Source organism: Fundulus heteroclitus, chromosome 7, assembly GCF_011125445.2.
Source record: "Fundulus heteroclitus isolate FHET01 chromosome 7, MU-UCD_Fhet_4.1, whole genome shotgun sequence".
Taxonomy (NCBI): domain Eukaryota; kingdom Metazoa; phylum Chordata; class Actinopteri; order Cyprinodontiformes; family Fundulidae; genus Fundulus; species Fundulus heteroclitus.
In genome coordinates this window covers 9,351,809-9,423,897 of record NC_046367.1, presented here as the reverse complement: position 1 = coordinate 9,423,897, position 72,089 = coordinate 9,351,809, and the positions used below count along the sequence as shown (strand labels likewise).

The 72,089-nt window shown below is 41.2% G+C and overlaps 1 protein-coding gene and 2 long non-coding RNA genes across 4 annotated transcripts; 2 read left to right on the top strand and 1 right to left on the bottom strand.

The window, feature by feature from the left end:
• Nucleotides 1–7,270: 7,270 nt before the first annotated feature.
• LOC118556440 (interferon-induced protein 44-like) lies at nucleotides 7,271–13,684 on the bottom strand. The gene is made up of 9 exons (XM_036138889.1): nucleotides 13,480–13,684; nucleotides 13,159–13,176; nucleotides 12,932–12,949; nucleotides 12,699–12,732; nucleotides 10,614–10,815; nucleotides 9,750–9,902; nucleotides 9,434–9,602; nucleotides 7,552–7,652; nucleotides 7,271–7,453 (listed from the first exon to the last, which is right to left on the bottom strand). Exons 1-9 carry the CDS (start codon nucleotides 13,505–13,507, stop codon nucleotides 7,292–7,294), a joined length of 885 nt encoding a protein of 294 aa, XP_035994782.1. The 5' UTR covers nucleotides 13,508–13,684; the 3' UTR covers nucleotides 7,271–7,291.
• Nucleotides 13,685–22,170: 8,486 nt separating this feature from the next.
• LOC105924403 lies at nucleotides 22,171–30,266 on the top strand. Its single transcript, XR_001166016.3, has 3 exons — nucleotides 22,171–22,268; nucleotides 22,354–22,539; nucleotides 26,807–30,266. It is a non-coding gene; the product is annotated as an uncharacterized LOC105924403 (long non-coding RNA).
• Nucleotides 30,267–68,018: 37,752 nt separating this feature from the next.
• On the top strand, nucleotides 68,019–70,228 carry LOC110367545. 2 transcript variants are annotated; one of them, XR_002427543.2, is made up of 4 exons: nucleotides 68,019–68,197; nucleotides 68,696–68,722; nucleotides 68,814–68,993; nucleotides 69,166–70,228. It is a non-coding gene; the product is annotated as an uncharacterized LOC110367545 (long non-coding RNA). The 2 variants fall into 2 exon arrangements; XR_002427542.2 differs by having other exon boundaries at nucleotides 68,021–68,197; nucleotides 69,169–70,228.
• Nucleotides 70,229–72,089: the final 1,861 nt, after the last annotated feature.

The window sequence follows — 72,089 nt, the reverse complement described above, 5'->3', positions numbered from 1 at the left end:
ATTACCCCGTATGTTCCTAACAGAGCACTTCACTCTCAGACTGCAGGTCTGCTGGTGGTTCCTAGAGTCTTCAAAAGTAGAATGGGAGGCAGATCCTTTAGCTATCAGGCTCCTCTCCTGTGGAACCAACTCCCAGTTTTGGTCCGTGAGGCAGACACACTGTCTACTTTTAAGACTAATCTTAAAACTTTCCTTTTTGACAAAGCTTATAGTTAGAGTGGCTCATGTTACCCTGAGCTACCTCTATAGTTACGTTGCTATACGCTTAGGCTACTGGAGGACATCGGGGCCTTTTTTTCTCACTTTTCTACTGATCTCCAGTTTTGCATTGCATTGCATTGAAATAACTGTCGTCATTTCAGCTTTTAACTTTTTGCTCTCTCTCTTTTTTCTTCATACAAGGTACACCTGGTCTGGCGTTCTGTTAACTGTGACATCATCCAGGGAAGACAGATCACCCGCTATTACCATCTAATGTAGAACAGATTACTGGATCAATGTGTGCTTCTGTGCTTGTTTGTCTCTCTTGTTGTGTCTCGGCTCTGTCTTCTGTAACCCCCAGTCGGTCCAGGCAGATGACCGTTCATACTGAGCCCAGTTCTGCTGGAGGTTTTTCCTTCCCATTAATGGGGAGTTTTTCTTTCCGCTGCCGCTTCATGCTTGCTCAGTATGAGGGATTGCTGCAAAGCCATGTACAATGCAGACGACTCTCCCTGTAGCTCTACGCTTCTCCAGAAGTGAATGCTGCTTGTCGGGACTTTGAAGCAATCAACTGGTTGCTTTATATAGGACATTTTTGACCAATCTGTATAATATGATTGAATTTGACTTTGTAAAGTGCCTCGAGATGACATGTTTCATGAATTGGCGCTATATAAATAAAATTTAATTGAATTGAATTGAATAAAAAAATTGGCAAAACCAAATTTATGTAGAGTAGCGAATAAAAACTCCAATGTACTCTATCAAATGCTTTTTCTGCATCTGAAGACATTATATTAGTTTTAAGATTTTTACTGTAGGAATAATCTATTAAATTAAGTAATCGGCATGTGTTTGTGGACGATTATGGGACGATAGCTGGTGGGAAACATAGGATCTTTGCCTGGCTTAAGCAGAAGACTGATGGTGGCAGAGTTCATATTAGCTGGAAATCTGCCATTTTCCTGAATTTCGTTCAACATTCTGTGGAACGTTGGTGCCAGAATATTCCAGAACTCTTTATAAAACTTAGTAGGGAATCCATCTGGACCTGGAGCCTTTTTATTGGGCATGCTTTTTAGAGCTTCCTGAACTTCAACTGTTGTCAGCGGTGAGTCCAGTGTCGTTCTTTGGCTATGTGATAATTTAGGAAGTGTGATTTTATCCAGAAATTGCTTGATATCATAATCTGATGGATTTATCTGTGATGTGTATAAAGATTTATAGAAATCTCTGAAGGTGTTGTTTATACATTCTGGATCATGTAATGTATTACCAGTTGAGTCTGTAACTGCAAATATACTCATTTTCTCTTTATTTATTTTTAGCTGATTAGCTAGGAAGCTTCCTGACTTATTGCCATGTTCAAAATTTTCTATTCGAAGTCTTTGTATTAGAAATTTATTTTGCTTTTCAATGTAATGGTTTAATTCTAATTTTACTTTAAGGATTTTACTCAACTTTTCCTCTTCTAGAAGTTTCTAGTAACTTAAGTTTTTCTTCTTAATCCTGAATCTTTTTGTTTTCTATCTTCTTTTTATGAGATGAGAATGACATTATTTAACCTCTCATCACTGCTTTCCCTGCTTCCCATAGTATAGATGCTGATGTGCCTCCAGCTCTTGTTTTGTGGGGTTATTTTTATTTTTATTTGTTAGGGTTAAAGTAACAGGAGCATGATCACTAACAGCAATAGGATGAATTACAGCCTCTGAAATATCCAACAGCAGCGAGCTGCTGATTAAGAAGTAGTCCAAACAAGAATAACAGCGGTGGTTTTGAAAAAAAGTATATTCCTTACTATCAATCAATCAATCAATCAATCAATCAATCAATCAATCAGTTTTATTTGTCAACTGCAATTTGCATTGCAATCGAAAATTCAGTTTCAGTACAACCGTCCGTTACATACAGTTAAAGGCATACTATGCAACATTTTTCAGTTAATTAATGTGTTCCATACCGTTTTGGATGATTAAATGAGTCATTTCAGGTCGAACAAAGGTTTTCTCGGCCGCCCTGGTGGTCTGTAGGGGAAATACCGTACTTGCAATTGCAGGAGCCCTCGGCCCGCACCCACAGGCTCAGAAGTCTGTGCATTGCGAGAGTCGGTCTTGCTTTACAGCGAGAACTGCTACACGCCCCCAGTAAAAGGCATGCTAGTTGCTAGCGCAGTGCCGATATTTGTGCAGTTATCATGGCGGAACCAGCGAGAAAACAGCGAAAGCCCATGTCGGAGCAGGCAAGAAAGAGGAAAAGGGCTCTGGACAGAGAGAGGAGTCGTCAACAGGTGAACATCGGGCAAGCTTTTTCCGAATGGTGAGAGCTAAAAGAAAAAGAAGGCTGCAAGGCTGACGCGGACCTCGCGTTTCTGCTGATGCGCTTGTAAGTAACATTGGAATGATTTCTCTCGCTCTGTGTGCATGTTCATACTTTCACTGTGTTAGTCATTGTTTGTACTGCTGTTTTTTGGACTTTTTGTTGCGTTCATCCGTGTCTGCTAAGCTCATAACAACCGCGCCTGCCTTTACGGAGAAACCAGGAGAACAGCTGAGCATCTTTATGACAGTGCACTTTTACTTTCGCCCTCTGGGGGGAGCCTCGCTGGAAAATCAACCTCGGTTGCATAGTATACCTTTAAACATTTTGGAGGGGACGATTGACTGAGGCCTTGCGTTGCCAAGGAACGCAGCCAGTCGGCCGCTGCTATCAGCACAGCCGTTAGGTGCGTTCCTCCAGACTGCCTTAGACCCCGCTTTACAAGGAGTCCACAGGCGCTGCCCTTGAGAATCTGTTGAAGAAAGATTTACATTGGGTGAGTGGAGGGAGATAAAAAAGACAGGTGCTTCACAATTTATGTTCCCATATATAATGTGAAGCATCCGACAAAAAACCTCATTTGCACAAGACGCACAAATAATTACGAGACACATATATGCAGAAAGGTAAACATTTGAATGCTGGTCAGGTGCAGTTCGTCTGTATTTGTGAGCATCAGTATGTGTGTCTGAGTGAAAATTTGTATTTCCGTGGGGCTCTCCAAGGGCCATTTGTCCTTGGTCTTATCCTGCAGCCAACACTTCAGAGAAACCTCCACAGATGGTAGCGGGGAAGGTGAGGGGGGGAGCAGGGGATTCGTGCGATGTTGCCATAACAACTCAGGGCGAATTTGATAGTGGAAAGTCTGGTTTGAAAAACAACATTTGTATGAGAACAAGCTGAAACCAAATTTTCCTTTAGCTTTAGAGTCTTTTCGTCGCTGTCTCCTGGAACCAATTCCAATATTCCAATCGATGGGCTAGTTAACGTTCACACTTTCAGGTTTTATCCAATCTCACCTCTGTGAACCACAACCGCAGTCAGCTTATCAAGCCGTCCGTTTTGTTCGTTTAACGCCTTAATGATCACGTCGACTGCCGCCGGCAGTCTCATCAAGGCCTTGTTGACCGCCAGCAGCTTCTGAAGGTGTTGATACATTTAATATCCTCCGAGACCAAAAAAGAGGAATCCAAGTATCGTAAATCCGAATAAGTAGACATTTTCTACGTCCTCAACAGAAAGAATTAAGAGGCACACCGTGGACCATTTCTCCCACGGGTCCAAGATGTATCACGCAAAAAAGTTCCGTTTCCAGTTGAAAAAATTTAACCAATAGTGTTAAGAGACCAGCTGACGAGATCCATAATTTCCTTAGAGCTTTCGGTTGGTATGAAGAAATGGCACAAAAGACACAAAACGAAGCAAATAGCAGGAGAGAAGGGGAAGGTTAATAGCAGATAAGGAGCTCTGGAGAGCTGAAGAAAAACCGACCGACCTCGAGGAGAGATAGAACAGAAGGATGAAGATATCGCCATGCATCGCAATGACCAAAATCACTCATGTATTGTTTGACTACATTTAATGACTGTCAACTGCGCTGAGCCCCTGTTGTATTCAACCTGTCTATTTCCTCATTTAGACCAAAGTTGAAGTCACCCCCAATAATTAGAGAACAATCCCCGTGTTTTGAAAGTGCGTGGAAAAGTTTTTGGAAGAATGAGGGTTCATCAACATTTGGACCATATATACTGACAATACATAACTTCTGGTTATGAATAGATATTTTAATAATTATGAATCTACCTTCAGGATCTATAATTTTGTCTAATATTGTAACACTAACGTTTTTGTGGATTTAAATTGCTACTCCATCTGTATAGAGTTATAGCAGGCAGCAAACACATTAAGGAACTCAGGTGACTTAAAATCACTTACAGTCATAGCTGATTTATGGGTTTCTTGCAATAAGACAACATCTGCCTTTAATCTTGTAAGCTGGTTAAAGATCTTTAACTTTTTCTCTCTGGTGCCAGCTCCATGCAGATTCCATGTCACAAACTTTACATTCATCATAGGTGAAAGTGAGAAGTTGAAAAGTGCATGTCCTCGGAAAAATAGTTATACATAGACCCAGGTAGCATCATATAACATGCTTGTGATTGTCTGGTCAACAAGAAAGAAGCAGAAGAATAATATAAAGAAAGACAGAGAATTAAGAGAGTGCAACGAGTGAGAAAAGGTGAAAGAGGAAGAACCATCAGCCCATGCCTCGTGTACCCAACCGTGACTAACAACCATACCGTGCCAACCTGCTCTTGAGTGGTGCATTTATTTCAATTATCACCATGTTCACCGCTTGTTATAAGTTCATAACAGTTTGAATACCACAGCAACTTGTCCTGGATGTCTCCACACCCTGTATGAAATGTCTCTTCACATCATCCTCTTGGAGCAGCCACGTCCGCGTCTTCTCACCAGGCTGAATTATGAAGCAGAGTTGTGAGCACTGGACATCACCTCAGATCCTGTTAAGTGTCCTGCCTTTGATCCCATTTACTCCAAGTTGCATGATGCTGAATCACCACATTTAAATGTTCTTCCCTCTAGGGTCTAAGAGTGTGTTCTTGCCCATCCAGGTCATGTTTGTGAATCTGTGCAGTTCAAGTCCAACATCTGTAAAGCAAAACACCCATGCATAGTCCTGTTTTAAACTATTCTCGTCAAAGAAAGAGTTCCAATGTTGGGTGCCATTGCAGTTTTAATGTTCCACAGTCAACCGTCACACATTGATTTCTTCTTCTTTTATTATCACTGTCAGGGGCAGTCCTGATTAGATGTGTTTCTTGTATTACTTGTTTTACCTATTCTTTTCACTTCCTGTTTTATTTTGTACTCATTTCCTAAACTTGTTTTAGGCAGCTTCACTTCCTCCCTGCAATCAGGATCTGCCACAGCCTAATGTCAATCACCTGGGGTTTGTGCTCCTCTTTTGTTTGTTAGACTATTTAATACTCACTGATGCAGCTTCCCTTTGCCAGTCCGTCTTTGTTCTTTGAGCCTAGCGTTCCAGCCTTTTGTCTACTTAGCTTTCTAGTGTTTTTTGACCTCAGCCTGAATTCGGACCTGTCTTTGCCTCTGTTTTGGATACCTTTGCTTCTGCTGGATTTTTTGGTGTTTGACCCTGGACTGTATTAAAGGAACTTTGAGTTTAAACCCACTGTGTTAGGTCTTGCATTTGAGTCCTCTATTCCTGAGCCTTACGACAATCACCTTGCGCCCAGGAGTCACTCTGCTATCCTGACCAGATCCAAAAATGTCCAACGAATCTAAATGGCCTTATATCTTTTTATTAGTGTGGGTAAGAGGACAATCTTTGAATAATCCTGCCTTAAAAGACCACTAGGCAAAGAGTTGATTAAAGTCAATAATATGTTTATTCTTTCATAAGGATGTGTTAACATCTGGTTAAAAGGAGAACTATTTGGTTATTCGTGTCTGAGCAGAGGGATATTAAATCCCATGAAACCTTGCATGTGACTGCGTGTAATTCAACCTCTTCCTGTATTTCTATTATAATTTTTTGCTGTCATTTTAACTCTTAAGTTACCGTTGTAAGTTAACATCATGAGTCATTATGCTAACTTTGCAGTTTTATCCATTCAAGCCTGTAACCTTTGTGGCGCTTCATTGACACTTGCCGGTGTGGCAGATTTAAGCAACATCTTAATTACTTGCATTTTTATTTATGCCTCTACTTACTAAAAGATTTATAGTAAATCCAATTTCTGCAATGTCTTCTTTGCAGCTAGTGTAGAGTTGGTGCTTACACTGTAACATTAACTTCAACTTCTTCACCCACAAATGTGTTGTCTTATTTGTTGTTTATTTATTGATATTTATATTTTTTCTTACACACTTTTTAAAGTGTAGACGGCTTTGCCATATTTTGTTCCATCTACTGGTAGTTGAAATTATACGGGTGCCTATTGAAACAAACATTTTTTCATTTGTTTTTACTTTTCAACCCCCTCCTCAAAGGACTTCCTAACTTAGTAGTGGTGTAATGATAAAACAGAATTTAAAAATGTGTCCTTGGGCAAAACATTTCGCTTGCCTTCTGCCAGTTCTCAGAGTGCCCCGTGGTGCCAATTGTACAATAGTATCAGTCTGCCCAGGTCAGCTGAGGCCACAGTGTACTTCACCACCATGAGGATGTGAATTTGTAAGTGAATGGGTGAATAACTGAATGTAATGTAATGATCTTTTGGCCTCAGGACTTAATAAAGTGCTTTTAAAGTACAGGCCATTTACCGTAAGTATGACTAGTTTGGAAAAAGCAGTGTGTTGAGTTATTTTTCAGTTTCCTTTCGCAAATTTAGAATGAAATTTCAAGTTTTTTTTTGTTTAAACTAAACTATTTGGGGAGGTAAACTTGAGTGCAAGCTCTCCTATTTCTCATATGTTTCCACCCTTAATACCAATCAGACTGTAGACATAGCTGAAAACTGTTTCAATATTTTTACTTGTGACCACTTTAAATTAGTATTTTTGAAATGGTGGTCTAACTTTGCTTTTTTTATTAACTTTTGTGTGAATTAACATATAACCACAGGTGCAAGATTTTCTGTTTCTTTTATTCAACATAAACAGATAGGCAACAGGCAGAGAGAGATTCATGGATGACATGCTGCAAATGTTGGGAATCAAATCCGACATTCCAAATCAAATGCAGATGATTTCTATGTATATCTAAACACACTGTTCTATGGCTTTACAGTTTTGCAGCGTAGTCGTCTCCGAAGTCAATCATTGGTGTCAGTGCACTCAGGATTAGAGTGTCAACATCCTGATTGAGCTGAATCTCTTTACTGTAGTTCTTCACAGGGAGAATGCAGTTCATTGGAATCCCCAGGCTGGAGCTGAAGTCACCCATCTATATTTTAGAAAAAGCATTTGATTTTGAATCAGATGTTATGTTTTTGTTTTGTTTGTATTTTTCTCTTGTCTGGAATTAACCTTTCTACAACTCACCTTCTTCTTTAAATGTTTGCTCTTGTAGACGTTTCTCAGGTTTTTTTCCGTTTCACCACAGGCTTCATCAATGTGGGTGAGAATCGCCAACTGAGGAATACCTGTGGAAGCAGAGGTTTGCTTTGAGTGTGTCATTTATTATTGCCAATACATGTGTTTTAACCTCTTAAGCCCAGAGGGGTTTATTTCCTCATGAAATTACATACCTGATATGTATAAAGTACAGTTACACTGCTATAAAGGGTAAATACAAACTTTTGGTATCTGTGTAAAGCCAAGGCATTAAAGAATACTTTTCAAGTGGAATCACTAATGCATATGTCACTGTCTGATTTGTAGGTGATCAAAAAACAAAAAAATCCAATTTGTTAAGCCTCGCCTAAATACAGTAAACACTCCAAAACACCATGATAGCACAGTTGACAGTATAGGAGAAACCTCGGCCATTCTGTATCCACATATTGACAATAACTGCAGCGACTATGGACTGAATCAGCTGAAACATATATTTTAGTGAGCATTTTTCCTAGTTGGACCCGCAATTTTGGCAAAATTTAACAAAGGGTGCCATAACTGCGCCAGATGTATTTTTTAACTCATGAAAAGAAATCCGGTCAAATAAAACTGAACCTCTCCTTAGTGGTTAAAGAACCATATAAACATCAAGAGCCACAGTACAGCACCAGGAAACAAGTTCTTTAGTTTTAGCTGCCAAACTCTGGTTGAGTTGATACAATTACCCTATGACATCTAGAGGGCAAGTAGCCAGATCATTAGGTGCCATATGAAAATACTGAACATGAGATGTTTGGTAAAAAAATTAAAATAAAAAATAAGCGACTTACAGATTTTGGATTGTGCAGTACATTGTGGGTAATTTCCTTTTTTGACCGACCAAACAAGATTCAAAGATGGTGGAGAGCAACAAAGAAAACTATTATTCTCTTCGAGACACCAACTGTCAAATGACACCATCCCTCCTCTGCAGAGACACTGTCTCAGTCTGAATCTGGGACACTAAAGTCAAGCTTAGCTTAGCTTAAATATGTGGAAAGTCCCATCTGTCATCCACGGTGTCAGCAGTGTTGAGAGTTTGCTTAAGGTGCGCTTTTTAGAGACGGCTCAGAAAAACACGTTACCCCATGTAAAAAATGAATTAAACATTTGTAGTGGCTGAAATAAATAGTGGGGAGGGGGGCAAATAGCACAGAATCGAAATGTGTGTGTCTGTGTGTGTGGTGGGATGGGGGGGTTGGCGAGAGGGGCATGTTCCATCCATACCCCTATCCGTTAAGCCCATGCTGGGCTGTAGTGTGCAAAGCAGCAGTGACTGACAGTTCTGTAAGCTCCATTATGCACAGACATTACTTCACCATGACACTTTGAACAAAGACATGCCATAGCTTGTTGGAAAGGTAAATCTCCAGTTTCCACCAATACCAGCCACGGTAGGGTGGGTTTTAGCATTTCTGTGCAGCAAAGCATTTTTCTGGGAGCGTCAGCCATGTTTAATGGACAGTTAAATGGCATCTTGTGTTTTAAAGTTCCGAAAAACCAAAAGTATTTGTTAAAACAATTAGGGGCTTGTTCAGCTTTTTCCCCATAAATAATTCCAAGGAGGAGGCTTTCATGTTTTTAAAACATTTCTGACCTAATTTTATAGCATGATAAAATGGAAGTGGCTCTGTTCGTACCGGTACCAGTATGGGTGGGCTTAAGGGATTTTCACAAGTATCAAATTAATACTTCTCAAATAAGCTATAAAGGAACACATTTAAGAAGTAGAAACATTTATGAAATAAAAATAAAACATGTAGAAGACTTTTACTTTACAGTTACACTACTTTTCAGAACATCGGTTTTGTTTATTTTTGTTTCTTACCCAGATCACTGGCTGCTTCTCTGATTTCCTTCATTTTCTGTAGAACAGAGGACTTCATCTCTGGTGCATTAGCATCATGAATGCAAACCAGAACATGGACCCTGTCACTGATGGATGGGGAGGAGTTGTAGCAAGGATCACCAGCAGAAAGGGAAGATGAAGGATTGAACTGCAGGAAAAATCGTATATTACGTAAAATTAGTATGAACATATACTAGGCAAGGTTATTACAACTTTAATATCCAAGCCAATACGAACATACATTTTCGGTGGCGGTTAAAGATAATTTAAAATGTAAAAATGATACTACTTGTACCCTATAACCCTCCTTCACATGTCCCTTTAAGGCCAGTTTGAGGTCATCTGCTCTGACTCCTCTTCCATCTCCATCCTCCAGACCCATGATATCGTTGAACACAAAGGGATAAAAGTTTCCTCTTCCTTCTTTCTGGATTTTATAGGCTACATACTAAGAGAAACATAAGGTCAGAAAAAAGATATTTATATTAACAGCGGACATATAGCAGCTAAAATATATTTTAAACAGCTGGAATTGTTGCAAACTTGCTTGAAAATACATGATTTTCTAAATTTTAAACATAATTGTTTTATCAAAATAAAATTCTGAACAACGTGCTACTTTAATATTGGTGAATTAGTTCATAACAAATATGTAACCACTAAAGGTGGTCGTGTATTTCCCTCCGTGTTACTATGGGGAGTTTTTATGAGATTGGAAAAGATCAATTATGAAAGAAGAAAAATAATTCAAGTCCAAATCGTTGACGACAAATGTAAGTTGAAAAATCTTTTAACTTCTTTTTAAAGCCTGTCCTCCACTTCCTGGGTAAATCCCTGTAGCCCCTAACTGACCCAACTAAATGGTCGAATAAGAGGCTTCTGCAGCACTTCAAGTCATGCTGGGGAGGTACCAAAATTATTTCAACAAGGAGTATTGCAGCAGAGAACCATCCAAAACATGAATGAATGGGGACTAGAGCAGGTAATCTCTGCTCTAAACACCCACATACATACAGTGGATAGTAGGTGAATGTGTTATTACATTTATTTATTATTATAACACAAAATTTTGGCTAACAATCCACCCAACCACGTGGAGATTGAGTAAAAAGTAAGGAACTCTGAAAATAAGCTTTTAAAACAAAAAAGTTATATTGACCTTCTTGGTGAAACTTTGATCAGCAGTTCTGGCACTGGCCAAAGCTTGATTGGTCATTCTCTCTTGGAAAACATTGTTGACAGAGTTGATGAAGCTGGACTTTCCCGCACCGACTGGTCCGTAGAGCAAAACTCTGATATGTTCTACCTCGTCATTTTGAGGCTGAAACCTCTTTAAGTAATGAAGAGCTTGCTTATTGCCTCTGTTAAAAAGGGAAAAATAAGTTAGTAAATTCAGATCATTGCGTTTTCCATAATAAATAGAGGTGACAGTACTTCAGTGGCCATCTGGCAAGTGTCCTTGGCAAGACCCTGAATTCCAACTTTTCTGAATTGCGCTAACATGTATGGTTAAAAGTTTTTCAATTATTAAAATTAAATGGTAAATGTATTTATTAAAGTGTGTGTTATTTATGGAACTAAACCCAACTGTGAGTAAATAATGGTTTAGTTAATATTGAGAAAAAATATATAAGGAACCGTTTTCATTAGAGAAATTACATTTTTTTCACTGGGTGAAGGCTTGCCTTGCCATTAATTGTCAACCAAGTTGCGCCAAATGTGGAAAAATAAAGACTTGCGTCCAGGATAGTATACTTCAGCCTTCAATTCCACATTAAAGATAGCTGCAATAGGCTGCCTTGTTACAACTCTCCACACCACAACAATGATGGACATATAAAGCTATAAAAGCAGGACCACGGTATCATTTTGCTAACTTTTTATTCTTTGCCTGGTCTTTGGCAAGTAAAGGCAAACCTGGGCTGTGTTTCACAATGTGTCATTTAGTGATATTTGAGAGCTTTCAGGCTAACCTGATGACAATCGCTTACAAAGATTGTGGAAAGCAACAAAGACAACTATGATCCTTTTCAAGACACCGACAGTCAAATGACACTGTCTCTCTTCTGCAGGGACACTCTCTCTGTCTTAAGCTGGGACACTAAAGTCAAGCCTAATTAAGTTCTTAAAGCACTGATCTGGCTGAAAGTGTGGAAAAGTGTGAGTTGAGTGATGGAAGGGGCAAAAAACAGAGAGATACTATCAGGTGGGGAGAGACACAGGTATTTTCTTCAGTAAGGAGTGAAGGGGCTGGAAGCAGGTTCTAGGTTCGTGAACCAAAGCACCTCTGAAGCTCTGTACGGGTTGACATTCTCAAGATGCCCCAGGGCACGGGGATATGAGCTGACAGAACATCCCATTGTACCATGATAAAGTGCTGTTGCACACATTACTGCGATGATAAAGAACAATATATTGTCATAGTTTTTAAAGCAATGTGATGTATTACTGTAACACTTATTATATTTATGTAATCTGCTACCTTTGTAATTTGCTACTCCCAACACTGCCAACAAGACCCTGAGGGCCCCACAAACTGTGTAGGTGTTCAAAAAGCACCTAAAGACATTCCTATTTGAAATGTAAATTGCATTATAAATAAAATTTATTATTATTATTATTATTATTATAAACAAAATCATATTCCTGGACACAGCTGAACTATTTAAAAAGTCATGCTGATTCCATGTTCTGTCTCTCTACTCTCTTCTTCTGTCCACTATGGCCTACAGGGCAGCTGCCCTGAGCCTGACAGCTTCCTCCGTTTCAAGACTAGATAGCGCACATAAAGATGAAGATTAGTCACAATAAATGTGTGCAAAAAACTTTCAGTTTTAGTCCATCTTTATCTGGATCACTCTTTTCTGTCGGGGATTTGTGAAGAGTCAAAGGAGGTTTACAACAGCATTTCTTCTCTCCATCTTTGGGTTAACTCGGTGGAGCCTTGCAGTCGTGTTTTTTCGGCCATCGCTAAAGCATTTAAACTCCATATTAGAGCAATTGAACATGGCACAAAGTGCACCTGTTATTGTATATTAAGGCCTTTAAAGCTTTAAAACCAACACCTGCGAGCGTTATGTTCACGTCTGCTACCTGAACTCCATCCAAATTACAGTGACAGTGGGGTTTGCTTGGTAGCCAAAAGTTTTGAATGCATATGATTTGCGCATGCACAAATACTCAAAATAGTTTTTAAAACATTCACGGTAATCATTTGAATGTTAATGATGCACTTTTTACTCACCCCCAAGATATGTCTCTCCATGGAGTTTCTAAAACTATAAAGGAGAATTTATTGCAAAGTCTTTAAAAAAAACATGCCTGTGTATTGCAACAGCAAAAATAATTAGCTTTTTAAAATGTTGGTAAATACATGAGCAACAAGAACGAATGAATCAGTAGTTAAAACAATTCAACCTTTATTAAGTCAAGAAAACCACTTTTTGGTGTGAAAGCATGAAATTACGTTGTACTTACGCGGAGAGGGTGGTGGAGCTAAACACAAGCAAAGATACATTACTTAGGTCAACAGAATAATAAAATGTTGTACATTTTACATACTATATTAAAGTTAGAGAATTGTAAACACAAATGTTCCAAAATATATAGTACATTGTGACAGTTGTGGTACATAAATCATGTTTAATTGTAAATTGGGGAGACAAAAACATTACAATTAATAATATGGAAGAATTATTACTTACGTGGGTCGGGCTGAGGAGCTGTACACAGTAAGACAGAAGGAATAGTTTGAGTAAAAATTTGAATAATTGGAAATCAAATCTAATTTTCATTATTGTACTTTTCAGACATAAACTAACAGTTAGACTCTAGTGTTCATTCATTATGATAATCATGAAACCTGATTTCACTTTGTAGTTTTAAAAATATATTCAAAATAAGTTTAATCATTGGGGAAAGTAAACTTCTTGAAAATCTGCACTAGTATGTACAAATATTGAAATGTTGCAGTTAACAAATCTATGCATCTATGTCAGTGAAAACAACAAAGTATTTTTACTTACATGGTTTTGAAGACCCGCTCCCTCCCATGACTGTTTAAACAGAGCAAAATTCCTTTTTTACCTCTTTAAATTGTTTTCACTTTGAACAACCAAACAGTTATGACTTAATGAAATGAAATAAAGCAGAGAAATTTAAATTGTCCAAAATAATTTTTCAGTGCTCATTAAGTGCCTATACTTATTCTTCAACCATGTACTGCAGCTCTTTCTCTTTTACTGATTATAACGAAGGAAAATAAGAAAAGAGAAGATGTGCTGCAGCAGGGAGGATGCTGATACTGCTGAGTAACGAGGAGTGAAAGGCTTTTTATACCTTGGGGTGTTTGACTTTGACTTTCACTTTCTTTGACCATGTGACTTACAAGAAGAGCACTCATTCACAGAAAGTAGTTTGACTCAAAAAAGTGAGTCAGGACAATAGTCCACTTTATGTTAACATTTAATTTCCAAGTAGCATAAAAAAGGAGCCTGTCGGGTTAAACAGAATTTTTTTTATTTAACTCGGCAAACACTTTTTGTCCTCAAATTTCCTCTACTTGAAATCTAAGCTTGTAAAATGTTGGAGACACATATAAAATTTATGTATACATTTGTTTGAGAAAAACTATTTTGCACAGATCATAAATTTTCTCAGATTGAAGGGGTAGTTTAGGGGGCATTTCTTGGCTGTGTATCTGTCTCGACCTGAGAGATGTTGTTCTGATACAGAAGGAGAGCTTGCATGCATTTTATTTATTTAAAAGGGACAATGTATTTATATAGTATACATACAAGTCTGAAGAAATACCAAAACATAAATAAATAAATACAGGCTTATAACCAGGGCTAATTTCCATCCTCTGTTCCCTGACGGGGCCAGGCCAGCTACACTTACACCTTCTATCTTTCCTGACTGATATCACAAGAATGTGGCACCTGAGTTTATAGCGATGCCATCTGCCGGCCCACTGACAGCTGTTTCATGTGATGATTTTGCTGCAGCTTCTATTTCCTGCCCTGAGCTCTGAACTGCACACAGAGATTCCTTAAGGTAGGCTACCATCTTCTGCTTCCCTGGGTCTAATTTGTTTTTGCCCATATCACAAAGTTTGAACTGGAGTGATTGTTTTTCAAGGCATTATACTCATTCTTCCAGCCTCACACTATCGTTCCCTGTTTTTTCTCGCTCATGAAGGATGCACTAGTTTATTTGATGGTTTTATTTTTTTGTGCAATTCCATGTTCACTTATCCTTGATTGTTTATATTATGATAGTTTCCCCACTTTTGATTATTGTGTTGTTGTTGTTGTTTGTTTGTTTTTTTACTTTTTTACCTTTTTTAATTCATATTCTTTGTAGATCACATAAGAAACAAGTTTCATTTATGATCTAAAGGGTTGGATTGGTGAAGAAGAAAGGTACTCACTTCCCTGTTACAACTGCACAGTTTAATTTAAGTGCAAGCTCTTTGTATTTTATTTTGCTGGGTAATGTTTTGAGAAGATACTAGGATGGAACTCCTCCCAAAATTGAAGGAATAGTTTGGTTTCCAAGGACAAAACCAGATGTCTCACCAGAGTTTATAAAAAGGGGCTCTCTGATCAGGCATCCTCACTGGCCAGGAAATCTTTGATCCCTGAAGCCATGTTTCCTCCTAACTCTCTGCAACATTTTCCAGAAGTGCCAATCCATCCACTGTGCAGCAGTACGCACAAATGTATTTGACTGTTTACAGCAATTAAAGATCTGTCAATCTGTGGTATACGTCACCCTTGTGATCATCGGGAAGATGAATGTGATAGTAGAAAATCTAGATGAAATGTTGTGCTGACTTTTAGGATTTAAGATGGCTTATTTACATTTGTTATTTATTTGAAAGATTCTTATGTATAGTTACGTTTTACCTGCGCAAGCATGAATATCACTGCTGTTTTGAACACCACAAAAAGGGAACAAAAAGTAAGTCAAATCTTTTTGAAATTAGTGTATTTGTCCTTGATATGACTAGGTAAATAAGATTATCTGCCAATGGAATAAGATTTGTTGACTTAAAAAAGGGAACAATTCATCTACATCATCTTATTTTAAGTGCAGTAAATCTAATTATCTTATTTTAGGGGTCAAATCCTCATTACCTGCTCAAACCAAGGACAAATAGACTAATTTCAAGAAGATTTTGCTCATCTATCATTCCCTTTTTGCAGTAAATGCTTATGATGAAGCCGATCTATGATTAAAGTCTGTTATGGAGTGAAATTGAATGCTTGAGAGGAATCATTACACCGTTTGGCTGCAATTCACCACTTTACCATCTGTGTCGCCAGTGTACTCTTCCTCCAAAATGAGTGTATGCATGGACAGAGTTGACAAGTTGTTTTATTTTATTTTATTTTTTATTAAACTTTTTGCATGGAAAGTGATGCACACAAGTTTCAGGCCCCATTTTGTGCATACGCAAGCTTTATTAATGAGGCCCCAGATTCCTGCCTCAGGCAATTCAGCCTGTCATCTCTAGCTGTGAGCAGTCTTCTGATAGCATTCCTACTGTTTTCTGAACATTTGCCTGTCTGAAGAGGTTTTGTGTGTTTTATCTTTAATAAACCCTTTAAGCGCAACTTGTATTCCGGGCTTTCTGCCCATCAGGGCATTACAACAAATGCATATGTGTAATAAGAAAATGTATGCAAGCGAATGTTATGTGCTTATGTAGCTTTGTAAATATATTCACACCCTTTGTGCAAGTTGGTAATGTCCCTATTTGTAATTTGCCTGATTGGTTTGATGTGCTCTTTTGGACTCTGTTTATGAGTAAGATTCATTGCAGCGAACATGAAATGGGGTTCGTGGTTGTGCAAAGACCCAGCGCTCAAGTAAACAGAATGTAACTTCATCAAGTCTTGCAACTACAACTGCTGAAGTTCAGAGGGTTAGAATCTTCTCCTGCTCTGGAGAGGGAAGTTTTATGAGAAGAGTTAAATATTTTGTGATATGACCTGTTTTGCTCTGTGAAAACCTAGAACACACTGGTAACTCAGCATGCTTTCATTCTTGCAAGAATTAAGATGATAAAGCTGAGTGAATTCTCACTGATCTCAGCTTTTTTTATGCAGATTTTTCACAGCTCTAGTGGCTTGCTTTTCAACACAGTAGGCTGACAGGAAGGGGGGTGAGAGACATGCAAAGGACCGCTGGTTGGAGTCAAACTCGGGTCAATCGCGTCGAACAGCGAGCATTTCAGCTTTATTAATAAAACTTATATAACATCACTTCCTCTCCTTTTTTATGCTATGATAAGTTATGGTTATCCATTTCTTGATGTTATTGCTTATAAGCCAGATGATTTATAAGGCTGTGTTGTTTAACCCTAGGCCATGTCCTCTGTAAGGTAGTGATGCACCAAACGACCAAAGCAAGTTCCCACAAGATATGTGTAGAGGTCTATATAAAGTGGATAAAGTGGAGCTGCAAAGATGTGGTCTGAATTTCTCGTTACGGTTGCCACAGCCACTCTTTTATCCCTGTTCTGAGTTGCACCTGAGAGCAACTACTTTGGTACCGTCTCTTTAAATGCCAACAAGGCACTTTACACCCTACCTGCCTCGGAGGTCACAGTGTGTTCCCCCCTACCCACTTTGGCCATTTTTGTGGTATACTGGTGGACAGAGTAATGAATTGTTTGGGTTAACACCAGTGTTTCCTCTAAGCTGCGCGCGTGCGCCATCGTGCATGGCATCTGGGTTCAGCGCGCACAGCAAATCTATGCTGCGCAGAAAATAAAATCCAAGCTGAACTGTAAACAAAATAATAATAGACCAAGTTTGTTTTATACTGTTTTGCAACTCTGGTGTGATGGTGTACCACGCAGGTGCTGATCGAAGCGCACCGCTGATTGATGGGTGGGGCAGACGCCTTTATAGTTGGGCAGGTTGCGGTGTGCGTCTTTGTTCGGGACTCTTAAAGAAAAAAATACCAAGCTACGCTGATTAGAAAGCTGCTGCTCTGAGTAGTTCTTCCTCCCTCTGTCATACTCAGGTTTTCGGTTTCAGAACAGGGGATATCAGCCAGGTAACTAAACTCAGTGTCCAACCAACTATGATATCGACGCGAGCACGAGCATGAAAGAAGCCCTGATCAATGGAATGCAGAAAACGTGCTTCACCATGGGAAGGACAGGAAATAAGCCTATATTATAATAATATTTAACCACAAGAAATAATGCTGTTGCTGCTGAAAAAGCGGAGTTGGCTTGATATGAGAGTTATTTGATGGAGAATTAAAGCCGTTTTATCACACTTCACTAATTCAACACAAAAGGGGGAGGTGGTGGGGGGTGGGGGGGGCGCATTGATTACAAAAAAATTGAAAGGACATTGCAGCCAATCTTGATGAAGTTTAATCAGGTATGGTTAAGTCTTAAGTTTTGTTATGTTTACACATACTCAACTAAATCATCAATTGCCTATATTCAACATATGCAATTAATATTGGGATGGTGTAAATAATTGAATAACTGATATGTTCATCTTTTTGGAAGCATTGGTCACCCATCCTTCTAAAAATGAGTTGACATTAATTGTCTTGTAAGTGTTTAATTTGTGCTAACCTCACTTTATATTGTTTATATAGGCTATATGTATATTTCCAGCTGAAGTAAAGGTAATGTTATTTAAGTGAAGAAATGTGCAGTAGCCCTAACAGTGTTGGGGGAAAAATAAGTGAATGGAAACTAAAATATATGAATAGAAAAGTAGAAATGGAAGTGCCAAAATTTGACACAGAATAAATAATTGCTTTGATTCTGTAAAGTTCTGTTATTAATCTTGTGGGTCTCTGACTATGGAACACCTTTAAACTATAACTGAGTGCAACAGTAACATTCCTGACAGCGCGACATACAGCTGCCTCTGAAAGATTTTCTGTGTCTCCTATGTTATTAAAAAGCTGTCGTTGGTATATAAAAAAAGGAGCAGCACAAATAAATTGTTCAGAACTGAGAGCGTTCCCTCTATGTGTTAGAAAAGCGATGTGCAACTGAGAACATTGAAATAAATCATCTGATGACCCCAAAGTGCTTTACATTGGTCAATCATTCACCCATTCACACCATGGCGGCGGTGAGCTATATTAATAGCCACAGCTGCCCTGGAGCAGACTGATAGAAGAGAGGCCTCACAACACAACATGCTTGAGCTAAATCTCACTCCAGAAAATGTAAATAATTTAATGGAAATAAGAGTGGAACTCTGAAATATGTGCACATCTCTCAGTTCTTCCTTAGTAGGACCCCTACTCTGAAATTAAAATAAGCTATACAGCTCTTTAAAAAAATCCAAGAATTTTGTCTTTTTCATGTAATCGGGCTAAATCAGTTTTATCTAAACTAAATAACCTAAACGAAATTATTGCTGTAACCTGATTCTTTTATTAAATCATGTAGCTTGATGTAACCTCAGGTTTTGGACAGGCGTAATGTAGCCTCAGTGTGCTTGTAGCAAGGAATCATGCTGACTGACTGCTTGGATTTGAACCAACCAGGGGCCCGTTCTTCGTACGTTGCTTAAAACATCTGAGATCAAATGACACATCCAAAATGATTTCATCCGGCTAATCATGATCCGGCTAACTGGGTTCTTCGAACACACCTGTTGTTTATGATTAGTATGGCTGGATTGAGTTATCTGAGATAACTGCGCATTCATACGTTTGTTTAAAAGGGGAAATGTATCGATAGTAGAAACAATGATCAGCAACGCTGCTATTGGCTGTTCAGTTTTTCTCCCAAGCAGAACAAGAGCTTTTAATGGAAGGTTATACCAAATTTGAGTCATTAATTAAAATGACAGATAACACCTCAAAGTCTGCTAAAGCCAGGAGAGAGGGCTGGCAAAAAGTAGCAGACAAATGAATGCGTAAATACTGTCCATGGTAGATGTTCCTATCACTTTCTACAGTATGAATTTTTGCATTTTAATAATTTCATATTTACTTTGTTCTCTTATATCAGAGCATCCACGGGACACATTAGAATATGGGGACAAGTAAAAGTGAAATACAAGAATATTCTATAAAAGGGTAGCCTTTAATTATTATAATTTATTTTAAAAAGCCATTTTTTATGTCAGAGGTCCAAATTTCAGTGTCATTCCTTAGACATTGAAAGTAAAGGACAAGTGCAAACTGGGAATTTTAACAAAAAAATTCTTTATCCATAAAAAATTAAGTTCTTTCTTTTCCAAGTCATACACAGTTTACACGGTAAAACTGTATTGCTCCATGTCTAGATAATCCATCCGTAGTTTTTTCTAATATATGGCTCGACAGGAAGCAATCCTTTCAAAGTAAAACTAAACTTCACAATAAAATGGCCTGAACAAATCTTCTTACTGAATATGATAAAAATAAAAAGCAAACGATCATACAAATAACTCAAATATTTTCTATTTATGGCTCTAACACCACTTTTTCCTCTTTAAAAGCCACTGTTAAATGATGTGTTTGTCTGTTTATACCAGCCACCAAGAAAAATCTTTCTACAATTAAACTGTCGCGCTGCACTAAAGGATCCTGTCTATTGCGCAATACGCGATTAATTCGAAAAGCTCTGAAATTATTCTTGCACCTTCCGCAACAGGTTGCTGTCGTAAAAATGGACATGGCTACGGCAGACTTCCCCATCTCCTCCGCTTATACAGCCGTGATCTAATCTTGTTTACATGAAATCTCATGAAAGCTCTCAAGCAGGCTTAAGCTGGCGCACATGTTGCTATGACAAGTCCAGGATGACTTTCGAAAAAACCAAACGATCCAAGATCATGCCAAATCGTCAACAATCAAATCCAGCTAACTGAGTTAGCGACGTACGAAGAACGGGCACCTGAACCGGAGCACGGCCCCACCCTTCTCTGGCCCTTCTAACCTGCCTGTCTATGTCGATTCTGCCCAGACAGCTGCTGATGATTGCAATAGGTCAAACAAAAAACACAACAAAAAAAACTGCTGGGCAGAACCAAACCTAAGATAAAAAATAAAGCTGAAACTAACAAAGCACATGATGAAAACCACAACTAATACAGAGACAGGATGACTAAAACAGTACACAAGCTAAACAAGAATCCAGACAAAACACAACCCAAAACAGAACCTGAGGCAGAAGAAAGGACTAATTGATCAAATAATAAACATAAATCAAGACAGAACGCAGAATGTAACATTATGCCCATGTCCTGTTCGTCAAAAAAGTAGAATCCAGAAAGGTTTGTAGTGACCATATAATGGCTTTCATGGTGATAGGGAAGCTTGGTCACTGTGCAGCCTTTCAGAACAGAGGAGCCCCCCCCCCCCCCCCCCTCCAACAACAAGGAGGGTTAAACCATGAGATGTCATTGTTAATTCAACTGAATGTTGTATCTAAGTAAAGTAATGGAAAGTTATGTTCAGGAAAAAAATATAGTTTAATGAAAAGCCCAAGCCTTAGAGGTCTCATGAAATCACTGTATAAACCATTTAATGTAGTCGATATTGGTGCATGTAAATTCTTCAAAGAATTTTGTAAAAAAAAGAACACCAGCTGGTCGTTTTGTCAGGCCAAAGGTCCCTACGCAGTATAAAGAATGGTTGTGATAATGATATGAAGCTCTACTAAGTTCACAAACCTTTTTTACATTTGACAAGTGACTTCAATCGGAGGCGGTCAAATCTTAACGCACAATGTTTTATAATCACATTCTAGCTGCACCACAGTAATAATTGAGCTAGTTTGTTAAATGAAGTCATTTTTGTTTTAATTTATTTGGTTCTCTGGTTTAGTTGTTCCTGGGTTTATAAAAATGTCCAGATGAAGCAAAATAAACCAGCCAATGTGAAAGGTAACTGAAACCTGGCAAACTGGAACACCATCACAGCTTAGAAAATGCCCTCTATGGCTTTACATATCGGCAAAACCATGCATACATCAAAATACTTTTCAGTATTTCTGTCTTACAATTACTTTTTAAAATTTGTTATGTAACAACAACTTTTAGGAAACCAAACTCTGGGTGTTCATTAGATGTAAGCCATAGTCATCAGTAAATAAAAACACTCCTCCAATTTGTAATTTACTCGTTTTTACATAAAGTACACCTGAGAAAAACATCAGGAAATATATTGTAACTCCACATAAGTGAAAGTAAATACCTTTGTTCCAGAATAAAAAAATGACTGTATTAATCAAAGAAGACTAGTTGAAGTTGAAATTGTCATATAAACTGTCAGGATTTTCTGATGTTTGTATTTTTGTGCTTGTTCAGATTTTGGTTCTTGCCTTCCTCACTTCTTTGAGTTTGGGTTTCCCCTCAGCTGTTTTCTTTTGATTATAACTTACCTGATTTTCATCTGGTTGATTATTTCTTAATTGCATTTATGTTCCTGGTTTGTGTTTGTTTCTCTTTGGGTTCTTCCATTCTCACTGTTTTCTACACTATTTACTTGCTTCCTTCCCGATTCCGACATCTAAGTGTTCTTTGTAAGTCTCTCTGTTTTCATTATTTAATAATCATTTCACCATGGCTGTGCATCATCCCTGCAGCACTTTGGGTCCTCATCAATGGCAGCTTATGACATAAACCTTTTAGAATCTGTATAAAATCTTTTTAATATTGATTTGTCTTATACAGTACACTATATAAAATTACACCAAGCAAGTTAGCAGTAGTACACATATAGTATTGGACAGTATATTTTTTTAAAGGCCTTGCATAATCACAGAGGGACGTTATCATGTTCTTTGTGTTTGTTTCTAAAAGAAGCTACAAGATGCCCTGTCTTTCAAGTGAGTGATCATCTCACTTGTAAATACGGATTGCTCTGTTTTGTTCTGTGCTCATGCCTTTTCTGCTCTATGTTTTGTTAAATAGAACCAGTTAAAGTTGAAACAATCACTACAGGGGAAACCCTCGGTGCTGATATAGCTCTGATGAACCAAGTGAAATGGAAAGTTAGGCTGGAGGGAACAAACCAGGGTGGACAATGCACCATCGTTTTCTGCCCAATCACCTCCCGTGTTGGCTCAGATGTGGAGGCAGCCATGCAAAACGTGCCATGTAAGTGATCAACTTTTTCAAGTAATTTTTCTCTTTTTGCTGTGTAGAGTATATACACCGGCACAGTGCAGTGAAAAAGTATGTGTTCTGTTTTTTGTCAAATATTTCAGATCTTCATACAATTAAAAAGATCAGACAAAATAAGTCAAAAGGCCAGTTGTCAAATGATTTAATTAATTATGTTGGGGGGGGGGGGGGCTTTCCTAAATTAACTGATCTGATTTAAAAACAAACCCCACCTCAACCCTCTGTTAATTAACTGATATCATGAATAGATTGAGATTGGTATATTTCTGTTTGGAAAGTTACAAAGGTATTTGCAACACTTTAAGGCTCCCAATGTAATACAGTGAGAGCCATCATCCACAAAGCAAGGAATCAGGGAAAAGCACAATTATTACATTGCTGCAGATAAAATACCAATTACTCACTTTTTATATAGAGCTGGGGGACCCAAAACTCGCTGGGGGGATGGTACTATGTATTCCATCTGGCCTGGGAACCCCCTTGGCTCCCCCAGCATGAGCTGGAGGATGTAGCTGGGGACAGAGATGTCTGGCTTTCCTCACCCGACCTTTATACCTACAACTTTTGTTACATGGAACAGAATACATGGATAGATGGATGGAATAATGGGGGATCTTTCTTGGAGTGGATGGAAAGTAAGTGGCCTACTAAAAGTTTTCAAAGCACACATCAATGATTAAACTAAGAGGTCATAATAGAGCACAGAGAAACATATAAAGCAAAACAGACCCTTCTCTCTAGTTATGGTCAGTGTGCATAAATCACTAATAAGAAAGAGAACTTTTCATGGAATATTCTATGGACTGGCACAACAGAACTGTAACTTTTTTAGGATATGCATTCTGAATGAACTGACAGTATTTCAGCAAAAAATACAATAAATAAAACATTACTAACCACAGTCAAACATGCTGGTGGGCTGGTTGTAGTATGAGTATCTGAAGCTGCATTGCTGCTTCAGGACCTAGGTAACTTGCTGTGATGGATGGAACCCTGAATTATGCTCTCTACCAGAAAAGCCTGAAGAAGAATTTGTGGACATCAGTCCATATATCCCACATACATTACAGACCAAAAGTTTGGACACACCTTCTCATTCAAAGCATTTTCTTTATTTGCATGACTATGAAAATTGTAGATTCACACTGAAGGCATCAAAACTATGAATTAACACATGTGGAATTATATACTTTACATAAAAGTGTGAAACAACTGAAAATATGCCTTATATTGTATTTCTTCAAAGTAGCCCCTTTTGCTCTGATTACTGCTTTACACGCTCTTGGCATTCTCTTGATGAACTTCAATAGGTAGTCACCAGAAATGGTTTTCACTTCACAGGTGTCCCCTGTCAGGTTTAATAAGTGGGATTTCTTGCCTTATAAAGACCATCATTGGGACCATCAGTTCTGATGTGCAGAAGTCAGGATACACAGCTGATAGTCCTATTGAATAGACTGTTGCAGTTTGTATTATGGCAAAAAAAGCAGCTAAGTAAAGAAAAACGAGTGGCTATAATTTCTTTAAGAAATGTCAGTCCGAAAAATTGGCAAAACTTTGAAAGTGTCCCCAAGTGCAGTCGCAAAAACCATCAAGCGCTACAAAGAAACTGGCTCACATGAGGAGCGCCCCAGGAAAGGAAGACCAAGACTCACCTCTGCTGCGGATTATAAATTAATCCAAGTCACCAGCCTCAAAAATGGCAGGTTCATAGTCATGAAAATAAAGCAAACTCTTTTAATGAGAGTTATTATAAAGGTTCAGCAACATTGGTAGCGCAACATGATGATGCGGAATGGCCATGAAGTTCAGTTCTGTGCGTGTGTGATGCAGAGTCCAGTTTAGAGTTCAACATTCCGATAGCAACAGGGGAAAAGCTGTTGCAGAACCTGGTGGACCTGCAGCGGATGCTGCGAAGCCTTATCCCAGAGGGCAGCAGGGAGAACAGTCCATGGTGGGAGTGTGAGGGGTCACTGATGATGTTTTGGGCTCAGGACACGCTCTGCTGAGATCAAATGTCCTTAATGGAGGGAAGAGGAGCCCCGAAGATCCTTTCTGCTGTCCTCACCACTCTTCTCCCGTTCTTCCAGTCGGAGGCGCTGCAGCCTCCACACCACACAGAGAGACAGCTGGTCAGAATACTCTCTATGGTGCTTCTGTAGAAGGTCGTGAGGATGGGCGGGGGCAGGTGGGCTCTCCTCATCCTCCGCAGGAAGTACAAGCTCTTCTGTGCCCTCTTCTCCAGTGATGTGGTGTTCACAGTCCAGGTGAGGTTGTCTGTGATGTGCACCCCGAGGAATTTGGTGCTGCTGACCACCTCCACAGCTGAGCTGTTGATATGCAGTGGAGCGTGACGAGGCCAGTTCTTCCTGAAGTCGACGATGATCTTCTCTCTTCCTGCTCTTCTCTCAGCATTGTCTACTAGTAAAATTGAGTAGATGTCTATAGAGACTCATCAGCAAATCGAATTTACACAGTGGACAGCATGCATTTAATATGCCATTATAGATGTGCTTGTATGCACTATGCTGTAATGATTTGACAACTCGGTGATAGAGAATGGATGCAAAGAAAAGGCAAAAGCCTTAGTCAAAATGTTTCGCTTTTCAGCCTTTTCATGAATGGAAACAGGTACTTTATTAAAAGAGAAGTTCCATTAAAAGAGTCGCCATGATGGACTTAGTTCTCTCAGAGCACAGGATAATTTACTAAGTTTAAATAACCCAGAATAATTTCATGTTTTGATCAAATATTATAAATTTTAGATTATGGTTTATGGAGAACCTTTATTTTAGGTTACAAATGTGTCATGACTTACTCTTGTCTCTTAGAGTTTTACACCTTATGTTTTTAGGGAGACAAACTGGTACTATCCAGTAAAATTACTCATAGCAGGGGTTGTGTTACAGTATATGTGGAGCTGAGGTCTTGGGTCAAATTTTGTTTGACAACAATGGCCTGATTTACAAGAATTTTGAACTGATTTATAGATGACAGGTCTACTGCTGACAAAGATGGAGTGTTGTCTGGGGGAGGGGGGGGGGGGGGGGGGGGGGGGGGGGATGACGATGACATGACAGATCCTAGATACACCCATGGAGCCCCCTCGGTTTCACAGTATGTGCAACAACTTTTTTTAAACCAGTTTTGATATACTGTACTTCTGTACAGTATATCAAAAGATATAAGAACAAATACTTAAATTCTCAATTTATGGCCTAATGACAAAGATTTAAGCTTATAGGGTAGTTTTTTAACATGACTCAAGCCAGACGCATGTCGCTCCGCCTAGCTCCACTCACATACATCTGGGACATCGCCCATAGAAAGTGATTTCTCCAACCAATTTTATGGTCTGGCCAATCAGGACGCAGGGCTGGAGTTTCATAGATGTGACGTAGTGGAGACGCGACCATCACGTGAGACTGTTTTGATAGCAATGGCGGCTCGTCGAGGAAGCAAGCGTTAACATTGATGCTGCTATTTCTTCCGTGTTGTCCAATCTACCTAATATTGTTCCATTAAAAGAACATCAGAGAACGCCTCTGAAGGCTTTTGTTGGAGGAAGCGATGTTTTCGCCCTTCTCCCGACCGCATTTGCCAAGTTTTGTTTTGTTTTCCTCCGACACGGACGCGCCCCAGAGCGGTTAGCGATTAGGGATTAGCGCAAACCATATTAGGAGGCCTTTAGTCCTCAACGCGGTCGGCCCGGGATCGACTCCGACCCGCAGCGCTTTGCCGCCTGTCTTCCCTCCTCTTCCTGTCAGCTCACTGTCAATAAAACGCGTGCCACTAGAGCCGCAAACACAAAAAAAAAGTTGGTTTTTTTTCCTGCGTCGCTCTCATCAGCGTCACGGGTTAGCTTCGGTGTGTGAGTGGTTGAAATAGCATGTTGATAAAGATGACAGACAAGTGGCTTATCCAATCAAATGCAAGGATTTTTGATAAGGCCCAGCCTTCAATAAAGGCAATTCCTATGGCGGTGTCCCAGATGTATGTGAGTGGAGCTAGGCGGAGCGACATGCGTCTGGCTTGAGTCAGGTTAGTAGTTTTTAGCTTTTCTTGGAAACATGAATTTAGACACTTTTTATTTCCGAAGTTACACTCAAAATATTCAATTTAGATTGATTTAATAGTTAATAGGAGTCCAACGAGGATTCCTTCTGTGAAAAGATATTTGGGGTGTAAAGCTTATTTCGTTTTAAGTGGTCATCTGATAATACTCTTCTTTTTTCTACAGTGGTTGAAAGGATCATCCTAGTTTTGATGCACCACACCAGAGACGTTGACTACTCAACTGCTGGGACGAAGTGGTCAGATATATATACAAATATCGACCTGGAAGTTCATGTTCTCTTCCATGAAAGTATCCCAGGGTTACTCACCTGTTTTAAGAACACGGAGGCGGTCTACCAAATCCAAAAATATTTGGAACCACATGTCAAAATGGGTTGGCTTTGGAGATCATTACCTATTTTGTTATTATGTGTTATTGTAATTCTGTTTGTGGTCCTGCTTCATGTTTTACTGAGGTAAAGCACAGATAAACAAACAAAACACAGTGCGAAACGCAATGGTTCTAGGTTATTCTGCAACAAATGTCATCTAAACAATCTATATTATATAAAAAAAATATTTTTTCACAATATACTGTAACATACATGACATAGGACAAAGTAAAATGAAGTATGTAGAAAGAGGCATTTTCACCATGACAAAATACATAAAATAAAATAATTCTGTGCATTTACGAGTTTAAAAAAAGATTTTGTTAACAGATATCAATTGTAAATAGTTTAAACTGCAATTAAAAACTGAACCTCAATAAGTATAACTTAAAGGAAAAATAACTTACTTCTAATTAAATATTTCTATGTGAACTATAAATAATTTCCAGTTGTTTATAGTTGGTATTATTATTATTGTTTGTCTGCTTTAAACATGAAACCAAAGCTCTATTGAAGTCTCCCAACCATACAAAAAATAATCTGGAGAATCATAGTCTGCATGAGTGCAGCTCACCCAGTCAATTTACAACAAATTGTATTAGGAATCTAACCGGAAGCCAGTGGAGCTGCTGTAAGACTGCAGTGATGTGATGAAAACAGGGTTTTTTGTTAATAATGCAAGCAGCTGCATTCTGAACCAGTTAAAGCTTACAGTAGGATTTTTGAGGAAGACCAACAAAGTAATAGATTGACGTAATCGATGTGAGAAGTCACAATAGTATGGGTAGGAGTAAATATGGATTGAGGGAAAATAAAGGGACAAAGACGGTTTATATTGTGTAGATGAATATGAGCACAATGGGAAATGTTATTGATTTTAGGGGTGAAGGCTTTAGTGCTATTGAGGACGACACCCACACTCTTAACCTGAGGTGAGGGGGAGACTGTAGAACTATCAAGTGAAAGGAAGGAACTGTCAGCTTTGGATAACACAGATCTGGTTCCTACAGGGAGGAGCTCAGTTTTTTCACTTTTTAATTTAAGTAAGTTGAAAGGGAAGATTTTATTTCAGAGAAGTGGGGGTCTGGGCAAGAGGGCAGGTGGGTTGTAGTTGGCTTACAGAGCTGTGTGTCATCTGCATAATAGTGAAAATGGATGTTCTAGAAGATAGTATGGAGGGGAAGAAGGTAGATTATAAAAAGATGAGGAAAAAGTTGGGGTCCAAGGATAGAGCCCTGGGGCACACCAGTTGTAACAAAAGACATTAATGGGAACTAAAGGATTTAAGTTCTACGAGCTGAGTGTGGCCAGCAAAGTAAGAATCAAACATGTCAAGGGGGTGTATGTGATTCCAGTTGAAGATAATCTGTGGAGAAGGATGGAGTTAGAAATTGTATTGAAGTCTACACTCAGATCCAGAGGAATGAAAATGGAAAGTAATCCAATATCAGCTGCCATTAGAAGCTGGTTGGTGATTTTTATGAGGGTGGTTTAACTACTGTAGTGCGTACGAAGAACAGACTGGAATTCTTTATGAAGGTGATTATACGTAAAATAGGAGTGAACCTGGAAGGCAACTGTTTTTTCTCAGTTTTGTTTTAGTACTTTGGAGATAAAAGCTAATTTTGACACGGGGGGAGAGTATTTTAGTTGTTGGGATCTGAGCCATATATCTTCCGTATTTGAGTGATAATGTTGATTTTGAAGAATGCATCTGATGGCTGGACAATAATACTGAACTGTGAAAACAAAGTCCTGATGTTACCTTCATGGAACAGATAAAATCACAACAGCAACTCTATTTAATTTGAGCAGTTAATTCATTTTACTGTACTGTGTGGTACATGTAAGATAAGATAAGATAAGATATGATAGGGTTTTATTGATCTCACAGTGAAAAAATGTACTTGTCACACTTCGGCTAATAAACAAAAAGAAAGGCTCCAAAGGAGGAAATGTGCATAAGGTATAAGGTATATACAGTGTGTCCACATATGTACAGTGTATCAAAAATAAAAAAAAGTAAAATAAAAGCACAGTGGAAATAAGCAGATATTTAGGGTGACTTATGTACGCTCAGGTGACTTATATACAAATGGAATGACGTTTTACATTAAGTGGTACCAGGTAAGAGCAACAGTGAGCTAGTGAGATGTCTATGCAGCTAATCTAAACAGGATAATTTAAAATTATTCTTGTACAGGTTATTGCATAGTGTCTTAAATAGAATTGCACAGTAGTTATTGTAAGGTAAATGTTGTCAACTTGAACCTCTTCAAAAGAAAACAGGATTAACAATTCACATAGAAATGGACAGAACTCAGAGTGCAGCGGTAAAACAGGGGGCAGACAGTTTAGAATGTTACTCAAACAGTCATAAAGAGGTGCAAGCTTATCTGGGGTGGTAGAAGGATCTGGAATCAGAGTTCTGAGGATATCAGAGGAAAGGATATCCACTTTAATGCCCCTGTTTTTAATGAGCTAACTTGCAGAGTCTTAGTTATGGAGAAACAGAGACAAATGTTCAATGAATGGAGGAAAGAATTGGCGATTTAAAAATCATTTGCTGAAAACTTGTAGAGGGTGAGGCCAGAGCCAGAGGTCCTGGGGAAGAAGTCCAGGGTATGGCCTTTGATGTGTGCGTTTCCAGACATCGTAGGAAGTTCCTGGTGATGTAAAGGTTATTTTTACCTTGGCTAAATTAAGTCTTAAATTCAATTAAACACCTTTTGAGTTTTAATACCTTTATTTTGTTTGTTAAAATCAAAAACACAATTTTACGTATTTTTTTAATTATCATTTTAGACCCAGTTTTAAAAAAAGACAGGTCAAATCCAATTTTACTTTCAGGTTGTTTGACTATTTTTATTAAAGGAGATCTGGCAATAACTATCAAAAGTAATGTTTTTACATTGGTTCACGTTAACGTGCTTTATCTTTGATCTGCTACATGTTGATTTAGATGTTTAGGCATCAGTGTTTTGTTTTTTCACTTACCAACAGAATACACACTCATTGGAAAATCTGTAAAGATCTTTTTATGGCCTTTTAGTTTTATGAATGTGAAAAGAAAATTGGAAAATGAACCTGTCACCTTACTCACTTATCTTTTTCCATATGTCCACAAAAAAATCTAACTATATACTGTTCCAGATTACTTAAGAAAACTATTTGGGAGTTTCAACATCTTAGTGCCTCTGTATTATTATTCTCTGTATTATTATCTTTTTTTTGTTTGTTTTATTTGCTGTCATGTTTCGTTTTGCCTTTTTCATGACAAAATTAGATATAAAAACTTAGAAAATTGTACTACTCTTAGAAAACTCAGTAATCTTAAATTTTTGGAATATGTATGGTGACAATAAGTGACTCTTGTGTTAACATATATATTGCAGGTATTGAAAAGGTTCTTACATGTGTAGGTTTACTATGTAAGGCAGCTGCAACTAGAATATTTTGTTGGATCTTTCCTTTTGTTTAACCTGATCTTCATTAAACAGTTCTTCAATAAAGTAGTGTCTCTTTGTCTTTCTGAGATTTCTCTAAGAATCACTGGTTGTGCACCAGTAGGTTTGGTTTTACTATGAATAGCTATTAATAAATATCAAAGGATGTTATCCAGAAAAATACTAATTATATTAAAAATTGCCAAATCAATATCTGATTAGTCTGAAATACTGGTCAAAGGCTATCATACTCAGTCAGCTATTGTTTTATGAATACCTGCTTGCAGATGTGTGGTATTATAGAAAAATGGATGTAGTGAAGTAGCAGACCTGCACAAATATACAGAACAAACACAAACAGTTTATCTCCAAATAGAAGAATTTACTGACAAAATAATTTAACATCCGGTTAAATTTCTTTAGTCAACAAAACTGTCAACTAAGCTGGTAACATTCAACTAAACTACTATGTATAAGTTAAAATAATGAGCAAAAGGAATGAACTCCAGGAAATAGGAACAGATATTAAAATTGAAACGAATAAAATGACGCAGTGATATCCCCACTCTGTGTGATTATGTATATTTTGTAATGATTTACTGATGAGATGAACCCGGTATTCAGCCAAACACAAAAATATGATGATCAGGATTTATTGAAGGAGATGATGATGAGTGGCAGACAGGCAGGTAAACAGAACAAAAATCCAATGACGGGAAAGGCAGACATCCAGGCAACACTTAAACAGGGAAACGGGCAGAACAGACAGAACAGATTACTAAAAACGGAATCAAGGTGCTGGGAGCTCTTACCACACTGACGGGACCAAAAACAGGGGATGCATTCAGGGATACAGAGAGATGGGAATCGTAAGTAAGTAGACGGACCGACAACTAGTAGAGAAAGGAGTGATGCTTAAATAAACGGACAAACAGGTGAGTGGAATGAAAACTAATTACCCAGAGACAAGTGGAAGCAATTGCGGAGAATGACAGGAGCTGGGGAATAAACCAAAAACCGAGGATAATAATGAAAACAAGGCGCAGGCTAAAATCAGAACTAATACAGAAAACAGACAACAAGCAATGAACTGGCTAAACAGGCATCCAAAACCATAAAGCAGAAAAAAGGCAACAAAACCAAATCATAAAGATGAACCAGAACAGAATATTACATATTTAGGAACCAAGGTTTAAGGAATTTAAACTAGTTTTAAATTCATTAAAAACAAATCTGGTTTGTGTTCAAACAAACAGTTCCCAATGCACAACAGAAGGGAAAGTAAAATATTTTCTTTTGAAATTATTTTTATTAGAAAATTTGCTGAATATGAGATGCTGAAGTTGCGATGGTGGAGTCTTCTAAGTTCATCGGTGTTCACCTGAACAATAAATTGGACTGGAGCCATAATACTGATGGTCTTTACAGGAAAGGTCAGAGCAGACTTTATCTGATTAGAAAGCTGAGGTCTTTTGGAGTGCAGGGTACACTCCTGAATACCTTCTGTAACTCTGTTGAAGCATCAACCTTCTTCTATGGTGTGGTCTGTTGGAGCAGACAGCTTATCTGTAGCTGAGAGGAAGCAGCTGTGTTACAAAGAACATAAGATAGTTGTTGTTGTTGTTGTTTTTGTTGATTTTTATTGCCGAGTGCTTTTACACGGACATGTTAAACTGTAAGTAAAGTAAAAAACACAAAACAAAACCTCAATACTTAGTTTTGCAATATTCAATAAACACAAACTTAAACATAGATTTAGGAGCTAGGCTTGACCTAACTGACCAGTTATGAGGCAGAGTTCACACTTAGAAAACTTCGTGACATAATAAACAGCAGCATTCATACATCACTGTGCAGCAAAATACAGTTAGCATTTGGCTAACTAGCTCTAGCAAATTCAACAGTCACACGCTTAGAACAGATGACAAAACTCATCACGTCACAGCTTACAGCATTAATATAACTCACCACATTGGGCAACACTCATGAACTCCAGTAGGATATTATCCTATGGCCGATTTTGTTTTTTAGTTTCAGCTAACTGCAACCTAAATGCACTACTGGTCCACCGTTTTTTTCTTTTTCTTCCCCTCCATTCGCTTACTAGTGCAAATCAACTACAGCGCCCCCTAGAGGAATGGGAGGAGTGAATCCAACATCCCGGCCCCGATGAACTCTTCAGACGTTCATCCCAGGAAAATTGGTGAACGACAAGCTAGACTTAAGTAACAACTTCAGATAACCATCTAATTCTAACTTTGTCACAATAACCCTTTCCAAAAAAATATCTGTTACCATTTTTTTTTTTTTGTTACAATAGAACATAAAATAGTGACTACCAGTCTACAGTAATCGTGAACATAGGATTGTGAGAAAGTCAACATTAACATATAGAAAACCACACAAGCTGAAGGTGAGTAAATCTACTCATCCATATTTCCTTATAGCAAACACAGCTTGTGTATTGGACGGGTGTAAATGCCTCTGAGTCTTTACTTGCACTGATCGCACCAGACCATCAGCTCCGGTGTTGACATCAGTGACTAAACCAAGAGGCCACTGACTGCGAGGTATGCATTCATGCAGGATCAGCACAAGATCTCCAACCTGATAGTTTCTGGAACGGTGGTTCCACTTCTGCCTTTGCTGCAGGCTGGGTAGGTACTCCTTCATCCAACGAACCGAGAAAATGTCTGCTAAATACTGAACTTGGTGCCAACGTCGACGATACAGATCTTGTTTCACAAAGTGACCAGGAGGCAAAGCACACTCTGATTTTAGCAGAAGCAAGTCATTGGGAGTCAAAGGTTGACCATCCCTTGGGTCATCTGACAACTTTGTTAGTGGTCTCCCGTTGATAATGTTTTCAATGATACAGAAAAGTGTCATTAATCCTTCATCATCCAAAGTCTGTTGTCCTGCAACGCTCATGAGAATTGAGCGCACAGAACGAATCTGTCTCTCCCATACGCCCCCCATATGTGAGGCGGCAGGAGGATTAAACTTCCATTGCGTTTCTCGCTGGAGCAAGTGATCCTCGATCCTTTGCTGGTTCCATCCATCCAGAGCCTTCCGCAGTTCGTAATGGGCACCAACAAAGTTCGTCCCATTGTCCGAGCGTATCAGTTGAGGCGTCCCACGACGAGCCATGAATCGTTGAACAGCATTTATGAATGATTCTGTGTCCAAGCTGTGCGCCACCTCCAAGTGGATGGTCCTGGTGGTTAGGCAAGTGAATAGACAGCCATATCTCTTCACCTCACTCCGTCCTCTTTTAATAGTAATGGGCCCAAAGTAATCAACTCCGACGTGAGTGAAAGGCGGCTTACATGGAGTCACACGATCAGTGGGCAAATAGGCCATGTACTGAGTACTGATTGGAGCCTTTCGTCTTTTGCAAAGTACACACTGTGCTAGGACTTGCTTCACAGCCATGCGGCCTCTGACAATCCAAAAGAATTGTCTAATCTCAGCAAGTACTCTTTCAACTCCAGAATGACCTGTGAGTTTGTGAAAGTGCCATATGATAATTTTGCTAATATGGTGATTTCTAGGCAAAATTGCAGGGTGTTTCGCCGCTTCGGCTATTGGAGCATTGCTGAGCCTTCCCCCAACGTGGAGTAATCCATCACTGAGTCGTAGTGGAGTTAACTTCTTGATGCTTTCTTCTTTCATTGGACAGGTAGACTGGCTGCATTGAACGTAGTCAATGATGGCAATCTCTGCCAGTTTCATTTTGTTTGGTGTTATTGGATCACATAGTCTGGGTTCAGACTTCTTCAGAAGGATGTTGTTAGCTCGTAAGATCAATACGATAGCTCGTTTGAGTTTGTACCAAGAGGAATACTTCAGAATGAAACAGTCAATCGGTGACTGAATGGTAAGCTTAGAAGACATTGCATATGTCTGACTTGACTTCTTTACTTCTGCTTCTCGAGGTAAGCTTCCTAGTTCAGGCTGGCAAGGCCATAACTCTTCTTTCTGCCACAGGAAGGCAGGGCCTTTGAGCCAGCGCTCACTGCTTGTGAGTTCTTTGGCAGACAGTCCCCTGGAAACATCATCTGCAGGGTTTAGTTCTGAGGAAACATGTTTCCATTGTGAGGCTTGTGAGACTTCATGGATCTGTGAAACTCTATTTGCAACAAAAGTTTGGAACCGTTTCTCTTCGTTTCTGATGTAATGCAAGACAATAGTGCTGTCTGTCCAAAAGACAGAATCCAGGAGGGGTAGCTCGAAGCTTTGACGGATCTTCTGATCAAGATGTACTGCTACTACAGCGGCTGCCAGTTCTAGTCTTGGAATAGTGCTTGGTTTGACAGGAGCCAGCCTATTCCTAGAGAGAACAATATTACAGTAGATGTTATTGTTGTTTACTACTCTAAGATAGCTAACAACATCATACCCCAATTCAGAAGCATCGCAGAAGTGATAAAGTTGCATGGTGACTGAAGCTGCAGTAAAATCTGTGGGTCTGAGACATCTAGGCACCTGCAGTCTGCAGAGTTTTGGTAGGTCATCTAACCACCGGCCCCGCTCAGCCATGTCACTTGGGATAACTTCATCCCAACCTTGCTTCAAGCGACATAGCGCCTGAAACAGTGCCTTTCCCTGTTAAATGAACGAGCCAACTAGTCCCAGGGGGTCATAAACTGAACTTATTGTGCTTAGCATGCCTCTTTCCGTTCTGGGTTTGTTCTTAACCTTGATGATGAAGGTGATACAGTCATCAGTTATGTCCCAAAACACCCCCAGAGCTCTTTCCAAAGATGGATCTCCATCCAGGTCCAACAATGGTACATGATTTGCATGTTCCTCCTCTGGGATAGACTGTAGGACCTCAGTTGAATTGCTTGTCCATTTTGTCAAGTGAAACCCTCCTTGCTTGAGTAGGTCGATCAGCTGTGCCACTAGATGGATGGCCTGTTGGGGTGAGTCTGAGGATTTCAGGCAATCATCCACGTAGAAGTTTCTTTCCATGGTGGAGATGGTATCTGCATCATATAGATGTGCATGATCTGATGCACACCTCTTCAATGCAAAACTTGCTGCGCTTGGAGACCACACTCCGCCAAAGAGGTGAGATGTCATCCGGTAAGTAACTACTTCATTATTAGGATCGTGGTCCTTCCACCACAGGAACCGTAGCACATTCCTGTGTTCTGGAGTTACACGTATCTGATTGAACATGCCTTCAATGTCCGCCATTATAGCAACAGGACCTTGTCGGAAGCGGATCAGCACATCTATTAATTTGTTTGTTAGATCTGGGCCTTGGTGGATGACATCATTTAGAGATATTCCATCGTACTTTGCTGCGCAGTCAAAGACTACTCGGACCTTTCCAGGCTTGCGAGGATGAGTTACTGGATGATGTGGGAGATACCAAACTTTACCGTCATTGTGGTCGAGCGGCAAGGCTGGAACTTTTTCTGCATATCCTTTATCAATGCTTGACTTCATTGCCTTAACATACTTGTCTTTCAGATCTGGGTCCTTTGCTAACCTGCGTTCCAGCAGTTGTAGTCTCCGTGTTGCTAGGTTGATATTGTTAGGCAGTGTCACTGCTTTGCTCTTAAAAGGTATGTCTAAGGTATAGTGTGAGCCTTCTTTGGTAATTGAGTTTTCCCACAGTTTAATCACTTTGTGGTCGTTGATTGACAGATTGTTCTCTTGAGCGGGGTCGTCAAGTTTCCAAAATATTCATTTTTGGAAACTTGCGGTCATTATCACCTCCTACGCGGTACTCTTCAGCTCTGAGAAGACGGGGAGCATCTTGTCCGATGACAAGGTGCACATCATTGGACTTGATACTGGGAATTGGGATGTCTGCTAGATGATCCCATCTGGCTGCCTCGTCAGGTGTCGCAAGACAACTAAGTCCTATGTTTAATTTTTTAAGTGTTCTTACACCATTAAGTGTGTAGATCCCACCATCGTGCAGAGAGTCAATCTCGAGATCCACACTTTGAGTAAATAAGCCTTCTTGGCTTCCTCCTACTGTATCAAGGTCTAATTTTTCAGCCTTGCCTTTGACCTTTAGCTTCTTGGTCAGTTCTTCTGACACTAAACTGGTGTTAGCTCCAGGATCAAGTAATGCGTATGTAACAGAACTGATATTTGTAGCTTTGCCCCTAACGACCACAGGAACAATAGGTAAACAAACTTTACCGTTTGCAGCTCCTGCAAATCCACATGTGACATTAGGTGATCTGACAGGTTGTGTCTGTTGGGTAGTTTTACTGTCATCACTGCTGTCCTGGCCTGCTGTTGGATTCTGTCTGTTAGCGTGGTTAGGATGCAGCCATTTGTTATGTTTCTGTCCACAGCCAGGCACATTGCACACCCAGTTGCGTGTGCAAATCTCAGCGCTGTGCCCAATCATGAAACAGTTTTGGCACAGATTTTTCCTTGAATAAACATAAGGCGCTCAGGCACTGTTAGTGATCGGAAGCTTGGGCACTGGTTTAAGAGATGATGCTCTGAGCATTTAAGACATTTTAAATAAGCTGGCTGCTTAGTACGTGTGGACTTATTCTCATGGACTGCAGCAACTTTGACAGTGGTGGGGTAGTTTTGACGATGTTTCTTTGAGGCTTTGGTAGGTGATGTAAAATTGTTTGGCTTCTTATTTTTCTTGCAGTTAATTAACCCACCAAAGACTGGATCAGATCTCTTTTCAGCCTCTGTCTCAACAAAGCTGACGACGTCGTTGAATTTCGGTAGACGTCCTTCTTTCGCAATGTCGTAGTTTTTATTTAGCCACTTGGCCCTGAGATCTGATGGTAGCCTGCTAATTATCTCAAATAATGTGCGGCGACCACTGAGCTCTTCCTCACATTTCATGGCAGCAAGCGTGTCCTTACAACCTCTCAGCTGGTCTGCAAAGTCTCTGAGTTGCATATTGTCTCTTATCTCTTTAAAGTTTAAAACCTTTTCAACCCAAGCTTGGGAGATGGAATGAGGATTTCCAAATCTTGATTTTAGACGGTCAAGTGCTTCATTGAAACCCACGCTGGGATTGGGATTGTATAGACAGTGACTAATAGCATCTCGAGCCCTTCCTTCTGTGTACTGGTGCAGACGAGTTAACTTTTCTTCAGCAGAAACTGATTCTTTGTCCACCATTGCAGTTAAAAGCCTCATGAATTTCCAATACTGGAGGGGGTCACCATCGAACCTTATTAGATCTGTTGGCGGGAGCCTGAGACTGTCTACTTGGGCTTGGTACTGCTGCCTTAAGAACTCTAGCAGTTGTGAGATTGAATCATCTGCCATCTGTGCATCCAGCTCAGCCTTGTGTATTGGCTGAAACTCCAGCTCAAATTCCTCTTTGTTAAGTCTAAGCAATAGCTCAAAGTTTTCCTTCTCTTTCTTTCTTAAAGCTTGGATTTTTTAAGTTCTGCTGATGGGGAATCTTCATCACCATAGCTCTCAACTCTCACGCATTGATCGTGTGACACACGCATTTCACTAACTTCACACAGTTTTGAAACTGCAAAGCTTTGTCTTAAACGGAAGATCAGACTGCTTCTACAGTAAACAGCACAGCGTTCATAGACCAGTGTAAACTGTGAAGCATTCGTGAGCGTCAGAAAGCTATGGTGCATTCAGGAGCATGGGACATTTCAAACGTTCAAGGAAAGAGGCATAAAACTGAATAGAACTTAACTCATACAATAATCTATTAATCCAGAAACAGTGTGGGCTTTCTTACAATACTGAATGCTCTATAATTGTATTTCTGTTATGTTTTGATTTTGCTCATCTGCTAGCTTTTTATTCTGAAAAATCTATAATATTACAGCAGCAAATTATCAAAGTTTTTCAAAAGCCTGTTTAAAAGCTCCAAATTGGGCTTCAGATTATAGAGCGACAATTGCGCTGTCATTGTTTTACAGGGCAGAATTTGCATTTGCTGACCCTTGTCCTTTAATTACAGATGGATATACAGGAATACAGTCATACAAGTGTCAACTCCTCTGAGATAGCAGGGGGTGCGTTTTTAGGCAAGGGGCTGCCAAAAAACGCATCCCCCTATGTTTTTAATCTAAAAATTGTCCCACACACCTGAAATTCACACTAGTAGTTCAGAACACATGTGTAAACACGTAGAAAATGTTACATCAACTACAAGTGTATATTTCTATGAAACAGCAGGGGAATGCGTTTTTTGGCAACGGGCTGGTTATAAACTGTAACAGTCTAGAAGTGCATTGAGCTGAAAAGAGGGAGACATCAGCAGCTGGATCGTGCATAAAGACGCAGCGGGAACCTCTGTGTGCTTTAGTGTTGCTGCTGAGGGGAAAATGTTGACCATAAAGACTTGATGAAACTCAGCGTGATTCACCAATCAGGTTATAGATCTACAATGATAAACAAACCCATAAATTAATGTGTAACAGTGTAATAATTCGGTGAATAACTTAAAACTACTTAATTTTATTCAGTATTATATTAACAATTGGGTGTTTTTTATGTTTTAATCCATTAACTGAACAATAAGGTATTAATACGTCTCTGTCAGGACTCTGCTTCTTCCACAGGTGTTCGGGGTTGACTGTTGGGCGGAGCACGCACACCTGCGGGCAGTTGAGCAGCACCGGGCCCCGCTATAAGAACTGCGCTCGAACAGCGGGAGGATGCCAGAGTGTTACTGTTGTGGTATGAACAATCGGCCCCGGCTTTTCGCCTACTTACCTTTTCCGCAGACTAAGACAGTCCTCTGTGTCTCCTAGGTTCACTCCCTGAGCTCTGACGTCTCCTCTCGTGCTCCTGCGAGTTCTCCCGTGCTCCCGTGATCCCTCTCGTGCTCCACTGGTTACCCTCTGAGTCGGCTTCTCCGGACCCAAGGTACCCCTCTGACGATCTTCTGGTTCCTCCCGCTGTTCTGATCCCTTGGATTCCCCCGGTGCTGCTCGGACCCACTCCTGCCCCAGCTTCCCACGGACACCTGTCTCCTCCACCGTGTGCTAGGCTGAGACCGCACTGCTCCCTCCCCGGTCAGGTTCCCAGCGCTTCGTGTTAAGCTTACGCTCTTAGCAGATTTCCGCCGGCTCTCTTCCGTGGACTAACCATTTGTTCTCCTCCGTAGTGTGTTCCGGTTCCCTGGTCCCCGTTCGTGTGTCCCAGTGTCTGCTGTGGCAGATTAGCTCTCGTCCTCCCCGTTGTTCCTTGAAAATAAAACCCGTGAAATCTGATCTGTCTCACCGAGTGTATTCTGCATGTGGGCCAAACATTTAAAAGCAAACATGACAGAAGAACACTCTGGCCAAATTGACTCAGCGAGTACATTCGGTGGGACTCTAGCCGTCCAACAGGATCAGATCCGGGGGCTAGAAGCCGCAGTATCCGGGTTGCAGGACCAGCTACACGGTTTTGCTGCCCAGATCAACCAACTGACAGGTATGTTGAGCGCTAGCTTGCAGCCAGCACCTCTTCCAGTGCTCCCTAGTTTTTAATCGTTCTCCCAGTCTGTTTACCCACGATTACGCTAAGATCTCTTTTATTTTACGGCTTCTTACCGGAAAAGCCCTTAGATGGGCGGAGACCCGCTTCCCGGACTGCCAACAGTTCGGCTGCTCTTTTAGTGATTTCCTAACTGAGTTTAAGATGGTTTTCGCGGCCGAATCAGACGAAGTGCAGAGTTCCCAGCGGTTGTTGGCCCTTCGGCAGCGGGGCAGACTGGCGGATTTCGCCATCGACTTCCGTACGGTGGCTGCGGCTGCGGGCTGGGAGCAGCGCGCGCTGAAGTCCATGTTTTTTCAGGCATTAGATGAGTCCCTCAAGGACGAGCTGGCGCGTCTAGAGGAGCCAACCACTCTTAATGAATACATAACCCTCGCTGTCCGGCTAGATAACCGGCTTCGGGCTTGGGGCAGAAACCGGCCAGATAGACCCCTCATTAATCGGCCACCTCTGCCCGAGCGTAACGCCTCTCCAGCCGCCGTGACTCCTCCATCGCCCCCGGAGCCTATGCAGTTGGGCCGGGTTCGGCTCACTCCCTCTGAGAGGCAACAGCGAATGAGTTCACGATTATGCATTTATTGTGCTTCTCCCACCCACTTTATTAAAGATTGTCCAGACCGGCCAAAATATTAGGTTCGTCGGTTGTAGAGGAGGAACCGGCGGACCGATCTCAGTTGTCTCTTTCTACTCCTCCATGCCTCTGCTTAAAGGCAGTTATCGTCTCCGTGCGAGACGCATTTAAGTTGTCCGCCCTAGTAGATTCGGGGTGCGATTTTAATTTATTAGACAGTTCTTTTGTTCTCCGCGCTCGTCTCGAGACAGTTCCCCTAGAAACTCCCCTTCAGGTTTCAGCCCTGAACGGAGGGGTTCTTCCAAGAACAACCCATCGAACCAAGCCTTTAGAACTCGTGGTCTCTGGCAATCACAGAGAAAAGATCTCATTTCTAGTTTTTCCAGTTAAGCATGCCCCACTAGTTTTAGGTTTCCCGTGGTTACAACAGCATAACCCACTGATTAATTGGGCCGACCGGCGGGTTGAGACCTGGTCACCTAAGTGCCATGCTGACTGCTTGCAGTCAGCTGTACCCCCGTCAGGTGCACACACTGCCTCAACCTCAGGTAGATCCCAAGACCTTAAAACTGGTTCCTACGCCCTATCATGACTTAAAACAGGTCTTCAGTAAGGCTCAGGCGTGTTCGCTCCCTCCGCATCGCCCGTACGACTGCGCTATTGATCTCCTGCCTGGTGCCCCGCTGCCGACCAGACGCCTCTATAACATCTCCCAATCTGAACGTCAGGCCCTCGAAAAATATATCAAAGAGTTGTTAGCCGCTGGGTTAATCCGTCCGTCATCCTCCCCACTCGGTGCCGGGTTCTTTTTCGTCTCAAAGAAAGACGGCTCCCTTCGCCCCTGCATCGATTACCGTGGCCTAAACGCTATTACTGTTAAAAATAAATATCCACTGCCACTCCTCTCCTCCGCCTTAGAGCCGGTTCAATCTGCCACTGTCTTCACTAAGTTCGATCTGCGTAACGCTTACCACTTAGTGCGGGTCCGCCGGGGAGATGAGTGGAAAACGGCCTTCAAGACTCCCCTGGGGCATTTTGAATATCAGGTCATGCCTTTCGGTCTGTGTAACGCCCCTGCAGTGTTTCAAGCCCTGGTAAATGACGTTCTCCGCGACTTCCTAAACATCTTCGTCTTTGTCTACTTGGACGACATCCTCATTTACTCCCGCAACCTAGCCGAACATCAACACCATGTCCGCCAAGTGCTCCAACGTCTTCTTGAGAACCGGCTATTTGTAAAGGTGGAGAAATGTGAATTACACAAACCCTCAGTCTCATTCCTCGGCCTCATCCTGGAAGGGGGGCGGGTCCGGTCTGACCCCGAGAAAATAAGAGCTGTCCTCGAGTGGCCCGTACCCAATTCCAGGAAAGAATTACAGCGTTTCCTTGGATTCGCCAATTTCTACAGGCGTTTCATCAGAGGCTACAGCCAGGTCGCCGCCCCTCCTCATGCCCTCACCTCCGTAAAGATTCCTTTCTCGTGGAACCCTCAGGCTGACTTGGCATTCACCACCCTAAAGAAGCGGTTTTCTCAAGCCCCCATTCTAATCCACCCTGACCCGAAGAAACAGTTCACAGTGGAGATTGACGCTTCTGACACCGGGGTGGGTGCAGTCCTCTCCCAGAGCTCTGACCAAGACCAAAGGTTACACCCATGTGCCTTCTTCTCCCGACGTCTCTCCCCGGCAGAACAAAATTATGACGTCAGAGACAGAGAGCTGTTGGCAATAAAACTCGCCCTGGAGGAGTGGCGTCATTGGCTCGAGGGGTCCGAGCAGCCCGTCCTGATCTGGACAGACCATAGAAACCTGGCCTACCTCCAGACGGCGAAGAGACTGAACCCCCGTCAAGCCCGCTGGTCCCTTTTCTTTTCCCGTTTTAATTTGACCATTTCCTATCGCCCCGGTTCCAAGAACCAGAAGCCAGACGCCCTGTCCCGCCTTTACTCTCCACCCGACTCAGAAAAGGAACCAGCACCGATTCTCCCGCCGTCCTGTGTGATCGGAGCCCTCCGTTGGAAGATCCAGGACCTAATCTCCCGAGGCCTTCAGACCGAGCCAGACCCTGGAACCGGACCTCCAAACCGTACCTACGTACCTTCTTCAGCCCGACCTCATGTCCTCCAGTGGGCCCATTCTACAAGGTTTTCTGCTCACCCTGGCATCCTCCGGACCCGGACTTTCCTCTCCCGACGCTTCTGGTGGCCCACCTTGTCACCCGCAGACCAACGGTCAGACAGAACGGTTGAACCAGGAGCTGGAGACCGCCCTCCGCTGCCTCACCTCTCAGAACCCCACAGATTGGAGCAAATTTCTCCCCTGGGTTGAATACGCCCACAATTCCCACATCTCCACAGCCACAGGCTTGTCCCCCTTCGAGGTCTCCCTTGGCTATCAGCCCCCGTTACTCCCAGAGGACAATAAACCCATCGCTGTCCCCTCTATCAACGACCACATCATCCGCTGCAGACACTATTGGACCCAGACCATCCAAGCCCTCAAACACACAGCAGAACAAAACCGCCGATTTGCTGACCGGAGGCGAGTCCCAGCCCCCACCTACCATCCCGGTAAGAAAGTCTGGCTGTCCACCAGAGACATCCCCTCTAGAGCTGCCTCCCGAAAGTTGTCCCCACGTTTCACCGGCCCCTATGAGATCATCTCCATCGTCAGTCCCACCACCGTCCGTCTCTGCCTACCATCTCACTCCCGAGTCCATCCCACATTCCACGTTTCTCAGATCAAGCCTGTCGTCTCTAGTCCCTTGGATTCCCCCGGTGCTGCTCGGACCCACTCCTGCCCCAGCTTCCCACGGACACCTGTCTCCTCCACCGTGTGCTAGGCTGAGACCGCACTGCCCCCTCCCCGGTCAGGTTCCCAGCGCTTCGTGGTAAGCTTACGCTCCTAGCAGATTTCCGCCGGCTCTCTTCCGTGGACTAACCGTTTGTTCTCCTCCGTAGTGTGTTCCGGTTCCCTGGTCCCCGTTCGTGTGCCCCAGCGTCTGCTGTGGCAGATTAGCTCTCGTCCTCCCCGTTGTTCCTTGAAAATAAAACCCGTGAAATCTGATCTGTCTCACCGAGTGTATTCTGCATGTGGGCCAAACATTTAAAAGCAAACATGACAGTCTCTTTCTCTTTTTAACAAAAGTAATACATGTCTACTTCAATGTCTGGTGGGATAAAAATGAGATGGAGTTGAGACTCCACCGGCTCTTCCAGGGTCCAGTTAGCCCCGCCCCAAACAAGCCCTGCCCCCAAAATTAGCATAATCTCACTCTTAACTTTTGATAAAAGTTGAGAGGTCTGTTCATCACTTATATCAGCTGGAGGTTCACTGAACAATTTAACTTGCATAGTGACATCTGACTCATCTTCAACACCTGAGTGAAGTTGGCCCCCCCACCCTCTTCAAATCAGACGAAATTGGTGCCAAACGTTTGTGCTACGTTTGTGCTGGTTTGTGCAGCAAAAATTTTCGTTTGTGTCGCTATAATTTTAAAGATATAAACAAATGTTTTTAGAGGTCATCAAAGGTCAACCAGCCCCCACCTTCCTCAAATCAGACCAAATTGATGTCAATCAACTTGACTCCGTTTGTGCTGGTTTGTGCAGCAAAAAATTTTGTTTGTGCCACTTTGGTTTTGAAGATATTAATGAAAAGGTAAAGGTCAAAAGGTCAACCAGCCACCCCCCCCTTCTTCAAATTAGACAAAATTGGTGTCAAACGTTTGTGCTACGTTTGTGCTGGTTTGTGCAGCAAAAATTTTTGTTTGTGCTGCTATCATCTTAAAGATATAAACAAATGTTTTTAGAGGTCATCAAAGGTCAACCAGCCCCCCCACCTTCTTCAAATCAGACGAAATTGATGTCAATCAACTCGACTCCGTTTGTGCTGGTTTGTGCAGCAAAATTTTTTGTTTGTGCTGCTTTCATTTTAAAGGAGAAGTCCGGTCAACGAGGAAAAATCAGGGGATCTTTAGCTATACCTAAAATTAATTGTTCATGGTGATTTAATGAATTTAGGAGGATTTGCCATTGTGCTTCTGGCCAGAGAAAAAACGTTATCTGTAGCCAACATTTCAAAGAAGAATGTCTTCAAGATGACATGAGAGCATAATGTAGAATTTGCCGGTACATTATTTTTCCCCGGCGGAGTGATACAACACACTCTGAAAGGATGCTCACTGTTGTGAGGCCTTCTTATTTTATTCGACTTTGGTCTAATTTTTTTTACAGTCGCTTGTAAATTTCATGAGTTGCGGGTTACAGGTTTTTTTTGGGCCTGTTTCTGAAAATGAAGTTGCTTGTTTTGGCTCTAAACTAAGTGACGTTGAAATATCCCTCCGCCTCATAACACGCTGCAGCTCATCCTGACAGGAGCAGAGTAAACTCAGAAAGAGACGATCTGACCGTATTTTCTCCAGTTTACGGTTGCAATAACTGATGATAACTGCTGAAAGTAGATTAGACGGTGCAGATCACCATTTTGAGCAGAGATTGGTTCTAAAGATAAGTTTTTACTCCCTGATAACATTGCAGAACCTAACCCATAAACCGTTAATGCTTATTTGTTGTCTTTTTATGTCTCTAAAATGTAAAATTAGTATTAATTTAAATGCTTAATACCATGTCTATCTTTGTATAAGGGGTTAAAAAATAGTTTGGCATGAAAATGGATATTTACTTACAAGGAGACAGATAGGGCATTGGGACTTGCTCTACAGCCGATACCGCGACCTGACGTTACAAACTGAGAGGAGGCAGTACTGTTCTTCACCAACAGTCACACGCTTAGAACAGATGACAAAACTCATCACGTCACAGCTTACAGCATTAATATAACTCACCACATTGGGCAACACTCATGAACTCCAGTAGGATATTATCCTATGGCCGATTTTGTTTTTTAGTTTCAGCTAACTGCAACCTAAATGCACTACTGGTCCACCGTTTTTTTCTTTTTCTTCCCCTCCATTCGCTTACTAGTGCAAATCAACTACAGCGCCCCCTAGAGGAATGGGAGGAGTGAATCCAACAAGCTGGATAAACCCATTAGGAGGGCCAGCTTTGTCCCGGCATGCCCTTTGTATCCCGTGCAGGTGGTGGGAGACAAAGGACTGTAAGATTAATACCATCCATCCATTTTCTGACCCGCTTATTCCCTCATGGGGTCGCGGGGGTTGCTGGTGCCTATCTCCAGCATTCACCGGGCGAGAGGCGGGGTAGACCCGGAGAGAACACACTGTTATGCCATATTATGCCATGATAAATAATTGATCTCGGATTGGATTCTGAACAGTGGAAGAGTTTAACAAAGGAATTCCACTCTGGCTGCAAACATGAGACTCTCAAAGCTTGGACTGCCCTTTTTCCCAGCAGGAGGTCGGCTGTGAGCCCTCCTAACAGATAAGTCACAGCACAGACAAAGAGCTCTTCACTTCAGCATTCTTCTGCAGACCTGTTTGGCTCCACTACAGCTCTCTGAGAGCAGACAAAGAAGGCCAAACCATGAGGGCCTGGTTGGCCCTCACCGACACACAAGCCAGTAGCTGAGGGAGATTGCCTGGATCAGCTACGCTTGATCCAGGGTCTGCTAGACGCACATCCAGCACCTGGAGAGGTCTCTCATTGCCTGGGGACCATGTCCCGGCAAACACAGAGCTAAGTTGCTTTCTCAACCCCACAACTGGTAGCAAGAGCAAAGATCCTGCATGCGAAACAGCTCTGTGTATTTCTTTTCAGCCTGTACAGGAAAGCGAACCCAGACGGGCCTGAAAGCTGTGGAATTCTGAGGAAAAACCCTTCTCAAATCGGACTGCAGCCGGTTCAGAGAACGTGCTCACACCAGGCCTCCGACCCGACCACGCCGTTAGCCACATGCTGCTGCAAGGCTAACGCTAGCCTGCCAAGAGCCAAGTGCTAACGCTAGCCCGCCAACAACTTCCCTCCTTCAACGCTTCTCCCGTGAATGGCCAAAACTGGACAGAACTGACACGAAACAAAGGACAGAGGTTTGGGCAGCGGGCTGAGGGTGAAGTAAAAGGTTTATTGGGAAATGTCCTGTAAATCGTGTATACAGACCTCTCAACTTTTATCAAAAGTTAGGAGTGAGATTATGCTAATTTGGGGGCGGGGCTTGTTTGGGGGCGGGGCTAACCGGACCCTGGAAGAGCCATCTCATTTTTATCCCACCAGACAATGAAGTAGACATGTATTACTTGTGTTAAAAAGAGAAAGAGACATATTAATACTTAATAATAATAATACTTAATTAATTTTTCAGTTAATGGATTAAAACATAAATAATACACAATTGTTCAAATAATACTGAATAAAATTAAGTAGATTTTAATTATTGACCGAATAATTATACTGTTACACATTCATCTATGGGTTGTTTATCATTGTAAATCTATAACCTGATTGGTGAATCAGGCTGAGTTTCATCAAGCCTTTATGGTCAACAATTTCCCATTTAGCAGCAACACTGAAGCACACAGAGGTTCCCGCTGCGTCTTTACGCACGATCCAGCTGCTGAAGTCTCCCTCTTTTCAGCTCAATGCACTTCTAGACTGTTACAGTTTATAACATTCTCATCACCTTTCACAGCGACAGGTTTCTCAGTCAGTCGCCGCGCTGACCAGACAAATCTCTATTGCTCTCGTCAGTGCGCACTGACGCCCAGAAAGCACCTGCTCCGAGGGAAAGGAGGGGAGGGAGAGGAGCAAGCGCTGAGGCACAGAAATACGGTGCATGTAGTTAAAAAATGCAGAATAAATAAAAACGAAACTTATAAACTGACCAAGTGGCGTTTTAAACTGCATCTGGTTAGCAGAACTGTTTTATGATCAGCGTGCAGCCATGACTGGTTCTGAATGAACCGGTCATCTCGCAGCAGCTCTCCCCCCCCGCCCCCTCCCCTCCTGTGTACGCGGTACAGGACCTTACCGGCTCACTTTCACCGCTGTTAAGACTAAAATTATTCATAACTCTGATCACTCTTCCTGCTGCTCTGTTAACACGAACTGCAGCAGGAATTACTGATGGCCATAAGCTGTGAAAAAAGCTGAAACATCTCAGCAGAAGGCGGAGTTTTTATCGTCCGCTGCCCAGATGGGCGTTGGGATTTTTATGCGTGAGAAATTCCATGTTTGCGTGTGAAATGCCATGTGTTGCGTGTGAGCGTGTGAAGTTAGTGAAATGCGTGTGTCACACGGTCAATGCGTGAGAGTTGAGAGCTATGCGTGTATACCTGGTGTTTTGAACAAAAGGCTAACAATATAGCATTGCTAGCATTTGGTACCATGTCACTGTCGAGTGTGTTTAAGGTTTTACCAGAAAGGTTACCTCCACAAGGGTTTCAAACATTGATGGGACATTAATGTTTATGTTATCCAGCCACTCAATATGACTAAAATTAAAGCAAAAGCTTTCATTTGTTAACGCCGAGCGTCCGCTAGCCAACAGGATATTAGCCTTGATAACATCCGGTCTCGGACATTTCAAAAGGAGTTTGTTTTAAAGCATAAAGCGTAACTGTTCTGCCCCGCCATCCTCCGATGGTGTTATGAGCCTTATTCCCGCATCAATATGGTATATCAATGCCGGTTTTCAAGGCAATTTTGATAACTATAGATTTTAACCAGGTTAGCGACAATCGCTGTCGCGACCCCTAGCGGCCGGAGGTAGAATCGCATAAACAAAAGCAAGCGATTCTGATTTAAATGATTTTACAGGACAAACGGTCCTCAGAATATTATTTCAACAAATAATGTTTTGTTTGACTTGGGCTTTGCATTGTGAATGGATTGGAACACATGGCAAATGTTTTTAGCTCCATTCCATGCTTTTGAAATCAGATCTGTAGTGAACAAGGATTCACTCAAGTATTCTGATTATGATCAACCACTTTTGTTTGTCTTTTGTTTGTTTTGCATGTAAATAGTTCCTTAGCTTAGCTTGTTTTTATCTTGATTTTGCTTAGTAGTTTAGTTAAGTTTCACTAGCCTAGTAGAGAGGATTTATTAATCGAAATATTGTGTTAATTCAGGTAAACAGCATTACATAGTGATGTTCTCTGGATGTTCATTCTATTTCTGTTATTAAATTCTTGGACTTGAAAAGAAGTTGTCACTCCTTTATGTGTGTGCAGGTTTTGCTGTTAAAAGATCGCTAGTGCTCGAATTCATCCCTTTCAACCATTGTCTTGATATCAGCTTAAGAGCTGATCATCACCAGACAATACTTAACAGACAGAGAGTTATTTATGAAACATTAAATAATTTTAAACAGTGTATAATTGCACAACACCACGCATGCAAAGAGAGAACATGCAAACTCCATGCAGAAAGACCTAGGGTTGGATTTGAACCCAGAACCTTCTTGCTGCGAGGGAACAGTGCCACCCACTACCACTTTGCAGCCCAAGATTAATACCATCACTGCTTTTTTTGTTGTTTTTTTCCCCAGTGTCCTGTCTAGCAATGTGGCCATAAGAATTGTTGTCTTAGTGCCAAATAGAGCTCGACAGATTTTACTTTCACAAGTGGAACAGTCAGCTTTAGACATAGTGCTCCGCTTAATTCATGCATGTAATCAAATTATGTGGACAATGGGAAAGTAGAAGAGAAAAGGAAGAACAAGAAGAAAAAAAAGAAAAGAGGTGAAAGAAAGAGGAGATAAACGGGAGAGAATGATAAGACGTCTTCAGTCTGTTTCATCACCTGCAAAGAGATATGTAAAAAGAACAGCACAACCAACACATATAGTATACAGTGGCGGCTGGTGGAAAAAAATCTTGGTGAGACTGGCCAATAGATTTCCCTGCCTAACCCAGTACATGCATTTAAATAAAAGTCGGAAAATTACTACGATTCTACAATAAGCATTTAATTAATAAAAAAAACATTGTTCACAAAGGATTATTCTGGTGTTTTTGTCTTATTAATCCTTTTCACAGACTCATGCCAGAGGGTTTGATCCGCCGATTTGGAATGCCTCTGTGTGCAACCGGCAGCACGACAAGTCGTAGGCATCGTTTAGATTCCAAAAATACACTAAAAGTGTAATATTCTGAGTTCTGTTCTGGTTTGTTAGTTTTAGTTTTACTTCTCTCTCCTGTCTTTTATTATCTGGCTGTTTTGAGTTCTGTCTTGTCTGGATTCTTGTTTAGATTCTTGTTTACTGTTTTAGTTTATCCTGTTATGTCTTCAGAAGCTTCTTAGTTTAGGTTTGGTTTTTTGATCTGTTCTTGTTTTAAGCCTCAGCACTGATGTCTGGTCTAATTACTTACTCTGCACACCTGCCTAACTCCTCCCCTGCTGCAATCATCTCTCACCGGTTTCACCTGTTTCCACCTCCATATAAACTGTTGAGACCAGACATCAGTGCCAGGTTGTCTTGTTGAGTATGGGTGAGTCTCTTCCTGCAAAGTTTCTGTTTTATTGGTTTGCTTTTGGATTTATGACCCCTTGTCTCCAGTGATGTGAGCCATGCTGTTTTTGTCTGTTCCTGCCCAACTGGACTGTTTGTTTTTCTGCCGTTTTTGTTGCAAAAGGCTTTTTGGGTTTTGTCTCCGTTTTTGATTTCTGTTATTATAGATCCTTCTTTTTAAAGAAACTTCTGCTGGTCTGGCTGAATTCTGGGTCCGCTTCCTCTGATCTTTACAAAAAGTATGCTCTAATTCACCCGTTTTGTCACGGTGGTAGCCGAAAACAGTACTGTTTTTGCATGCCACCGTGACCCGGATGTAGCTCGTGACGTCACGCGTGAACTGGTCTATACACAGTGTCCGAAATTAACTTTGTTATTCACCGGCCAAGTTGGCCGGTAGATGTAAAAATCAACCGGCCAGGCATATTTTTTACCGGCCAAAATATAAATTTTGACCAGACCTCAACTTTTATAAAAATTAAGAGTGAAATTATGTTAATTATGGGGGGCGTGGTTGGGGGCGTGGCTGACTGGAACCTGGAAGAGAAATCTTTGTTTCCTGAATTAAAAATATATATATATTGTAGTTGATTATAAAAGACACAATATGAATTATCAGATTCACATCCAGGCGATAAAAAACACTACAGATTATCATTATTCTATCCATGTTGGCCTTATTTGTGAATGAGGCAGAGTTTCATCAAGCCAGTACGGTCAGTGGGGGTTCTAGACCAAATGTAGCAGGGGGGGTCAGGGTGGGGCCAGTGTTTTTTCACAGGGGCACAGAACAAAAGATTTGGGAGGGGGGGGGGGACTTAACAGGTCAACATTTCATCGTTTAAAATATTAAGTAAGCCAAAGAGCCAATTGTGGCTCTGGAACTGCAGGTTGCAGACCCCTGATCTTTTCTCAATACAGCGGGAGCTTAACGTGAAACAGCTTTTTTTAATTACGCAGGTAGTTAAAAAAAAAATCAGAATAAATAAGAACGAAACTTATAAACAGACTAATTGGCGTTTTAGACTGTATCTGGTTAGCAGATCTGTTTTCTGATCCAGCGTGCAGCCATGACTGGTTCTGAATGTGAAAGAAGCTGAACCAGCACCGCAGAAGGCGGGTCTAGATTGAGCTCTGGATGGACAGAGCTGTGAACGGATCGTATGGGTTTTGTTATTTTTATGTTACTTTTATTTTATTTGGTACAAACATTTACTCGCCATGTGGCAGCTAGCCCTCTGAAATTCACTCGGCAAACGGGAAATTTACTCGCATTTGGCGACTGGCGAGTGTTAATTTCGGACCCTGTCTATACACCTATCACTGTGTAGCAGGGGCAAAGATTCCAGTAGCCCCAAAGCCATTCATTTTGGCTTTGCTGATTGGCCAAATATTTATAAATTTTCCCTAGCAACAGTATACGATTGGTTATTTCGCTGGAAAAGACCCCAGCCTACAGGTTCCTGGGTCTGCATCTTACTTTAAATAGGTTGGAAAAGATTTTTCAGCAAATGAGAGTGTCAGGGTTTTGTGGATTGAACCCGAATTCAGCCACACACAGAGCCACAATTAAAGAGTCTTTATTGCAGGATTTGAGCAGTGGAGGAAAAACCAGGAAACTATACCATACTGGAGCAGAAGTGTGAAGATGGCAGGAGCTGTACGGCGGAGCTGAGGCTTGGCAGGTGAAGGGAGCAGATGCTTGGCAGACGGAAGGCAAGGACGAGGAACACACGTAGACTGATGGCATCTGATGGATGAAGACGGACCAGCAGTGGGGAACAGACTGAGGGAGTTTATATAGGGAGGCTTGCAGGTGGAAACAGTCCGGACTTGATTATTGCAGCAGGTGAAACTGATCCAGCATGGAGTGAAGCAGGGCAGAGAGGGTGATGGAAAGATCTGGAACTGTCCATGGTGCGGCAGGGAGAACTGCACCATGACAGAGAGCCTCCCATCACACAATCCCAATAAACGAATTTGCCTTGGATGTCCAGCTCCCGCCACGTTCTGATAACTTTTTCAATATGTATTTTGCGTTTTTGCGATCTCTGTTAGGCAGGGCTTTTAGAATTTCACTCACAATTTTGTCCAGTTCAGCTGGAGATGGTGTAGAACCAGAGTCTGCCTCACCATCATTATTTTCAGACATCGGGTTACGCTGCAAAGTTAAAGTCACTCTGGGTTCCTCCAGCTGACCTTGTTTCATTAGAAGCAGATAACTCTGCAGCAGAGCATTGTACCTTTTAATCTTTTCGTAAGAACTCCCTCAGAATCTAAATCCTCTTCAGCCGTCTGTGTGATAGAAGGCTCTGACGGAGTCAAACGTTTGAAGTGGTGCGATGAAACAAGATACATCTTTCGCGCCGTCCTAAGACATTTTATCATCTCCTGATGAGACCACCCACCAGCTCTCCGATTAAAGGGCCTACAACACTCAGCAAGGGAAGAATAAACCCACCTGTTTGGTTTTTCAGAGCCAACTGCTTGCGTTTTAACCCCTTTCTTTTATCAGCAGGCAGTCTGAGGACCTTTTTCTGCTTTTCCAGTTTTTTATGTTGAGAAGGAGATACTTTAAGATATTCAGAGCTATCTGCTGTCTTTAAGTTTCTGTGGAGTAGTGTGATAGAGAGCTCCGAATAAGGGAGTGTCCCTTTTTATGCGCGCTGACATAATTAATTAATTTAGCTTAGGAACATACACAGCAGGCCACTGACCAGGAAGCATACCCATTCTCAGTCTGAAACAATCTGGGCAAGTCGGTGTCAGATTGACGATTAAATAACCATGAGGCTCTCTGGTGGCGTCTTCAAAACTTTCCATAAAGAAAGTTTTCTCTGACGGAAATATTTGATAAGCTAATATACCCAGCTGCAGTTTATCTCTGGGGTTCTTAAACAACACCATATAATTACTGATTTGATGGTGCTGCTATACTTGCCTTAATGAAACACATTCTGAGTCAGCATCATTACGCTCATATTTATATGATGTCTGTATTGTGTCAAAATCTTGACAACTTCTGGATGCTCCGAAGCCTGGAAGATTACACAGTCCAAAATAACCAAATGATTCTGATTGGGAGGAAACAGATTTTTATCATCAAAAGAATGAGGTAGTCCCTCGATGAATTTAATCTTTTTATTCATTTTTTGCAATTCAGCACACATACTTTGAAAAGAAGTGTAAATCCATACAATATTTACCGGTACAACATCCATAACATGTTTAAAATTTTGCAAAACACGTAACAAAAAAATATTTCCCACATCCGCTCAAACCTGCTATCACACATGAAAAAGGGTTTTAAATCTAGGGTCAAATTTAATCTCCTGTGTTTCACAGGAGAGCGACATTTTTCTCTGTTAACCTTTAGTAGCCAAACGGCAGGGTTGTTCCGTCAGGAAAAAGCCTTCTCTTGTCATACACCACGCGGAACTTTTTCTGAAATGTGGCATTTCGAAGCTGAAAGTTTCTTTTATCACGGCTAATGGAACATTTCAGAGCTTCTAAAACAAGCCCTTTTATTAGGGGATATAGTCAGATCGCAGCTCCCCAACACGCACTTACTTCCATCAAGTCCCCCTTTACTTGGAATCCAGAGGCCAGTGCCACCTTTCAGGAATTAATGATTCGGTCCTCTCAGGCCCCCATTCTTATACATCCAGACCCCAGTAAACAGTTTGTCCTTGAGATAGAAGCCTCAGACACAAGTGTAGGAGCAGTTCTTTCTCAGCGATCGGACTCTGACCAGAAACTTCACCCCTGTGCCTTTTCTTCTCATCCGTTGTCTCCAGCCGAACGTAACTATGACGTAGGTGACAGAGACCTCTTAGCTCTTAAGTTAGCCTAAAGGGATGTTATGCCATGATAGTGATCTCAGATTGAATCCTGAACAGTGGATGATTCAATAAAGAAAGTCCACTCCTGCTGCAAAGGATAAGGGGGGGGGGCAGGAGAAGCCTTCCTCTCCCTCTCTCTCTCGCTCGTCCCTTCTTCTCGGCAGGAGGTCAGCTGTGACCAACTCCTTACAGATAAAAGACACAGCACACCTCTGCCCGCTCTTCTCTTCGATCTCTTCTCCTGACTCCAAGCTGCTGAGACACAGAGATGACCAGCTCTCAAGGAGAGGGGGGAGCCATGTGACTGAAGGCCTCCCGGAACCATCGATGGGGCCTGGAAGAGGCCGCGAGCAGAAGGGAATGAGCCTCTCTGAAACTCAGTTCCTCCCTGGCATGGGGAGAAACTGCCAGCCAATTCAAAGATAAGTCTCTCACTTCTGCTTAAAACAGATGCCGAAGTGAAGGAATCCGTCTATGCCAGCTTTGTTCTGCTTTCTCAGCGCACCACAGACGGAGCTGGTTCCAGGCAACGCAGAGCTGAAAAGCCGGCACAGAAGCAATGTCCCCATGCCGAGGAGAGATCTGCTTAAATTGTGACTGCAACCGGGGTCAGAGTCTGCCTGGAGGACCAGGCCTCCGACCCGACCACGCCGTTAGCCATATGCTGCTGTAAGGCTAACGCTAGCCTGCCAAGAGCCAAGCGCTAGCCCGCTAATGCTAACCAACAATGTCCTCCTTCAACGTTCTTCCCGTGAATGGCCAAAACTGGACCGAACTGACACCAAACAAAGGACAGAGGTTTGGGCAGCGGGCTGAGGGTGAAGTAAAAGGTTTATTGGGAAATGTTTGTAAACCGTGGGGTTTAGAACAAAAGGGCTAACCGGTAGCTCGCGCTAGCCAAACATGCTATTAGCCTTGTTAACATCCGGTTTCGGACCCCTAAAAAGGAGTCGGTTTAAAGCGTAAAGCGTAACTGTTCTGCTCTGCCATCCTCCGATGGTGTTATAAGCCTTATTCCCGCATCAATATGGTATATAAATGCCGGTTTTCAAGGCAATTTCGGCAACTTTATGTCATAACCTCTTAGCTACTGAGTTGCTGCAGCGACCCCATGAGCCCGGAGGGAGAATCGTATTAACAAACTCGGTCGTAAGGGTTTAAATAATTTTACAGGACAAACCGGTCCTCAGAACATTATTTTAACGAATAATGTTTTGTTCAACTTGGGCTTTGCATTGTGAATGGATTGAAATACATGGCAAATGTTTTAACTCCATTCCATGTTTTTGTTAATCAGATCTGCAGTGAACCAGGATTCACTGAAGTATTCTGATTATGATCAACCACTTTTGTTTTGTCTTTTGGTTTGTTCTGCATGTAAATAGTTCCTTAGCTTAGCTTCTTTTTATCTTAATTTTGCTTAGCAGTTTAGTTAAGTTTCACTAGCCTAGTAGAGAGGATTTATTAATCGAAATATTAGGCCAGCATTACATAGTGATGTTCTCTGGATGTTCATTTTATTTCTGTTATTAAATTCTTGAACTTGAAAAGAAGCTGTCACTCCTTTATTCTATGTGTGTGCAGGTTTTGCTGTTAAAAGATCGCTAGTGCTCGAATTCATCCCTTTCAACCGTTGTCTTGATATCAGCTTAAGAGCTGATCATCACCAGACAATACTTAACAGACCGAGAGTTATTTATGAAACATTAAATAACTTTTAAACAGTGTATAATTGCACAACAGGGATGTGGCGACATTGGTTGAAAGTGTCCGAGCAGCCCATAATTATTTGGACTGACCACAAGAACTTGGCATATCTACAATCCGTCAGACACCTCAACCCCCGACAAGCTCGTTGGTCACTTTTCTTCTCCCGGTTTAACATATCCATCACCTACTGTCCCGGCTATAGAAACCTGAAGCCTGATGCTCTGTCCCGTTTGTATGCCCCCCAAGACTCTGATGGGGAACCGGCTCCCATCTTGCCTCCTACCTGCACTATTGGTGCCCTCCACACGGAGCTGGAGGATCTCATCACCTGAGCATTACAAGATGAACCCCATCCTGGAACCGGTCCCCCTGGCCTCACCTATGTACAAAGCTCTGTTCGTCCTGAAGTTCTCCGTTGGTGCCAAGTTCTCTGCCCATCCGAGCATTTATAGAACCCAGTCCCTAAGTGTCTTGTCGGTTTTGGTGGCCCTCCTGGACCAAAGATATTTGCGACTATGTTTGTGCCTGCCCAGTTTGTGCATGAAAAAACCTACAAACAGACCTCCTGCTGGACTCTTAAATCCTCTGCCTGTACATAAACGTCCCTGGTCTCACATCACTCTGGATTATGTCACCGGTCTCCCGTCCTACTCAGGGCAGGACTACCATCCTTATGGTCATAGATCGGTTCTCCATTTAATCCCTCTCAGGAAACTACCCAACGCCTTCCACACTGCCCAGCTTATGATAAGACATGTTTTCAGACTCCACAGAATCCCAAGCGGCATCCTTTCTGACCGGGGTCCTCAGTTTGTTTCCCAGGTTTGGAAACACTTCTGTTCTGCTCTCGGCGCCTGTTACACCCTCACCTCCGGATACTACCCTCAGTCAAATGGTCAAACTGAATGTATGAATCAACAACTGGAAACCACTCTTCGATACCTCACCTCCTCATTACCCACAGATTGGAACAAGTTCTTGCCCTGGGTAGAGTATGTTTTGAACTCTCATTGAGGCTTGAGTGTGTGCGTGCGTGCGTGCATGTCCAAAATAATAATAATTTTGATCTAACATGCCAAGGTAACCGTGGCCGGTTACAGTATCCACATAATGTTCCTTCACTCTGCCTTTCTTTTCCTCTCACAGGTGGCTGCTGCTGCTGCCGCTGTCTCACTGCCTGTCCCTTTAAATCGGCAGCACACGTGACTGTGCTCTATGCTTAACTCCACTCTCATTGGTTGTACTGACTTAAATTCCGCCTTCCCTCTTTCTGATTGGCTGTTTTCTAGTTCGTGTGTGCGTGTCTGTGCGCTTGAAGCATGAGATTTAATTTTCGATTCATAGTGGGATACTGCGGTTACCACAATTAATACTCGACTACGAAACTAGTCCCAGTTAAGAAACTAAATATCATCTGCACTAAAATAGGTGAAAGCCACTGAGTGCAGTTCTGTAAAGAAGCAGGAGAGACTGTTTTGATTCGTGGAACTTGAGAAATGTAAGTAACCAACATCTCAAAATAGCATCTAATTCTGAAGTATAATGCATTCGTCAACAGAAACCTAATCTCTTTTATAAAACTAAATATTCTGTGCCAGGCAGGAGTTCTGAAGACTGCTGGAAAGATGGAAAAACAAAGACTGTAGGCTATGAAAAATTCTGATTCTTAACCACAGTTGCCTGAAAAAGAAAAGGTGAGGGTTTCCCTTTTACCATATTTTGTTGCTATTATTGCTTTAATTTTTTGTCAACCCTTTGAGGCAGTTCCGCCATAAATAGCAGGTGTTATTTCTTTTACATAATATACAGTATAAGAACACTAGATGCCACCTAAACAACTGCTATATTTTGTTTAGACTAATTAGATTCCACAAAATGATAGTGCTATTTATTTCACAATTTCTACTTCTAGAATTACAATAAAGACAAATAAAACCAAGGAACCCCATTTACATGGTTTTTATTGTACAAAGGTTTCCTCATTGTCCATTTGTAAATTAGTACAAACCAGAGGCAGAGCTAGACATTCTCATCACCAGGGATTCAGTCCACAAAATATTTCATCATTACGAGGGTAATTTGGTACAGCAAAAAAGTAAGAAATGATTTAATCTGTTCATGTGATCACAAAATTTATTTAATATAGGCCTTTACATATCTTAAAGTTTAATCTGCTGTTATTTATTAGTCTTACTAGTATATCCCAATAGTATATTGATATGTTCTTATGTTAATGATGAAATGGACAACCACTCATGTAACAGATCAGTTTTGGTGTCACCAATCTTACTCAAAGTACAGTATTAGGTTCTCCATGCTCCTTATGTATTAAGATTTACTGCACATTTAAACATTGACAACTCACTATTGTTATGGAAATAATTAGTTGTCTGAGAGGATGTAGGTAAGGAGAAGCTGTTATCTACACTTCAGATATATGATGTAAGAAATGTGTTTGGAAGGTTAAGATAAATTATATGAAATGGGCTAAAGAGAGTAACTACAGCCCAGTTGTACATTAGTTGAAGTTTTAATTTAATATTGGTAATGCTGTCAGTGTCAGTGACACTTCTACTTTCAGTGCAGAGTAAATACAAGAAATTTATTTGCTATCTCTTGAATGTATAATTTTGCTGTGTTTTATCATGTAGACAGAGTATCTTTGATTAAAAAAAAATAAGGGTGGGTTTTATCTCTGCACATTTCTATATCTTAAAAAAAAATACAGGATAAATCTAGACAACAGACATATTTTGAATATATTTGGTTTAATAGGTACATATTTACTGTCTGTCTCTGTTGCTGGTAAGTTTAAATGCAAACTGTTTCAGTGAGAAAAAAGTCCCAATTCAACATTCATCATCCGGTGATGCTTTAAAGATAACCAAACAGCATCTAGTGTGTGTCGTGTTTATAAAAATTGTATAAATGTAGCAAATAATGCTGCCTTTTCTCTTTAGACAGGCAAAACGCAAATTAAGTTTCAAAAAATAGGAGCAAGCATATTGCGTAGGACCAATGACATCAGACTAATGAATCTTTGGACCAATAGTGTTCCTACAAAAGTTAAAATCAAACCAGTGCCCTTGATTCCATGTTACATTCTTTATAGTATGGGTTGGTACATTTGAACCGGTTGTATAGCAAGGTATGTTTCTGTATCGTGTTTTAAATCCGTGCCCCATGTGCCCTTTTTTAACTTTGAGCACCTCCAACGGTCTCTGCACGGCCCTGGTCCACAATATACTTTAACCTGCTCTCCTCACCCGTCACTTCAGCCGGGAAGCCTGAAGCTTCTTGCTTACCCTTGAGAAAGGTGTGGATATATTGTTTAAAGATTTAATTGCTTTGTGTCAGGATTCTGCAGGCTGTGCTTTATGCACTGCCTGTTCTTTTCTCTTTCAGGTGATCGTAGTAAGCAGGTGGGAACGGCGCGCATCTGCTGCTCATTTAGGCTGTTTAGCTTGGAGCTTAAAAACCATGACACTTTGTTTCTCAAAATGCCCAACCTCTGTGATGTTTGCAACGCGGTAACCATGTTCTATATGGAGATATTTTCCTGCCAAAAGGTTGTAAGTAAAAAAAATGTGTTGCACACAAATAAAACTTGTTTTGCACACAAAATTATATGTTTCACACAAAAAAATTGTTTTGCATACTGTTCGCCAACCTTGCACTCAAAATATCATTTATAAGTTTTCCTCGAGTACAAAACGGTCTCTGCTCGCACAAAACAGCCTCTGCTCGAGTACGAAACAATCCCACCACCGCTGCGGTAAATTTGTGCCAAAAGTCATGTGATGCATTGAGTTGTTGTTCAGACTTTCAGACAGCAGAGGGCGCACCCAAAAAAACTGAAATGCACCGGTTTGGCTGAGGAAGAGAGACGTGATATCACAGCTAACAGCATAAGCACCCCACAGGTAACTTTCAAAACTTTCCCGGTGAAAAAGTAACAACTCACTGATAGATCATGTAAGATTTCAGTTAAAGGCACTGTTTAGTTTTATCTCTGATCTAAAAATGCTGTGTAACGGACTTTTGAAAAATAATGTATTTAAACCATGATTTGATCTTTAACTCTCCTTTCAGAATTCAACGTCTTTGGAGAGACGTGTGGTGCACAGGAACTAACATACACAACAATGTGCTGCACTCAGGAGAGGACAACAATTTGCTTGACCTGTCAAACATGTTAGATAACTTCTGTTGTCACTATTTATTTGTCCCAAGACTACAACTAAGTTTTCATACCATCAGCAGTGGCTGGGATGACAATTCACTCAGAACTGAGGGGAATCTAACACTCAGTCAGTTATGGGAGATGGGAAGCATCCAGCATGCTGTCATAGAACCAGAAATCACAGAGGTAAGATGGATTTTTTTGTGCTTGCTATTATACAGTTTCTCACATTAATGCGTATATTTCAAACCAGAAATGAATTTATCTGATCATTTATCTGATCACTCCAATACAACAAAACATTGAGTACATCAGAGTGTAACGTTTCTGGCACTGGAGCTGCTTATTGCAATCAGCGCACCTGCGATGTCTCCGCCTCTACCTGCTTATAAGCTCTGCGCATCGCAGTCTCCAGTGCCAGAACGTCTCGAGCCTCATGGTGAGAACTTCCAGCCATTTTTCTGAGAATCTGTCTGCCTGTCGACCTGTTTTTGCCCCTGTTTTTTGAGCCAGCCTGAACCCCTTTGGATTTGTCTGCCCGCCTGAGTTCTGTTCTTCAGCCTCAGAGATTTGGACTGCCTCCCTGTGTTTCGGACCCTGCCAGCCTGTAAGTTTCAGAGATTGCTTGCCCTTTGATTATTGTGATTCTGGATTTGGATTTGGACCTGGACCTGGACCCGCCTCTGGATTTTCCCTTGGATACCTCTGCTGGATATGCGGATCTCACCCCTGCCCAAGACCCGGACTGGACCTGGATAAAGAATGCGGTACCGCGCACGTGACGTCACCGTCTCAAGAGCAACGCCCCTTTTGCCGCTTAGGTAGGGCATACAGGAGAGAACGCATACAGGAGAGAACGCACGGATAACGGATATGACCGACTTTACAGCCGTTAAACTTTCCCAAGACGATGTCCCAGGCACACGGATTACTGGTCGCACTGTCGAAGAACACACCAACCTTCAGCTCAAACGATGGCTTGAGTGTCGAGGGTTTAAAAAGACTGGAAAACGGGCCCAGTTGATCGAACGGTAAGCTTTGTTTTTTTTTTCCTACGCGGCGATCATGGCAGCGTCGGCCGTTTTTTTTTTGTTGTTGTTTGCAATCACCGTCCAGGAATGGGTATATGTTTAATGTTTGTCTCATTTGAAATGTTTTTGAGTAAGCCTGGTAGCAGGCTATCATGTTAGCGCCTGCTACCATGATAGCCTATATGCTGTCATGGTAGCAGGCGCTACTTTATTAACATGTCGGCCACCAAAATACTCTTACCTTGACTTGATGTCGCTGGAATTGGGTCAGGATGTTCTTCGGTTGTGCCCTTTCCTCCGACAAAATGCTTGCTACATATGTACTTGAATTTGGTAACTTTTTCCGGGTTGAACTGTTGTGTAGGCCGACCGCCCCGGTGTTCCAAGCGTACACATTTCTCCTTGGCAGTCTTGAAGAAAACATCCTTCATATGTGGCCGATCAGCGTAACTCGAGTCGCTGTTGCACGTTCCATAGCAACAATGTTTAAAAACCATGGTCTTAGATTTGGAAAAAGCAGTCGTTTACCGAGTAAAACCTAGGCTAACGCACGTCTGTTACAGCAAAACAACGGCGGCTTTCCGGAGTTTGCCCCACTGCGTACCACGTGATGTGACGTCATCGTGACGTTGTGTTTCTAAAAATAGCTCGCGCGCGGTACCCCATTGGATAACCCCTTCACGGACTCTGCTGCTTCCTGTAAACCAGACGCTGCTGTAGTGGATATTAATATTTATCAAATAAGTGAGCACACCACTCATGAAAAGAACAGGTGCACCTTGTTCTTGTAAGTTGTTTATTCAAAGGTGTAAGCGTTTGAATGTCTCTGTCCCCCAACGCAGTCAGGAAACAGAGCAATGAGAAAAAGAACACACTAACTTTTATACATTCTGGGTTGACAAATGAGGTGGGATGCACCCACTGGTACGATGCACCCACTGGTACGATCCAGTTCTTATCCAACTCGACTCCTCTCTGTGTCCTTGGATGTGGAAACACAATAGTGAATCTGTGAGCATGAGAGCTTCTTTCACACGGGAAATATGCAGGTGCATCCAGAGAAGATATGATCAGCGTTACATGTATCAATAAAAATTTTCACAACACTGCTAAACCAGCCGTCCTCGTGCCCCAGGTTAGTGACGCAGCTCCGAGTAATATTCCCTCTGTGCCCCGCTGGTCACTAACCCACCACTCTGCCTTCAGGAACCGCCAGAGGCTGTGTGCTGCCGCACAAACCAGGGGGGTCCGCGCCGCCACCATATTTAATAAACTGTTAAAGTTTTACTCACTCGTCTTCGGGTATTCCTTGGGTCCATCCATATTCATTACACAGAGAGGTGGCACTGAAACTGGTTTCTTTGAAATCTGTTTATTATGGTCCTTCAAAATAATTAATGGATTTTGGAGTGATTTGCTTTTCCATCCTTAGCTCCATGAATTAAATTATATTCAGTAAGTTGTAGCAACAGAATCATGGCCTCTTTTTTTATTCTCTATATATCTCCATCTTTCTTGCAGGGACTCTGCCTGCCTCATATTGACTGGGACGACAGTGGACTGCTTGATAACCCACACTGTGGGGTCACTATTCCCTAAACCGGCGATGTGTTTATACCCAAACAACTGGTAGCACTGAGGGCAGCCATGGATATATATGTTGCTACTGTCCAGTATGACCAACACTTTACGGGTTTAATCTTATTGTGGTTACCATTGTTGCAAAAGGTTTTCAAGTAGTAAAATCTAGCCAGGGAAATGTAACTAAGTTAGTGTATTCACTGAATAAAAGTGTAGAACTGCTGGGATTATGATGGTAAATGTGTATGGTACTGTATAAACATTTTGAAAATGCTGAGGTTATTGGAAAAAAGGGCACATGGGGCTGTTACTAAAACGGAGGATGCAAACATTGTGGGAAAATTAAACAGTCTTTTATTTTCCACATTGTATAATAAACATACCCTTTCATAAAGTCTTAATTTCCAATTCTTACCAATATCAATCAAAGTGAATAGATCTTTTCCACAAGAATTGCTTTTATTGTTGAAATTAAGACTGAAAGAACTCCATTAATTCTCCAGGATTTTCCCAGTAAACAATCCATGTATTACCAATAAAATGGGCTGTATTAAAAAAAACTGGCTGATGAAATGGATGAAGCCAAAAACAGGACTATGAAAAACAATTTCTGCATGTAAGACTGTCAGGAAATTTAGAACTATCTCAAACCTGACCTTTTTTTTTAACCTTTGTAGAGCTATGAAGGACATGCTGCAACAGTTACTGATCAAAGTAGTTAATACTGGGAACTAAAACGGTTACATATTAAGTTATTTTTAAACAAGCCCAAATCATCTGCCGTATGTTTAAAGATTACATCAAATTTTGAATTGTTCAAGTCTTGGTAGTCTTGTGATGGAAGTCGGCGTGTCTCAAAGCAGGTTGATGGTCTGGTAGCCTTCCATCCAGCCCAGAACTTTGATGACCTTCACCTCATCAGTGGATGCTGGAAAACAGATATGTGTTATGGTTATGTAAAGGATAATACTCCTCTTAAAGAAAAAAATAAATCACCAAGATGAAAACAAACGTTTTAAGAAAAGATCTGCCCATGTGGCCAATTCCAGCTGTGGTTTTTGCCATGGCCAAACCATTTTATTAAGTGCACAACACATATTTGCAATTGGGCACAGATTAAGGAGTTAGAAAGGTAGTGAGATATAATCTAGATCTGCTGCTATATGCTTTACTTGTAACATTCATATTTATGTTGGAAAACGCAATTTTTAAATAATTTCCTTACCAATTTTCATATAATCAATATCCACTCGTTGCAATTATTTTAAATTGCTTAAGAATCCGTTTTGCACATAAGCATACATGCATTGGTTTGACAGTTTTAGGATAAATTACCAAATCCAAACACCAATTTCGGTTTACACCAATAAGAACAACAGACAGTCATTTGAAAACAACATAAAAACACATTATAATCTGTTAACAATGCATTTATCTGGGTATCCACTCAGGTACTATTTATTTGACACAACACAGTAAAGGGAGAAGCCAACCAGTGGGGTTACATTACAAAGCAAACGTTGTTTTAGCATGGCGTTCAACCTAAGGCTAGCTTTCATGTTATTTGCTCTAAAACGTAACAGGGTCCCTTACTGTAACACAGCAGTACCTTTAACTGAAATCTTACATGTTCTATCTGCAAAGTGAGCTATTACTTTTTCACCGGGAAAGTTTTAAAAGTTACCTGTGGGAAGCTGATGCTGTTAGCTGCACTGAGCTATGATGTCACGTCTTTCTTCCTCAGCCAAACCGGCACATTTCAGTTTCTTTCGGGTGCGCCCCCTGCTGTCGGGAAGTCTGAACAACAACAACTCTTAATGCATCACGTGACTTTTGGCACAAATTTACCGCAGCAGTGGTGGGATTGTTTCGTACTCGAGCAGAGGCTGTTTTGTGCGAGCAGAGACCTTTTTGTACCCGAGGAAAACTTATAAATGATATTTTGAGTGCAAGGTTGGCGAACAGTTTGCAAAACATTTTTTTTTTGTGTGAAACATATCTTTTTGTGTGCAAAACAAGTTTTATTTGTGTGCAACACATTTTTTTGCTTACAACCTTTTGGCAGGAAAATATCTCCATAGTTCTAATGCTTTGGAAAACTCGACGCTCACCCATATGCCCGTCAGCGCTCTCTTGATTAGAGTGGGTGCAGGGACCTGTCTGGTAGTTAATTTCAGCACAAGCACAGCAGAGAGTGAACACCAGTTTACCAGCAGATGTTCTGTACGGTAAAACATGGAAAATCGGACCACGGGGAAGATACACGGTTGCCTTGATGAAGCCGTAATAGTTGCGGGGGTCATCACAATCTTTCCAAATGTAGATAAATAGGAACAGTTGGAATTTATATATGGATACAACGGTGTAAAGTCCACATACTGCACCATTTCCTCGTCCCAAGACGTGTACCTCAGTCTGAGAGCACACGTCCTGCCGCCGTAAAACGCTTCTCGCGGGGAGAATGGCACCGGTGTGTTGAAACATTCATGAAACCTTTTGACACCCAAGTGTGACGCTTTCATTTTGGTCCAATCGTGTTCCCACATAACCTCTAATTTTACGCCGTAAACTGACTGCAATAACCTGGCTCTCTCCATGGTAGCAGAGTGGAGCGCTTCAAAACAAACGCCCCTGAGAGGGCAGGTGTGGTTGGGTGGAAAGCAGCTGGGACAGCCGTGAAAAAAACACCCATTGAACGTAAATGCAATTTTGACCCCTTGAACCTCTGCATAACCATGAACATAATAGGGGGCGATTTTCTTTTCCCCTTTGTTTAGGGCATGCTGGATGTCTATGGCCCTTTTCTGAGCAAACTATTGCAGCCACTGAATGGACGCGTTCGAAAATGTCTCACACTAGGGCCTGTAATCGACTGGTGAGGGGATCGCGAGAGTGTTAGGAGGAAGGAAATTGGATGTGAAAACCTTCATGCAGGCTGAGGCAATTGTGTTGCATTTTAAAGGATCCATGTTTGTCTTTTTAAAGACCTCTTCTATGAATTTCACACAACCCTTGAAAAGAATCTCATCATCATTTTGACAATAATAAAGAGCTTCTTTCTGAAAGTCAAAGGGCTGCTTGCACGCCTGGCTGTACCAGCTGGTAAATCGCTGCTGCTCTTTGGGGCTCATGTGCTGTACCGCATAGAAGCTGGGAGGAGGAAGCGGCCTACATACTTTAAATTGTTTGAAAGTAAACAGAAAAAGATAATTTGAATGATCGGAAAAGTCGGTCTCTAATTTACAAAGCAATGCCTCCCCGTCATTTTTATAGAACACGACAATTTTTCGGTTCACTATCTTTTCAAATTTTTGCACATCGCTGAAAGTCACTGGGGTTGGCTCAGTCAGACCTGCCATAAGCTGCCACTCTCTAGCTCGTTGTACTGCTTCAGCATCTGTAAAAGTCAGATTAGAGACTTGTGCTAGACTGGTTGAAAAACAAAGCTGCTTAGAACAGTTGCCAGCGATATACAAATAACGACATTTTCTATGAATCAGCTCACAGTCTAATGTTTTTACAGCCTTACATTTGGCACCACCACGTAGGGTTCTTTCCACCTGTAGAATCAGTTCTAAGTTGTTAGGTGCTGGAAGCGCGGCATTGGACTGTAAAAGCTCCTCTAAAAATTCCTGAAATGGCGGCAGAAATGAATCACGTTCATCATTTACTTGAACAATAGAATGACAAAAAAAAACCTTCCCTGCTTAATTCTAGCAGTACAATATCGTTACGAGATGCTAAATGTGCAACAGAGTCCGCGAGCTCGAGGTGTATATTATATACCTGTGCATAGAATTCTGCAGGATTAGGAATGTCGTCTGGGCACGAGGCAATCACACTGAAAGGACGTCATATTTCTGTAACATTGAAACGTTCACGCTGAATGCAGGGTGCATGAGTTACTTGCAGATTGTGACTTGTGCTTGGTTGAACCGCTCGGTCACCTGTTGGGGCAGTGGGAGCAGGAGCAGTCACACCTGTTGAGGTTGGCCGGATGTAGGATTTTGCAAAATAATATTCGAAAAATCAGTCTGACATTGCTTTCTACAACAAACTGATATATATGGCTGCCATGCTGCTGCTGAAACTGACTGCTTGTAAGAGTAGGGCTAAATGTTTGAGAGACAAAATCGTTTAATTCTCAGACAGCTTGTTCTAGCCTGAGTAAACGCTCATGGCTAGCTGTAATTGGCTAGCTTTTTGCCTTCAGTCGTTGATTTGACTGGTTGAATTGTATAACTGACACATTAAAGATAGAACAATGGCCACTCCAAGGTAAAAAGAAAAAAAAAAAGACAGCTTCCAGTCCAGGGCGGGCATGGCTGGCTCAGCGGGCGGGCACGGCCCCCCAATGGCGGCCCATGCCGCAGGGTCTGCCTGCAGTCCCCGCTGGCTCTCTCTCCTCTGTGGCTGGGTCATCAGAATTCAATCTGCTTCAGTCAAACCATTTTGAGGATCATCGTGGTATTATCACAACAAGAGCTTGTCACCGGTTCAGTCACGGCACCATGAGCAGCGCTGTTTGTAGGCGCTGCGCGATCGATAGAGACAGTCACTCAATTTAATCTTGTAAATAAAACTTCCGTCCAGAATTACATTTTTCCTCTGCTGACGTAAACCACGTAAAGTCAGGAGACAGAAACATTTTCTGATTCTCGCTCATTTTCTTCTCCCCGATCCGTTGCAATTCTCTCTTCTGTTGCCTCCAATTCCTCACTCCATCTCCTCTTTCATCACTAACTTTCACCTTAGATGTCTCACCTACACGACATTTTCCCTGGTTTCAGCAAATTGAACATATTTGCCAGAATGATTGAAGCAGATACAGCACAATGTGGATATTTCATCTTGAAATGAAGCGTAGAAGAAGATTTATTCTAAATAAACACATTTAAGTGTTAATACTGTAATGTTCCGTTATGACACTCAAGCACCAGACCGAGGTTTTGCTGTTAACACTTTATTTTAGGACGAACTGAACGGGATAGCTTACCCCGCCAGTCCCTGAACCACCACTCCTCACCTAGGAAGCCGCACATTTCTTCCATATAAACCCAAAACAACCTACTTATAGAAACAGTATACTGTTGTGTGCACCAGCATTTAGCAATAAAATCTAATACTGATCATTACAATACGTTTATTGATTAAATTTACATTTTTTTTATTTCGATCTTTACAAAGACAATGTTTATTTACTTGTCTTTATGGTGTGGGGGAAAAAACACTGTCGGACCAGCAATATAGTTTTCAGCTCGCACACCCCTGTCTTAGACTATTGGCTCCCCTCTTATCTCTCTGCCTACAGACACGTCTTCCTCCTATTTTTCACTTTCTCTTTTCAGACTCAAAATCAGACTCAGAAATACTTTAATAATCCCAGAGGTAAATTATTTTCATTACACGCTCCAGATATACAGATATACAAACATATCTCTCTCTCTCTCTGTCTCTCTCTCTCTCTCTCTCTCTCTCTCTATATATATATATATATATATATATATATATATATATATATATATATATATATATATATATATATATATATATATATATATTTATTTTTTTATTTTTTTATTTATTTTTTTCATGGTATATTACACAGCTTTAGTTCATACTTTCTTTTGTCAAGCTTTGAACATTCTTCTCATTATTGTGGGGAATTATTTATTGTTAAAAGTAACCACCGATTTTCTTGTACCTCCCTTTGTATTTGATACACTTTCTCTCTGTGGACTCTGCAGACAACAGTATAAGTCACATGGTTTCTCTCCCACTAAGAATGAAAGTGAAACTGCTTCAATTCCTTAAGAACCACTGGTTCAAGCCAGAAATGTGCAGTCTGCAGTGTCCATTGTAGGTGCTTGGTGAGCAGGAGATTGCCTTTTTGCTTTTCTGGAGCAGAGCATTTACAGCAAAGGTAAAAATGCTTTTCATAGTTACAGTGAAACACTTTGTTTGCTGATTCTTTTTTTTTTCTTCTAATTTAATGATATTATTTAGATAATGTGCTTATGTTCAAGTAAACCATCCAGTTAATTAAATAAATTTTTATTAAAATTCTCTGTGTTTTAGGAATGGAAATTATGTTCTGTTGTTTCAGAGCTTAGATGCGCAATCTACCTCTACTGTTAGTATGAAATGGTAGGTCTAGCCTGACTTTAGGATTGGTGCTGTTTACTTTTGCAGTAGCCGTGTTTAAAACAAATCAATCTTATATTAAATGCAATATTCTGACCTCCACTTAAACATTAACCTCAGAATAGATCAACCATCTTCCTGGTATTATGCAACAGAATTTGCACAGTAAAAGTAACCCCTGGATCATGTTAATAATTCTTGTTGAAGTTGCAGAGTAGTTGTGTTTCATCTCTGCAGAAAAGCCAAACTAATTATACTGCTTTGTTTCTCTTAATAGACCTAAACATGTTCAAGACCTCTCCAGGTGGGTGTCAATGTCGAAGGACACATACTAGTAGCAGTTATATTTCAGCTGGTTATAATTTTGCTCTTTTATCTTTCGCTGTTTCACAAAGTGAAAGTTTACAAAGTCACTTCAGGGCACACCTTCGGTGCTGATGAACAACTGCTGAGTGAAGTGAAGAAGAGGATACCACTGACAATCACAAACTGGCTGGAAAGCTTGATCATCGTTTTCTGCCCAGTCACTTCTCGGGTTGGATCAGATGTGGAAGCAGCCATGAGTTGGGTGCCAGGTACCAGTTTTATGATTTATCTCTTTAGACATTTGCTAACCAAAAAATAAAAATGTTGAGATTTAAACTCTGTTTTAAACGTTTTAAACAAAAAATCATAGAAACTGCGCCAATTAAAAACAGCTCTAAGTATGCCAAAAACCAAACCTTGTGTTCCTTTTTCTTGCCTCAGCAGGAGATCAAAAAGTCATTCTGGTTGTGATGCACCACGTCCGAGATGAGAACTACTCCACAGCTGGGACGCAGTGGTCTGAAACGTTTCCCAATGTCATCTTGGATGTTCACGTTCTCTTTCATGAGACTGAGCAAGGATTACTATCTTGTGCTAAAAATTGGGAGGCGGTCGATCAAATAGTTTATACATTAGATCGACTGTCACAGGCTCAACAGATAGCAAATAGTCAGACACAAGGGTTACTCAGAATCCGTGACGAGCGTTCAGAGCGTTTAGCCTATTGGAAGATTGTTTTTGCATTTATTGTGGTTGTGTTTATCTTATTACTTGTCATTTTATTGTCATGGAGCTTAAGCAGAAATTCAATTGAAGATACTCTATTGCCCACCTCCATCCAACCAGAGACTCATCCGCCTCCGACGCAAGCCTATCAGCCTTGAACTGCTCCACCACGGAGCCAATCAGCATCCTGGGTTCATCTTAAAAGAAGTTCAAATCCACATCTCAGCCTTCTACCCAGCAAGGAACCAGTGGCTGCGCAATGTCTAATTTGGACACTGATGACTTGATTCAACCTACCTCCATCCCCTTCTCAACCATCGTAGCCAAGCTCCATCTAGCTTCCTATGGTCCTCCTTCAACCTCGTCCCTATCAGAGTGTAATTCCTCCTGGACTCTTACAGATTTCCCGGTCACACCTTAATCGGTCCGGCAGAAGACCACCATGTTTAGCCTAGTTCTGCCAGAGGTTTTTTCCCAAAGAGGAGTTTTTCCTCTCCACAGTCGCTTCATGCTTGCTCATAATAGACAGTTCATGCAAACCTGTGTTTATCCAAGTTGGACATCTAGCTCATGCAGATCATCTCGCAAACCAGCCTTTATGGACTAAACCAACTTTGTTTGTCTCCACTCCACCACCAGTTTCAGGCCTGGGGGGAAACATCCCTATTCTCATACACCTGCTTATGCATATTGAAGTATAATTCAGCCCGAATGTTTCCTGCCGAGGTCTAAGCGCCAATGTCTTAAAATATTATATCAATAAAATTCTTCTAATTGTCTTTTCTTTCAGTGTGAGTTTTTCAGATTGAAATAGTTTTGGCAGAGATCAACACATGGGAAGTTAAAAAAAAGATGTGCTTCATGTAGAAGATGTTCATTTGGTTCTTAATAAAACCCAAAATGCATTGTATTTAAACACTGATGCAAAATTTTCCTTAGACCATGTAACAAATACTGTTGAAAACTGATAACATAAATAAAAATGGTTAATTTATCACATTGTTGTTGCTGTAATCCAACAACAACAACATGACAGCCCTTCTTCTGGTCAGCAGAAGAAGGGCTGTTATGCAACTGATAAGGAGAAGGAGGGACAGGATGAAGGGTGATAAAGAAGTATCAAGCATGTAATATGAAGTGAGTGAAGTCGTTGGTGTGGAGATATCTGAAAAAAATGTTAATTGTTTAATGACTGAACTTTTCTGTAAACAGTCTACACTAAGGGCCTGATTTTCAAAGACTCCAAATAATGACCACCAAATAGCACTGACAGAAAGAAAACTATGAGAGCAATAAGGGGGATAGTTATGGAAAACTTGTGGACCCACTTCTCCATAATGATCACACGTCCCAGAATAACGCACACACAAGCGACAAAAGTGTTGTCAGACCTGCCCTCCTCTCCACCTCCCCCTACCCTCCAGCAACTCCGGTCACATCAGCTGGGTAACATGTTTTTTTGTCTCAGTGATTAACATCTTTATAGCCTGAAGGCTGTTCTTAGAAGGAAGTTAATATTCAGGGTTTTTATTTACAAGCATGCCATAATGTTTAGGATCAGGTTTGTTATTTCTCTGCCTTGATGGAAGTGCATGGAAATTAATATTGCCTCTCTTCCCTGCCCTCACCCACTGTCCTGCAGACACTGCCTCCAAGGCAGCCATTGATTTTTCCACTAATATTATTTTGCTGTTGTTATTGTAAAGGTGTGTTTTCATTGGTGCCACAATGTAGTCACTTTTGCTTACTGTCGCTTGCCTGAAGTTATTGATGGCCGTTCGCAGAGCAGGCGACAGCAATTGAAGAGCGGCGACAAACCACAAATACAGTAGTACTAGTGACAATTTCACTTATCTGCCTCTCCAGACTCCTCACTCGCTTTTCTGTTGGACCTCGGTGCAGCATTTAACACTGTTGACCATGATATATTATTAAAGTGACTGGAGAGCTGGGTCTGATACAACACTCAATTGGTTCAAATCCCACCTAAGGAACAGGGACTTCTATGTGTCAATAGGTAACTTCTCGTCATAGCAGAAAAAAGTCACATGTGGGGTATCTCAAGGTTCAAACCTTGGACCCCATCTATTCAATGTCTATGTGGTCCCACTAGCTGAGGTTATAACAAGAAACTAGATTAGTTATAACTGTGCAAACGATACACTGCTCTACATTACAATGTCACCAGGGGACTGTGAGCCCATCCATGCACTGAATGGATTAAATTTTCAATTCAATTTTATTTATATAACGCCAATTCATGAAACATGTCATCTCGAGGCACTTTACAAAAACAACATCAATCATATTATACAGATTGGTCAAAGATTTTCTATATAAGGGAACCAGTTGATTGCTTCAAAGTCCCGACAAGCAGCATTCACTCCTGGGAAGTGTAGAGCTACAGGGAGAGTCGTCTGCATTGTCCATGCCCATAGCTCTCAACTCTCACGCATTGACCGTGTGACACACGCATTTCACTGACTTCACACGCTCACACGCAACACATGACATTTCACTCGCAAACATGGAATTTCTCACGCATAAAAATCACAAAGCCCATCTGGGCTCCGTACGACAAAACTCCGCCTTCTGCTGAGCTGTTTCGGCTTCTTTCACAACTTGTGGTCATCAGTAAT

Excerpts from the sequence above, each read along its gene's own strand:
- LOC118556440 (XM_036138889.1), bottom strand. The coding sequence starts at position 13,507 with ATGGGAGGGAGCGGGTCTTCAAAACCAT. Across the intron at positions 10,816-12,698 it reads TGGAGAGACATATCTTGGGG|AGGCAATAAGCAAGCTCTTC; the intron begins GTGAGTAAAAAG and ends CCTTTTTAACAG. Across the intron at positions 9,903-10,613 it reads ATCAAAGTTTCACCAAGAAG|TATGTAGCCTATAAAATCCA; the intron begins GTCAATATAACT and ends TGTTTCTCTTAG.